This window comes from Zingiber officinale, chromosome 1A (genome assembly GCF_018446385.1).
Source record: "Zingiber officinale cultivar Zhangliang chromosome 1A, Zo_v1.1, whole genome shotgun sequence".
Lineage (NCBI taxonomy): Eukaryota > Viridiplantae > Streptophyta > Magnoliopsida > Zingiberales > Zingiberaceae > Zingiber > Zingiber officinale.
The window spans coordinates 182,646,963-182,719,051 of NC_055987.1; the positions used below are offsets into that span (position 1 = coordinate 182,646,963).

The 72,089-nt window shown below is 38.3% G+C and overlaps 1 protein-coding gene and 1 pseudogene across 1 annotated transcript; one reads left to right on the forward strand and one right to left on the reverse strand.

Moving 5' to 3' along the window:
- Positions 1 to 26,739: 26,739 nt before the first annotated feature.
- LOC122007692 (NAD(P)H-quinone oxidoreductase subunit S, chloroplastic-like) lies at positions 26,740 to 27,348 on the reverse strand. The gene has a single exon (XM_042563299.1). It carries the CDS (start codon positions 27,346 to 27,348, stop codon positions 26,740 to 26,742), a length of 609 nt encoding a protein of 202 aa, XP_042419233.1.
- Positions 27,347 to 38,507, forward strand: LOC122007724 (annotated as a pseudogene).
- Positions 38,508 to 72,089: the final 33,582 nt, after the last annotated feature.

Here is a 72,089-nt window from a genome sequence, read left to right on the forward strand (position 1 = left end):
CTAATTGGACATGCGCTTCAGTCTCCTGATATTCTACCGCTCCATACTGAGCGTCTAACAATCTTACCATACTGTTCTAAGCTAGGCGGGTGGTTAGCTCGACCAAGCCTATTGCCGATCAGACATTGTCTGCCCAACCAACCCTTGTGGTCGACCTCCGTAGGCGAGCCCTTTGACACCCTAGCATTGACCACCTAGACTTTGACTTCCACCTAGGTCGTGGACCCGTACTAGGCGGGGCCCCCTTCATCACCGCATCATGTATTATTAGATGTGAGTTTATAAATATGTAGAACCCATTAATCTGGTTCATTATTATTGATAGGTTGATAATAAAATTGAGTTTATTACTATATATAGGGTATGGTCCTTGTAGGATAAGACATCATGAGATCTCCCCACTTCCCATTGGTGAGGAGAGTGCGTTGTCGTCATCGTAATCCATATGGAAGATCCACCCTCTTGTTCTTCTTCTCCGACAGGATCATCATATTTCATGGACAACACTTAGAGACAATGGCAATTCCTCTATCACTATAAAAATAAATAGCTTTACTAACGAAAATTTCCATCAAAATTCCATCATTGTAGGTGTTCAATGACGGAATAATTCATTGGGAAATAGTTTACCGACGGAATTCTAATTTTCATAGCCAATATCACCAACGAAATCTTGATTCCATCGGTAAATCATTTCGATATTTACTAACGGAATCTCGATTCAGATTCTGTCGGTATTCCGTCAGAATTTTAAAATAAAATACAAATAGACAACTTAAATTAGGCTCTACCCTGTTTACAATTTTCATAGATAAATAAAACCATCACAAATGATGACATTCACAATCCACACAATCACATTTCATATTTATCCATACATCCATACGATCACATTCCATAATCCACACATACAAACATATTTTCACAATGCAAATACATTTCACAATCCATAATAAAAACAATCACAATGATATAATAGAACATAAAAAAAAAATCTCAGATAAAAACTAAACATAATCCATACAAATAGTAATAGAATATCCATATAAACAAACTAATAGAAAAAAACTACACTATCCATCCATATCCATAATCAAAATATTACATCCACATATAAAATAGTAATGGTAAAATCCTGTAAAAAGTCAAATAAGATAAATTTATATCATATTTATATATAAATAAAAATGTTACATATATGTATAACCAATTTTGACATCTGGATAGAAGAAATGAGCAAATGATGATCATTAATGTCAAAATGCCTAAACTCCTGAAACATATAGTATTATAATATTTAGAAATTAGTATATTAGATTATAAAAATAGAATAAATATATTTTACATGATTTATGTATAATAAAAAAGTTAAGTTTTAGTTGAACAAACCTCAAAAAGGTTAATCATCAGGATCTGATGGATTTTAAGTCTCCTGTTAATCAAAATGAAATGGAACTGGTGGCGCTGGCAAATTAGCTATAAAGTGTCACATATGAGCCATGAAAGCATCATGATCCTCACATCGCTTCCGCTCCTCATCGGTTCGCCTCCGATCCTCCTCAGCTCTCCTCTACATCTCAGCAGTCATTCACTGTTCCATCTTCTTATCCATTGAGGCAATTTGAGTACGCAGATCTTGATTTTCCTATCTTAAAGACTACATCTCGGAAGAATAAGAGGAAGAGGAGTCATCACAACCCCTAGGAGTCCTCAAACGATCAAATGCAACTTTGTCCAGGGAGCCAAGGCCATAGAGGGTGAAGTATTTTGTCCAGCCACCAACAACATCATAATAAATCTCATTTACTACATCAGTGGATAGAAATTGTGGCTCCCCCCATTGCTAGTGGCTGAGATGTCTGAGCCACTCTATATGTCATTTGATCATATTTGAAAAAAATATAATATGAATATTATTCAATTTGATCACAATTACTAAAGTTAATCAAGATAGAATAATTAAACGTAATAAAGTAAATAATATTACGTGTATAACCTTCGATCTAGTATCGACAAATGTGGCATCCTTCTTCTTGTGGGTCTTAAGAAATATCGCCATACAAGTAGGTTGGTGAGCTAGTTCACGTTCCAGCATACACAAATAATTTGGGACAAAATATACAAATTTAATAATAAATAAAAAATTTGCATATTTAACTTTAAATTAAACTTACCAGATTCATGGCATGCTCAATAATAGATATGGAACCTGACGTATGTCGAGTAGTTCCGGTGCTTGGGCCACCTGTCTCTGTATTTCTATTTGCTCTAGCTTTTTCAGTATTTATGCAATACCTTTTTATAGGTGGCCATCCATGTACTCCATATCTTAGTTGGCACATATGTCGGTCTGGTGCTCTTCTTTCTCATATAATAAAGAAGGTCTCTATAAAGTTTGGAACAATAACTATTCCAAGTATCTTTAAATTATTACTCTTAACCTTCCTCTCATGTATATCTTTTCAACAATTATAAGTTGAATTAAACCTTTAGTATATTAAAGGAGAAATATATTATAGAATATAAAGTATATTAATTATACTTATGATAAACTTATTATAATAAAACAACTTCATCTCCTGGTATACATGCCTCTATGCAGTACCAGAAGGGCGAACTTGTTTCTTAAATTTGCCCGTGATATATGTGGAAACTCTGTAGCCATTAGGGGTAAACCTGTAAGAAAAATATTAAGGTATAAGAAATATTATAAAGGAAGTGATATATGAACTTGAATTACTAATAGCAAAAAATACTTACGAATCATCAACAACTTGTAGAACTTTATAGCCATGGAGCGCTACTGCATATTGCTCAGCCATAATAATGTCTGTAAAATTACATTACAATACATCATAATAAAGTTTACTAACATGATAATATAAATACAAAATAATATGAAAGCATAACTTACTTGATGAATAATAATACTAATATTTAATCATCATTAACATCCGACTAATCAACATTAACAGTTTCTAAGTCCTCATTACTAGACGCTATTAGTTCAACAAAATCCTCATTGTTGGACATCTCTCCATCATCTATCTCCTTGTAAGTTCTATTAACATCTACAAGTAATTGAGAAGTGGATTGAGTTATGAATCAACTGAATGTCTTTCCATTTCGTCATTCTAAAATGCATTATGATATTGAGCAGTGATTGTGTTCGGCATCTCTATAGTTAAGCGAGTCTTGATTCGACAAACAGACAACCATTCACTAGATCTTCTTCTCTTTGTAGGGTATTCAAGACAGAAAACTTAACCCTCTTGTACCCCGAAAATGAAAGGTTCAAACTTGTTGAATCTTTTATTTGTATTACCTCAACTAAATTATAATTTAGATGTATTTTGGTACCTATTTTTAGGGTTGGATCATACCATAAACATTTGAACAACACACACCTCTTTATAGGTAATGCAAGATATTCAATCTCTATAATTTCATCAAGTCTATTATAGTACTCAAACTTAGTGTTATTGTTGCCTATAGATCCTTTGATGCAAATTCCAAATTATAGGTTATCTCCATGAATCTTGTTGTGCCACGTGGAATTTGCGACCATTAACATAATAACCAGAGTACACCTTTATTTTACAAAGGGGTTCTGATACAATATTCATCATCCTATCATCTTGTACATTTGATATTCTATGGGTTTTCACCAATAAAAATAATTATGATATAAATTAGGACACTTCTTTATAGACATAAACTAAAATTTTTTTACAAATTCTCTAATTTACATATATTTGAAACCATAATACAAATTCAGTCTCTAACTTTGTAGCTATCTCAATTATACTAATTGATGGATTTTGTAGATATAGTTGTTGTTTGTACAAGCTAGAAAAGAAGTTAATTATATAAAAAGTGAAATATCAAGCAAAATAATTAAACAAAGGATAAATGTTTGATTAGAGAAATCAACTTACTTTATGTGTAGTTTGACCTCTTCATAGTTTAAGAGTATGCATGTTCTTGCAGCATGATATTTTTCTTGGGTTAATCATCTAGAAAGTGACGCACCCATTGGCTTATTAGGAAACCTGAAAATAAGCATCGATGGGTTTATCGGTTGAGGCGTATCATCAAAATTTCTAAGATACTTGCGATGTCTTATTTGTATACTATCAGCAAAATAATAGGAGTAGAAAACAAGATGCTTCTTCAACTAGATAAGTATTACATATTGACCCCTCAACTCTTGTTAAAAATCATTTGAATGGATATATCCATTTGTACTACACAAGACCTGATATTTGTGTCTCATATAGTAAATGTACTGGTACATATTCCATTGAATCAAAGAAAATGGATGGAAATATGTGTTCCAGCTTACATAATATGAGAGAAATGTCTATTTCTAGCTGAAGCATATAATCCATCATAATACACCTAACTGTCAAATCTATAAAAAATAGACTCAATTCAATGTGTGTTTGTCAAACATTTTGAGAAAGTAAATCATGGAAATCTACTGGAATAAGTCTTTGCATGAATACATGACAATTATGACTTTTCATTCCAAACATCTTTAACCTCTTCATATCCACGCATCGAGCCATATTTGAGACATACCCATTTTCTTTCAACCAATTACATAAATCTTTCTTACCATCTTTGTCTAATGTATAACAAGCCTTTAGAAATCATTGGTTATTTCATCCTGATACAACTCTTGTATATTGACTAGTTCTTTTAATTCCTCACATGATTTTACAGTATCTTTGGTTCTTCTAGGCCCGTTCATCTCAGTATTGAAGATATTATCAAAGAAATTTTTCTCAATTCGCATGACATCTAAATTATGTCGAATAAATAGATACTTCTAATACGGTAGCTCCCCAAAATACTCCTTTTCTTCCAACTACACTTGTACATCATAACGATATATTTATTTATCTTATCGAAACTAGATTGAGTTATTGGTAGAATCCATAATTGTCTATTTGCTTAATAATTTGTTTAACTGAAGCATGGACTAGAGGAGGTTTTTTTACTATAATATTTTTTATTTTTTTATTTTACCTAAAAGGGTGATAAATTAGTAAAAAATTATGGAGATTATCAAACCAAAATACTTTTCTGTTGTAAGGTAATGAAAATGCATCAGATTCTGTCATGTAGCGTGGATATGCTAATTTATCAACCGTGCTCCATCCCGACAATATTGAGTATGCTAAAAAATCATTGATTGTCCATAATAATGCAGCATGCAATCTAAAATTAATTTTACTTGCAACATCATATGTCACCTACCCTACATTCCATAATTCATTCAACTCAGCAATCAAAGATTGCAAGAAAGTATCTATCTTCTCTTTAGAATTGGTTGGACCAGGAAAAAACACAGTAAGGAATATAAATTCATTTTTCATACACATTCATGGCGGTAAATTGTATGGTGTTAATATAACTGGTCAAGATGAATATTGTTGTCTTGACTGACCAAATGACTGAAATTTATCTACGGAAAGTCTCAATCTCACATTGCATGGTTCTATTATAAAAGAGGGAAATACAACATCAAGATGTTTCAATGCAAGGGAATCACAAGGATGACACATTATATCTCTTTTGTGCTCATGCTCATGATGTCATATCATGTGGTAAGCTATAGCAGTAAATGCATACAAGTGTTGAAGTCCAGTAGTGAACAGAAAATAATACATCATTTTTCAAGTAATTTTTTTCTTCTTCTTCCATTGTATACGAATATCATGCTTATAACGAACGTGTGTATAGATTTTGTATTCACTTAATTCATTGTCTTCATTCCAAAATATCATGTAGTTCTTTATACAACAATCAATCTTCTCTATAAGCAAATCTAAACTTCCAACTAATTTCTTTGTACTGTAAAAACTATTAGTTATTAGGTTATCAACAGGAAGCAACTCTGACATCAATTGACATATGTCATCGTAACATCTTTCTAAAAAATGATGTTCTATTTTCATATTCAATAACCTTGTAGTAGCTGATAGTTGGGAATGACCAGAGGTAATGTCTTCCCATACTTCTCTTCAACTAGCCTTTAACATTTTAAATAGTTGATGATATTCAGGTATTGGTATTTCATTTATATTGGAATAATCAACTACATCATTCATCGTATAATGAACCATTGATTGCATTGCAATATCATTAGTTGATAGTTCAGGCACGGTAAAAGTTGTGCCAATGATGAACTACCAGAAGACTCAATTGGTTCATACAAATAAGACTTTATGTGATAGTACCAATTATAGTAATTTGACACAAAACTATTTTTACATATATGCACTTTCACAGTATCCTCATCACAGAAGGTTCTATTTCTATATTTTGAATAATTACATGGATACCGTAACTCGACACCATTCATACATTCTGGATTATTCTTAACAAAGTTCATAAACTTTTTAACTTTAGCAATAAAATCATCTCTAATAAATCTATTTTCTAATCGATTGTACATCCAAGCTTTGTTCATAGATATTGTCACCTAATGAGAATATAATTTCATACAATTTATTACAAAGTATATGGGTTGTTAAAACTATTCAGTTGAGAATTAAAAATATAATTTGTGAAATCACATATTGAACTTACAATATATATTAACCTAAATCACAAAATAGCAAAGAAACAAGGTCTAAAATTATCTTAGATGTAAATGAATTATACCTAAAAATAAATAGGGCAATCGGATAAGAGAAGCAAATGCAGCATATCTGAAAAATCGAAGCTAAAATTAATAACAAACAATAATAATATAATAAAAATTCTATAAATTTTCATATTTGATCAGTAATAAATTAGAAAAAATGAGAAGATATCAATTGTAAAGCTCTCCAGCCGTGCGGTGGCGACCGACACGACTGCATGCTAGCCAGCCGAAATAGCCGCTAGACGCATGCTAGCGGCCAGCATAACCGCTAGCCACGTGTTGGTTGGCCACCAACATAGCCGCTAGGACGCAATCGACATAGCCACCACCACGCGGCTACAGGTTGGCATAGCCGCCACCACGTGGTTAGAGGTCGGCACAGCCGTCACCACACGGTTAGAGGCCAGTACAGTCGCCACCACGCGTCTGGAGGCCGACACAGCCGCCAGCACACGGCTGGAGGCCAACACAGCCGCCACCATGTGGCTAGAAGCCGGTATAGCCGCCACCATACTGCTAGAGGCTGGTACAGCCGCCACTATGCGACTGGAGTCTGGTACAACCGCCAACACATGACTGGCGGCAGGCACAGCCTCCAACATGAGGCTGGCAGCAAGCACAACCGCTAGCAAGCGGCTAGCGGACGGCACAACCGCTAGCATGTAGTTGGCGGTCGACATAACCGCTAGCACGCGGCTGTCGGTAGGAACAACATAGGGGGGAGAGAGAAAGGGGGGAGGATTTACCGGAGAATCATCGGAGTCGGATGAGATTAGGGAAGATTTTCCACACGTATGCGTAAGGGGAGATCGGACCGGGGCATGCCCTACTAATCGGGATTACTGACAGAATCACAATTCCGTTGGTAATATCGTTTATTGCCGACGAACTAAGGATTCCATCGGAAATCTCGTATATTACCAGCGGAATCTAGATTCCATCAGTAATAAGTAATGGTATTACCAACAGAATCATGATTCCATTAGTAATAACTATACTTTTCTATTTTTTATTATATATGATGAAATTATTGACGGAAAAATATTTTTGACGGTTAGTCCATCAGTAAAACAGTATTTTTTAGTGTATATTCAGATCATATATATTTTTGGCCATCTTATATTTTGTTTCTTTTAAACTTGTGTGCTGAAATTTCGATAATACTAGTTTTGTTGAGTTCAGAGATTTAGAATTCAGGTTAGAAAACCTCTATAGTGGAATTAACCAATTTTATGAAGCAATTTAAGTGAGATGAATTCTGCTATTATGGCTGGGTTTTGTTTTAGGCGAGGAACTAGAATACTAATTACCATTACTGAATACAAACCTGTGGTTGCCTTGTTAAACGTCATGTTTCCTCTAAAACGAAGAGAACAAGAGAAATTAATGGACCAAAAGACGGAAAGTAACGCTACTCTGAAAAATTTTGCCTGAAACTAGTTTTTGTTTTAATCGATACTTTTCCAATAGTAAGTAGTCATCAAGATTTGGCAATTAATTGCTGGTGCAATTCAGCATAAGATAAAACTATATATATAATATATCAGAATGTTAGCCTACATATACACTACAAAAATTCCCTAATTTACCTTTTCGTCGGAAATCTATTGGTAGATTTGCTTACCGACAGAATTCCGACGGAAAATCATTTATTGGAATATTATTCATCGAAATGGAGATTTATGACGGAAATTAAAATTCCGTCGGTATTTTTTCCGATAGAATAAATATTCCATCGGTACACATCATCGGAAACATTGTTTGCCGCAATCAAAATTACCGGCGGAAAAGTATTTCCATTGGTAAATCAAAACCAGAATTACCGACGGAACACAGTATTTCTGTTGGTAACCAAAAAAAGAATTACCGAGAGAAGTACTATGTTTCGTTGGTAATTACCGATGGAAATATTATTTCCGTCGATGATTATCGACATGGAATATAGACGGACACCTTGTTTCTGTCGGTATTCTGTCAGTAAAAAAAATTAAAATGAAAATATTTACATTCGAGATTTATCCTATTTACGATTTACTATCTATATAAAATCATCACAGATGATGATGCCATTTTATACATATAAACATTATATTTTATAATCCATACATACAATCACATTTTACACATCCTAATAATCTATACATACAAACAAACTAACACAATTGTAACAATTCATATATCACAAACAAACAAATAGTATTGTGGACAAAAACAATAGATAGAAACAAACACACTATAAACAAAACATAATCTAAACAAAACATGATATAAACAAAATACAAATACAACAATAGAAACAAATGTCCATATATAAATCTAAACGTACATAATCAAATATATAAATTCATACAATGATAACAAATACTCCAACCACAACTAGTAATATAAAATCCTGCAGAAGTCAAATACGATAAATTATGATTAGATTGATGTATATTCAAAATGTTGCATATATGCATAACGAATTTTACATGTAATAAAAAAGATACTTAGCTTGAATAGAAAGAAGAAGATGGAGATGATGATCGTGATGAATATGTAAACCCTAACGCCTGAAATATATAATAATATAATATTTATAAATGAGCAGATTAGAATAAAGCAATCAAATATATTTTGCATTTAACTTGTATGATAAATAAAAAATTAAATTATAGTTGAGCAAACCTCAAAAAAAGATAATAACCACAGTCTGATGGGTCTCGAGTCTCCTGTGACTCAAAACCACGTGGTGTCTGGGTGTGGGCAAAATTAGCCACAATCGCTCACATACGGGCAAAGAGAGCATCATTATCCGCGTCATATGCGACTTTGATCCGATCCTCCTTGGCTCTCCTATGCTCCTCAACGGTCCTCCTCTTCTCCTCAGCGACCCTCCACTGGTCTATAGAGGTCATCCTCTCATCCATTGACTTTAGTTGAGTGTGCAGTTCTTCATTTCATGTCTTAAAGACTGCATCTGACTAAAAGAAGAGGAACTAGCACGGCTCCTATGAGTTCTCAGACGATCGAATGCCACTTTGGCCTGGGACCCAAGGTTGTAGAGGGTGGAGTTTTTTGTCCTTCCATCGACAACATCATAATATATCTCATTTAGCATGTCAGTGGATAGAGACTGTGGCTTCCCCCTCTAATGGTAGCTGAGAGTCCTGAGCCGCTCTTTCTATCATTTGCTCGTGTGTGGAAAAATATAATATTGATTAATATCCAATTTGATTACAAATGTAATAAAGTTAATCAAGATAGAACAAACAAATGTAATAAAGTTAATAATCTTACGTGCAGGATCCGAGATTGAGAATCAACAAATGACCCATCTTTCTTCTTGTGGGTCTTTAGAAAGATCTCCATACATGTGGGCTGTCGAGCAAGATCATGCTCCTTTATACACAAATAATTTGAGACATAATTATACAAGTTTCGTAATAAATACAAAATTTGTTAGAAAGTATAACTTTAAATTAAACTCACCAAATCCATTGCATGCTCGATAAGAGATTTTGATCCTAACGTCTGCCGAATGGTTCTAGTGCTCGGGCCACCTGACTTTGTATTTCTGTTAGATTGAGCCGTTTCAGCATTTTCTCACCACATTTCTACAGCCCAGGTGGTCATCCATGCACTCCATGTCACCTCGAAAATATACGCCGACCTAGTGTCCTTTTTTCTGATATAGTACATAAGGTCTCTGTAAAATTTGGCATAGTACCTATTCCATGTAGCTTTAAATTGTTCTTCTTGGCCTTCTTCTAATGTATATCTTTTCTGCAATTATAAGTTGAGAATTTAGTATATGAAAAGACAAATATATTATGAAATACCAAATATATTAAATTTACTTACTACACATTCATTATAATAAAATATTTTCATCTCCTGGTTTACATGCCTCCATATAGTACCAGAAGTGTATACTCGTTCTTTAAACTTTCTAGTGATATAAGAGGCAACCCGGTGGCCATCAGGAACAAATATGTAAGAAAAAAATATTAAGGTATGAAAATTATTGAAGAAATATATGAACTTGAATTACTATTAACAAAATATACTTACAAATCTCCGATAACTCTAATAAAATTGTAGCCACGGGGTGCTACTGCTTGCTGGTCGGCCATAATAATATTCGTAAAATAATATTACAATACAACATACTAAAGTTTACAAACATACATGACAACAATATAAAATAATATGGAAATTAACAATTTCAACATCACTTTAACATCTGTCTAATCAATATTAATAGTTTCAAAGTCTTCATCGCTAAACTCTGTTAGTATAAATTCATCCTCATTGTTGGACATCTCTTCATCGTCTATCTTTCGTAAGTGACATTAACATCTACAAGTAATTGAGATGTGGATTGGAGTTGTGAATCAACTGAATGTCTCTCCACTTCGTCATTCTGAAATGCATCATGATTTTGAGTAATGATGGTGTTTGACATTTCTATAATCGAGCGAGACTTCATTTGAATAACAGACAACCATTCACTACATTTTCTTCTCTTTGTAAGATATTCAGTACCCCAAAAATGAAATATTCAAACTTGTTGAACCTTTTGTTTGCATTAGCCTCAACTAAATTATAGTTTAGATGTATTCTGATACCTATTCTTGGGGTAGGATCATACCATGAATATTTGAATAACACACACCTTTTTATAGGTAATGCAAGATATTCAACCTCTATGATTTCCTCAAGTTTATCATAGTAATCAAACTGAGTGTTATTGTTATCCATAGATCCTTTGATGCAAACACCAAAATTATAGGTTAATCTCCGTGAATCTCGTTGTGCCATGTGTAATTTTAGGCCATTAACATAGTAACCAGAAAACACCTTTATTTTACTAAGGGATCCTGATGCAAGATTCATTTTCTTATCATCTTGCACATTTGATATTTTACTAAGGGGTCTTTTAGCTATCAAAATAGTAGACATTAGGACACTTCTTAATACACATTAACTTAAAAATTTGATAAATCCTCTAACTTACATATATTTGAAACCATAATACAAATTCAACCTCTAACTTTTCAACTACTTCACTTACATTCATTGATGAATTTTGTAGATATAGTTGATGTTCATACAAGCTGGGAAAGAGGGTAATTTTAAGATAATTGGGATATCAAGTAAAATAATTAAATGGAGAAAAATGTTTAATTAGAGAAGTCAACTTACTTTATGTATAGTTTGTCCTCTTCATAATTTAACAGTATGTATATGCTTGCAACATGATATTCTTCTTAGGTTAACCATCTAGAAAATGATGCATCCATTGGCTTACTAGGAAACTTGAAAATATAAAGCATTGATGGGTCTATCGGCTGAGAAGCATCATCAAAATTTCTAGGACACTTGCGATGTCTTGTTTGCACACTATCAGTAAAATAATAGGAGCAGAAAAAAGATGCTTTTTCAACTAGATAAGCATTACATATTGATCCCTCAACTCTTGCTTTGTTACAAATATTATTCTTTAATTTCCTCAAAAATTGTTCAAATGGATACATCCTTCTATACTGCACATGACTTGCTATTTGTGCCTCATATGGTAAATGTACTGGTAAATGCATAACATCATAAGTGACCGACCTTACATTTCATAGTTCATTCAACTCGGCAATCAAAGGTTGCAAGAAAACATCAATCTTCCCTTTGGGATTGGTTGGACCAAGAATTAGCATAGTAAGAAACATAAATTTATCTTTTATGCACATCCATGGTGGTAAATTATACGGTGTTAATATAACTGATCAAGATGAATATTATTGTCCTGACTAACCAAATGGATGAAATTCATCTGCTGAAAGTCTCAATCTGACATTATGTGGTTCTATTGTAAAGGAGGAAAATACAGTATCAAGATGCTTTCATGCAGGAGAATCATAAGGATGACACATAATACCTCCTTGGTGCTCGTGTTCATGATACCACATCATGTGGCAAGCTGTAGTGGGAGATGCATACAAGCGTTGAAGTCTAGCAATTAAAGAAAAATAATACATCACTTTCCATGCAATATTTTTCCTTTTCTTCCCTGGTATGTGAGTATAATGTTTATAACGAGGGTGAGTACAGATTTTTCACTCACTCAAATCATTATCTTCATTCCAAAATATCATGCAATTGTTTATACAACAATTAATCTTCTCTACAAGTAAACCTAAACCTCTAACCAATTTCTTTGTACTATAAAAACTATCAGCCATTATGTTATCAACAAGAAGCAACTCTAACATCAATTGACATATGTCATTATAACATCTTTATGAAAAATAATGTTGTGCTTTCATATTCAATAACCTTGCAATAACTGATAGTTGAGAATGACTAGAGGGAATGCCTTCCCACACTTCTCTTTCACTAGCCTTTAACATTTCATAGAGTTGTTAATATTAAGGTATTGGTATTTCATCTATATTCGAATAATCAACTGCAGCATTCATCGCATTATGAACCATTGATTGTATTGGAACATCATTAGTTGATTATTCAGGCGCAGTAAAAAGTGTGTCAGATGATGAACCATCAGAAGGCCCAATTGGTTCATACAAATAAGATTTCTGTAACAATACCAATTGTAGTAATTTGACACAAAGTTATTTCTACATATATGTACTTTCACGGTATCCTCATCACAGAAGACTATATTTCTACATTTCGAATTATTATATAGACACCGTCACTCGACACCACTCATACATTTTAGATGACTCTTAGCAAAGTTCACAAACTCTTCAACTTCAAGAATAAAATCACCTCTAATAAATTCATTTTCTAATCGATTGTATATCCAAGCTTTATTCATAGACATTGTCACCTAATAAGAATACAATTTAAAATACTATTAAATTGGTACAATTTGATTTAAGCTTAAATAAAATAATCAAATACAAAATAGGAATTAAGGAAACTTTAGTTTTTTCAGCTGATACTAAATATTCTTGTCCATTTAAAATTTCAATAGAACACTTGTCCTAGGGTGCTTGCACTTAATAACTCAATCACTTAACATGTTTAATACTCATATTATTAAAATCAAGATGTTAACTATCTAAAGCATAAATTTACACAAGTATAACAATTACCATAAAGCATAACAATCACTATAAAACATATATGTATTATTAACCTACAAATCATCATCAAGATGTCCACTATTTAATATAAATGTATTGTTTAAGAAATTATACCTGAAGAGAATAGTATAACCGAAAAAGAATAGTAGATGCAGTACACTATAAAATAAAAAATAAAAATAGCTAAAATTAAATAGAAACAATCACGATAAAAATTTAACTAAATTTAGTGAGAAATTTAGAAAAAGTTTGATGATCGTACAAGCTCCCGACTGCGATCTAGCAGTCGAGCACGCGGCCAGCCACATCTAATAGGTGGTCACCAGCCACACAACCAGACGCATCCAACAGGTGGCGGCCAACCACACTACCAACAGGTGGCAACTAGCAACCAACAACCATCAACCAATAGCTTGGTTGGCATAGCTGCCATCAGCATGCCGGCAGCCGGCACAACCGCTAGCATTCGGCTGGTGGCCGAACACGCCGCCAGCGGTGTGACGGCAGCCTGCACAGTCGTCAGCACGCGTGCTGGCCGCTTGACACACCGCCAGCCAATTGCTAGCCGGTGGAAACGCTGCCGCGCTTTGCAGCGTGTACACTAGCACGCGCCGAAGATCAGGAAAAGAGGTAAAAAAAATGATGGAAAAAGATTGCTTGGAGAAAACACCGCCGAAGAGAAGACACGCACGCGTGAGAGAAAGGAAGTGTAACGACCCAATTTTCCCTATTTCAAGTTCTAAAAGTCCATAAAAATATTTGAAAATACTTTTAAAATATTCTAGAGATTTTAAAGAATTTTTAGAGTATTTTTACGTAATTTTTGGAGGTCGTTTAGTAGGGTTACAAAAAGAAAGAAGTTTTAAAAAAAAATGTTGAAGGTGAGATTCGAACCCACGACCTCGGGTCGGAGTGACCCAAGCAAAACCGGCCCAACCAACTATGCTAGCGGGCGTACCTTATAAAAGAAGGGGAAATATTCTAGTTAAGCAGTAGTTAATGATTAGGGAATAAATAGAAAGAAAAATGGTTGCAGCCGAGACTCGAACCCGTGAGCGGCACCTTAAGCAAAACGCAGCCAACCAACTGTGCCAGCGGGTGTTGTTAATTAAGGAAAGAATGGATTATATTTAAGGTATAGTATTTAATAAAATAACCCTAGGTTATAAAAAGAGGTTAAGTTAAGAGAGGAAAACCTAAAAATTTTCTCTCGAAATTTCTCTCCTTTTCTCTCCCGACGGCGCGATTCTTCTCTCTCGGGCGAAAAGGGGCGACGGCGCTAGGGCTCGTCTCCGACGGCCGGCGAGGACTTCTTTCCGGGAGTTGTTCACGGATTCGTGGTCTCCTCGTCAAGGAGAACACGCGGATAGGAAGGGATCGCCGAGACCTTCACCTCATCCGAACCCTAGATCTCCTTCCTCTCCTTCGGTTGTAAGTCCAAGCAAATCCCGATGAGTTGCTACTCACCTGCAGTAGGAGTGGTTTTCGGATTTTGTTTCTCCTTGTTTTTTTGAATCTTGTAGTAAAGGTTGATGTTTTGAGTTTGCTACCATAAATTCTTAGTTTTAGGTTTTGGTTCATGTTTTCCTTGTTGCAATGAAAAAAAAACAGCCCCTCTTGGAGCTTGCTGCAGTTCGGATTTTAATGGTTTTGATTTCCTCGCTATGGATTTCCTGTACAGCATTAAGTATGCCATGTAGATTTTTATGCAAACATTAGCATTTCTGTCACTTTCGTGCCATTAACAAGAACAAGCGGCCAATTACCTTAATCTAAAGTGTGCAGTTTTAGAATCATTTAGTTACTGCCGTGCATGAATAGCCCTCATCTTAAGCTTACTGTTGAGATATTGGGCAGCATATTAGTTTTGATTTCTCCTTGCTAATTACCATACATGAACAGCCTCTTATTTTGAGTAGATAGTTTAAGAAGTTTGCTAGTTTAACAAGCATGAATAGATTCTTATTACGTTGCATGAATAGCATTTTAGTTAGATGTTCCTTTGCTATATAACTAGCACGAACTGCCCTCATTTTAAGTATGCGGTTCAGTTCTTTTGCTACTGCTGTGAGCAGTATAGTGGGTTGTTATTTAAGCACGCATTCTGGATTTCCTTGCTACTTTAACAAGTATGAACAGTCTCCTCATTAACATTGCAGTTGAATTTATTGTTATTGCCATGAGTAGGAACAGATTTCATACCTCAGTTCTAGATAATTTATTTTAAGCATGCAGATTTTTTTAAGTTATAATGCAGAATTTAATTAAGTTAGTATGCAGAATTGTGTTAACTTAATAGGCAACATTTTAGTGTGCAGAATTCATTTACCCTTAGCAGAACATATGCAGATTTTTGTTTACGCTTAGCTGAACATGTGCAGATTTGTTTTATAAGTGTAGTATGTTGATTTAGTTTTCCCTTTTTGCTTTAAGATGGGCAAGAACAGATTATAGTATATACATATATATACCTAGCATTTAGTTTAAATTTTCCTTGCTATGATGAGTAGTTATAAGTGAGAAAAGACCAAGGTCTTGATAGGATCCCTAAAGTTTAAGTATTGGGATCAGCAGCACGCCAGGTGCTCAAAGAAATGCCAAGACATTTTATTATAAGAGAATTAAAGCATAACAAGTATAAAGAAGTTATAGTTAAAAAAAAAGTATTTTACTTTTAAAGGGCATGTACCGGACACAAGGTCCAAGGGATGGGCTCCAAGATGCCCCTAGGCACAAGGCCTAGAAGTATCTTAGTAGTTTCGGGATTAGCTACCTCGATTCTTATTAAGAATGCGCGCTAAGTGGTACAATGCCGTGCCCAAAAGAAGTTTATTATTATTTTGAAGTATTAAAGTATAAGTTTTGAAACAAATGAAACAAGCTTCAAATATGTTTAGAATTAGAAAGTTTAGTTTCTTGTTGTTTGAAGCATTCAGTAGTAGTTTTATTTGTTTCTTGTTATTAGATTATTCAGCATGTTTAGCTTTATTTGCTTTCAGCATGCAGTTATAGTTTTATTCTTATGAGCATGATTAGCTATACATGTTTAGTATTTCAGTTAGCATGATTCCTTTGCTATATATGAGCATGAGTAGTTTTATATGTTAGCATTCAGTTTTAGCATGTTTTTATTTATATACATGCATATCGAGTTTTTGTGAGTAGATAGCACTCACTAAGCTTTATGCTTATAGACTGCATTTCCTCCTACTGCAGATAAAGGGAAAGAAAAGATACAGTGAAGGAAGGCGACAAGGAGATGCAAGAGGAGTGTGTGATGTGTGGACTATGAAGGTCCTTGGGACTTAGCTAAAGAACTCATTTAGTTTAAGAATTTGTTTAGTTTAATTTCTTATTAAGTTGATAAGAAAATTATGTAGTAAGAAGTTATGTTTTCGGTTTTTCATTATCTGCATGATTTGAATTATTAAACTGCATGGTTGTGGTTAGTTTTCATTTCTTATTAAACTGCGTGGATGATTGAAATATATTTCCAGCCGCCTGTGGCTGAGTATATTATGCTTGTATTATGGAAAATGGTCACCGGTACAGGGGAGATTCTGCCGAAATTTTTCGGTAGGGTTTTCCTAGAGATTTTTAATAAACCGGTTAAGTAGAGTTAGTAGATAAGTAACGGTCACTCTTAGAGAGTAGTAGTAGTAGTAAGATGGGTGGTCGTTACAGTTGGTATCAGAGCAGTGTTCCATTCTCCAGCATCACACACACATCAGCATCATCCTTGCCGTCTTCAAGTAAGAAAGTATTTAAGTTCTTTCTTTATTGCTTTCCTTTATTATTAATTGCAGTATGGAGTGATTGCTTATAAGTGCTAAAGTAAGATAAAAGTTTTTACAGTTTTCTTTGTTCATATACATATGTGTTTAGAAAGGATAGAGAAAATATCAAATCTTCTTATTTGTTTAACTAGATGTCAAGAAGAGGACGTCCCCGTACCGCTCGTACTAAGGACCAAGTTCAGGAGAATGAGGGGCCAGGCTCAACTGGGCCCAATCTTTCTGAAGTTGTTGCTCAACTTCAGAAACAAGTAGCGGAGCAGCAACAAGTAATTGCCAATCTGATGGCAAATCAACAACTAGTTCCTCCCACACCTCAAACAGTAACTGTGGAGACTCCAGTGGTAACTGAGGTTCCACCAGCTACCCAGGGAGTCGTCACAGCACCCCAAAGACAAGAAGCCTATCTCATACAGTGGCTGAAACTGAAACCAGAGACACGACTGAGCCCTGGGATGCCCAGGCTTGGTTCAAAACACTGGAGAGCACCATGGAGCTTCTTGACTGGCCAGAAGTCGAGAAGGTCAAGTGTGCCTCCTTTTGCCTGACTGGAGACGCACGTATGTGGTGGGAGAGAGTCAAGAGCAAGAGGGCAGTCAATCAGATGAGATGGATTGATTTTGAGACAGAGTTCTACGATGAGTTCTTCCGCCAAAGGATCGCCAATAAGCACTACGAGGAGTTTATGGAGTTCAGACAGGGTGATCTGACAGTGGAGGAAGCAGTTAAAAGATTCAATAGGCTAGCTCGTATCTGCCCAGAGCTAGTAAGCACGGAGAAGGAACGAGTCAGACTGATGCTGAATCCAGTGATAGCACTTAATGTGAGTAGTGGAACTCACCAACCTCAGACTGGCGAAGAGCTGGTCAGCAGAGCATTAGTTGCTGAGCACTATCTGGACAGCATCAGGGCACAACGAGCGCAGCATAAGTCAGTCAAGATCGAAGAGAAGACAGCTGGGAGTCAGAAAACTCAGTTAAATAATCAGAACTGGAAAGGCAAGGGTACTAAAAGAAAGCAGTGGAATTCAAGGAGTAATCAGAAGGGAGGACCAGAAAACAAGCAGACTAATTTTCCTCCCTGCTCCAAATGTGGGAGAACACATTCAGGAGCCTGTCTTTTGGGTAAGACTGGATGTTATTCTTGTGGTCAGGAAGGACACATAGCTAAACAGTGTCCTAACAAGTTCAAAGCACCTCAGCCACAACCAATACAATATGGAGGCAAGCCTCAGTTACATTACATGCCTGCAACTCTGGAAGGACCTCAGCTCAGTCAAGGAAGGTTGGAAGCTCCACCAGTTCCAGCCGATGCCAGAGTATTCTCCCTCACTAAAGAGGAAGCTGCTAGTGCCTTCACGGTCGTAACAGGTCAAGTAGTTATTTTTCAGCATATAGCTACTGCACTATTTGATACTGGGGCGACCCATTCTTTTGTATCCATAGCTTTTGCCAAAGAATTACAGGTACCTACAGAAAGCATGACAACCCTACCTTCTGGGGAAGTCATGGAATCCAGTCAGTGGCTTCGGTCTGTACCAGTCAGAATTTCAGACCGAGAGCTATGTGTTAACCTGGTAATCCTCGCTATGCAGGATTTCAATATCATTTTTGGCATGGATTTCCTCAGCAAGTACAGTGCTTCAGTGGACTGCCGCAGAAGGAAAGTAATCTTTAGTCCAGAAGGTGAATCATCCTTTGAATTTACAGGAATGCCAAAGAGGAAGACCCAGAAATTCCTCTCTTCCCTCACAGCTCACCAGATGTTAGCTAAAGGATTCGCTGGTTTTCTTGCATCCATTGTGAGTACAGAAGAAGAGGAAAGACCCAAGCCAGAGGAAGTTCGGGTAGTCTGTGAGTATCCAGAGGTATTCCCAGAAGAGTTACTGGACTACCTCCCCATAGGGAAGTGGAGTTTGAGATTGAACTGGTTCCTGGTACCAGTCCAATTTCAAAAGCTCCATACCGCATGTCTCCAGTAGAGTTGAAAGAGTTGCAAGAACAACTTCAGGAGCTGCTTGACAAAGGCTTCATTCTCCCTAGTCACTCACCATGGGGAGCTCCTGTGTTGTTTGTCAAAAAGAAGGATGGATCTATGCGAATGTGCATAGATTATAGAGCTCTGAATCAAGTGACCATCAAGAACAAGTATCCACTGCCCAGGATCGATGATTTATTTGATCAATTGAAAGGGGCAACAGTGTTCTCCAAGATAGATCTGCGCTCTGGGTACCATCAGTTGAAAGTGAAGGAGAGTGATATACCCAGAACAGCTTTCAGGACCAGATACGGACACTACTAATTCGTAGTCATGCCTTTTGGTGTGACTAATGCACCTGCAGTTTTCATGGACCTGATGAACAGAGTGTTCAGAGAATACCTTGACAAATTTGTCATTGTGTTCATCGACGACATTCTAATTTATTCCAGAACCCCAGAGGAGCATGACACGCACTTGAGGATAGTACTGCAGACTCTTCAGCAAAAGCAATTTTATGCTAAATTCTCAAAGTGCAAGTTCTGGTTGGAGCAGGTGGCGTTTCTAGGGCACATCGTTTCTAAAGAAGGCATTCAAGTGAATCCAGCCAAAGTAGAAGCGGTCAGCAACTGGAAGAGACCCAAGAATGCCAGGGAGATCAGAAGTTTCCTTGGTTTAGCTGGGTACTACAGGAAATTCATGGAAGACTTTTCCAGAATAGCCTCTCCACTTACATCCCTCACCAGGAAGAACAAGAAGTTTGAATGGTCAAATAAATGTGAGCAGAGTTTTCAAGAACTCAAGAAGAGACTGACCAGTGCTCCCATTCTGACTGTTCCAGAGAGTGACAAGAGTTTTGACATCTACAGTGATGCTTCCAAGATGGGCCTAGGAGCTGTACTCATGCAAGAAGGAAAAGTTATAGTTTATGCTTCCAGGCAACTCAAAGACTACGAGAAGAACTATCCCACTCATGATCTTGAGCTGGCAGCTGTGGTCTTTGCACTGAAACTCTGGCGACATTACCTGTGAGTCCAGAATCTTCACAGACCATCAAAGTCTTAAGTACTTCTTCACTCAGAAGGACTTAAACATGAGACAGCGTAGGTGGCTAGAGTTGGTCAAAAATTATGACTGTGAAATCCTCTACCACCCAGGTAAAGCTAATAAAGTGGCAGATGCACTAAGCAGAAAAGCCAGTGCATCCTTGATGTCCTTGTCATAATTAGCCCTGCCACTACAGAAGGAGTTGTCAGATTTCGGACTTGAAATTATTTATGGGCAACTCTCTGCATTGACTCTAGAGTCAACCCTACTTGAGGATATACAGAAGAAGCAAAGTGAAGATCCAGATGTCCAAAAGATCAAGCAAGGGATACAAGAAGAAGGAAATTCATAATTTCGAGTATTAGACAGTGGAATTCTTTATCAGGGAAGTCGCCTTTGTGTTCCCAATGATGAAGAGCTGAGAAAGAAGATTCTAGAAGAAGCCCATAATACACCGTACTCCATGCATCCTGGTTCTACCAAGATGTACCAAGACGTGAAACAGAGGTTCTGGTGGTCTGGACTCAAAAGAGATGTAGCTAAATATGTCAGTACCTGCCTGACATGTCAGAGGGTCAAAGCAGAACACCAAAGACCAGGAGGAGTTCTACAGCCTCTTCCTATACCAGAGTGGAAGTGGGAAGACATCTCTATGAACTTCATAACAGGTCTCCCAAGAACTACGAATGGATATGATGCAATATGGGTAATAGTGGATAGATTGACCAAGTCTGCCCATTTTCTAGCCATCAAGGTGTCCCACTCTATAGAGCAGTTGGCACAGTTATATGTTAAGGAGGTGATCAGACTTCATGGAGTTCCCAAATCTATTGTTTCTGATAGAGATGGGCGCTTCACCTCTCACTTTTGGGAGTGTGTTCAGACTGCACTAGGCACCAAACTCAAGTTCAGCACAACCTTCCATCCTCAGACCGATGGACAGATAGAGCGAGTAAATCAGATCCTAGAAGATATGCTCAGGGCTTGTGCACTAGATTTTAAAGGCAGTTGGTGCAAATATCTGTGCTTAGCTGAATTTGCCTACAACAACAGCTATCAGGCCACCATCAAGATGGCTCCTTATGAGGCGTTGTATGGCAGGAAATGCAGATCACCTATTTGCTGGCAAGAAGCAGGTGAGAGAAAAGAAATGGAAGTAGAACTGGGCATTCAGACAGAGCTGATAGATGAGACTACTCAGGCTATTCAGAAGATCAGACAGAGAATTGAGACTGCCCAAAGTAGACAAAAGAGTTATGCTGACACACGCCGTAGGCCACTTGAATTCCAAGTAGGGGATTCAGTCTTTCTTAAGGTCGCTCCTATGAAGGGAGTGATGATATTTGGCAAGAAGGGCAAATTAAGTCCTCGTTATGTAGGACCTTACCTGATCACAGAAAGGATTGGGAAAGTAGCTTACAAGCTGGATTTACCACAAGACATGTCAGCAATACACAATGTGTTTCATGTCTCTATGTTAAAGAAGTGCCTCCATGACCCTAGCCAAGTGATTGAGCCTCAGTCAGTGCAGATCCAAGAGGATCTTAGTTATGAGAGTAAACCTACACAGATAGTGGACAGAGCAGTCAAGAGACTAAGAAGCAAAGAAGTACCACTAGTGAAGGTCGTCTGGCAGAACTAGAAGCACGAGGAAGTCACTTGGGAGCGGGAGGACAGTATGAGACAGAAATATCCAGAACTATTCTAAGTTCGAGGATGAACTTTTTATAAGGTATGGGGAATTGTAAGATCCAATTTTCCCTATTTCAAGTTCTAAAAGTCCATAAAAATATTTGGAAATACTTTTAAAATATTCTAGAGATTTTTAAGAATTTTTAGAGTATTTTTACGTAATTTTTGGAGATCGTTTAGTAGGGTTACAAAAAGAAAGAAGTTTAAAAAAAAAATGTTGAAGGTGAGATTCGAACCCACGACCTCGGGTCGGAGTGACCCAAGCAAAACCGGCCCAACCAACTATGCTAGCGGGCGTTCATTATTAAAGAAGGGGAAATTTTCTAGTTAAGCAGTAGTTAATGATTAGGGAATAAATAGGAAGAAAAATGGTTGCAGCCGAGACTCGAACCCGTGAGCTGCGCCTTAAGCAAAACGCAGCTCGATTCTTATTAGTATCTTAGTACAAGGCCTAGAAGTATCTTAGTAGTTTCGAGATTAGCTACCTCGATTCTTATTAAGAATGCGCGCTAAGTGGTACAATGACGGGCCCAAAAGAAGTTTATTATTATTTTGAAGTATTAAAGTATAAGTTTTGAAACAAATGAAACAAGCTTCAAATATGTTTAGAATTAGAAAGTTTAGTTTCTTGTTGTTTGAAGCATTCAGTAGTAGTTTTATTTGTTTCTTATTATTAGATTATTCAGCATGTTTAGCTTTATTTGCTTTCAGCATGCAGTTATAGTTTTATTCTTATGAGCATGATTAGCTATACATGTTTAGTATTTCAGTTAGCATGATTCCTTTGCTATATATGAGCATGAGTAGTTTTATATGTTAGCATTCAGTTTTAGCATGTTTTTATTTATATAGATGCATATTGAGTTTTTGTGAGTAGATAGCGCTCACTAAACTTTATGCTTATAGACTGCATTTCCTCCTACTGCAGATAAAGGGAAAGAAAAGATACAGTGAAGGAAGGCAACAAGGAGATGCAAGAGGAGTGTGTGATGTGTGGACTATGGAGGTCTTTCGGACTTAGATAAAGAACTCATTTAGTTTAAGAATTTGTTTAGTTTAATTTCTTATTAAGTTGATAAGAAAATTATGTAGTAAGAAGTTATGTTTTCGGTTTTTCATTATCTGCATGATTTGAATTATTAAACTGCATGGTTGTGGTTAGTTTTCATTTCTTATTAAACTGCGTGGATGATTGAAATATATTTCCAGCCGCGCCTGTGGCTGAGTATATTATGCTTGTATTATGGAAAATGGTCACCGGTACAGGGGAGACTCTGCCGAAATTTTTCGGTAGGGTTTTCCTAGAGATTTTTAATAAACCGGTTAAGTAGAGTTAGTAGATAAGTAACGGTTACTCTTAGAGAGTAGTAGTAGTAGTAAGAAGGGTGGTCGTTACAGGAAGGGCACGGGTGCCCTACTAATTTCGAGATTCCTGATGGAATTCTAATTTCCATCGGTAATTTCCGACGGAATCCTATATCTATCAGGAATTCCCGATGGAATATAAAATTCTGTCGGTAATTATCGACGGAAATTAGGATTACGTCAAAATACCCAAAAACATTTTCGATTTCCGACTCAAGTTAATTTTCATCGATAATGTCGAATAAATACCGATGATATATTCTGTCGGTAAATTAAGAAATTTTAATAGTGATACCTCATGGTGCACTTTGTGAGCACTAAATATATTTTTTTTCTTTATTTTATTTATAGTATTTAAGTGAAAGAAATTTTTTTAAAAAAATTCACATGGTCGTCACAAATGTGCACCGTGAGGTGTGTTGATCCATAATATTCCATAATATCAAACAGTTGTATATATTTATTTTTCTGCTAATATTCTGAAAGGATTAGATTGCAGGCACAACGTATGGTTCTCGGGCACGATTAACACACAGTGATCCACAATCGAATAACCTACTTGATACGATAACTTGTAAATAGGCAGTGCTACAATATTACTAGAGACATCACACTCTCCGGCCATTTTTCGCTGAGCAGAGCAGAGCCCAGCAGCGTAATAGTTTTATATAACAAATGGAAGAGAGATAGAAGAAGAAACTAACCATATGCCTCGATTCTCTCCTCCTCGGCAACCAAGCAAAACACCTATCGTAGTATCAGACAAAAGCTGATCAATGATTGACGCATGCATTAGTCTTCGATATATAAAATGGGCAGAAAGATATCAAGTAGCAATCTGAATAAGACACTGGAACAAAGAGATCAAGACACACGATTCACAACTAATTGACGATGAGTGTGATTTTTATTGCAATGCAACTGGACAAAGTCCATTATATTGAATAATTCCTATGAATCCTTCTCAATTATTTATTGTCTTTAAATAATTCCTATGAATCCAACTGACATTTTTTTTTGATATAATTGTTTTCCTTCATAAATCTCTAGCTCGTTATATTAAATGCTTAATTTCGTGAAAGATTAAATGCCTCAAATATTATTACAAGTCTTCACTATTATTTCTTTTTTCGGTTGTTTGATTTTAGTTCATCATATAACAAAATCACTTTCAAGTGCGATACGTGATCAATGACTAAAGAACCATTGTAATTATACAACTAATAATAGAGCAATCTATGCACGTTTGATAATTGATATATTAGGGTATGAAATATTTTAATTTAAAATGAGGTAACCTAGATTGCTTCATGATTAACAATGTAAATGATACGAACGTGGAAATCCACTCTAATTAAGAGAACAGCTGTGATTTTAATAACCATGCATGACAGTGATTGACAAGTTTGTGCAATATTTTAATGATGATCCCATATAGGATTGACCTCAAGGCTATAAAATCATTAATATTCAAAATGTTAAAGATCAATCATCTTTTCAAGTGAAATTATTTTGACTATATTTAAAAAAAAACAATATATATATATATGCTTAGTTTAACTTAGTTTCATAAAAGTTATGTGACTGAATTTACTTAAGCAAGATCATATAAGCATGTCATTGAGCTTAGTTAAAAAAATGAATAATCTTAATACCATCATCAACTAGGAATAATATTTTAAAATGGTTCGATTTGTACAACTCTGCCCATAACGAATCAATCATGGTCAGTCCCAAGTCTAGATAAAGAATGTTAAATTGTCAGTCAACGTTAAAACTATGACAAATATTCGATAAATAGATCTATTGAACTATTGTGCTAATACTAGGTTGTTTCCCGGAAGGATTGTGTTACATTGTAATATCTTGACAAGGACCGCTGCATCTCCAGAACTCAAGTGTAGTGCTAAATATGTAAAAGTTTACGTTGCAAAGGTTTGACTGTAACATATCGACAAGAACCGCTACATCTCCATGAAAATTTGGGTGTAGTGTTAAATAGACAAGAGTTCTTACACCATACATTGAATAAGAACCAATATGATAGAAAAAGTAATAGTCTAAGATTTGGAACATGGAATATAGGAACCCTCACTGATAAATCAATGGATATAGTAGATACGATAATTAGGAGAATAATTAATATTTTGTGTATACAAGAGATAAAATGGGTAGGTAAGAAGGTAAAGATGATAGAGAACTCAGAAGTTATGGTACATAAGAAAAAGTAAAGCAAGAAATGGAGTGAACATTGTTGTAGATAGTTCACTAAATGATGAAGTGGTAGGAGTAGTTAGGAAATGAGATAGAATTATAGGTCTTAAGATAATAGTGGTGAAAGAAACTATGAACATAATTAGCGTATATGCACCACAAGTAGGATTAGATGAAGCTCAAAATCAAGATTTTGGGATGATTTAGATGAAGTATTATAAAATATTCCAACAAATGGAATAATTTTAATAGGAGACTATTGGTACGGGAAGCATCAAACGATCAAACATATGTTTTGATAATGGTAAAGGGTTTAAAGTTAGGTTACTTGTTGTCTAACAAGTCTGAATGAGCTTGCAAGAAAGTCCTAAGTGCTCTTAGGCAAAAGTCCTAACTGTAGTTAGGCAAGTGGAAACCCCTAGGAGATGGTAACCCTAGGTCCTAGAGGCACTACAACAAAAACCCTCATAGATATCGGTGGAACAACAATAGTTTTAAGCAAAAACCGATGTCTTTGAGTATTTTACACCGGTTTTTTCAAAAATCGATGTCTATGAGCGCAGATTTTCGCTCATAGACATCGATTTTTTAGGCAATGTCTATGAGCGCCTTTTTTTCATTAATAGACACCGATTTTAACAGCGATTTTTAAAATCCGATGTCTATGATAAAATAAAATAATTTAATTTTTTCCACCCATACTTAGCCGAAATTTGCAACACTTCACTCTTCCCTCCAAACCTAAACCTATATCGCGTCGTCCACCCATACTTAGCCCTAAACCTATATTGTCGCTACGGCACCACCACTTTCCTCCGGCCATCTCTCTCAGCCCCTCATCTCCCTCTTCTCCTTCTAGCGTACCTGCCTCTCCCGATCAGGATCAAAACCACCTGCTTCGGTCCTAAGCAAAACCGCAACATAAATGATAGATGCAATTCCCCCCTTCGAAGAGCACACCGGCCTTCCCGTCGGTGACCCTCTGCATGATCCCACTGTACATGTGGAAAGGGTTCTTGGGGTTCTTCATAATCACGATCATCCCGGGCAGGAAAAGGGGAAGCTCGGGGAGCTTCGGCTTCGCCCACGCCAGCAACACCACGATGCTCTCCTCGCCGCCCGCCCTTGCCTTTGCCTCGGAAGGAGAGGGGTTCCGCTGGATGAAGTCTTCGAGGCCCTTTTCGTCGCCTGGGAAGCCTCCGGTGAGGCCGAAGAGCTCCTTTTCGAAAGCGCCTTCGTCCACGCCGACGGCAGAAGGCGGGGCAGGAGCAGGCGGGGAGGCGAGAGGAGGCGAAGGCGGTTGTTCCATGGTGGTCTGCTGGAGCTCGTGGCGGATGACTCGCTCGCTGTTGCAGAGGCCGCGGCCACCCATGGTCTCCGAGAGGTCGAGCTTGGCGGAGGGGGTGAAAGTGAAAGCGGAGCGGGTCAGAGGGGTGGCCTGCTGGAGGAAGGTGGAGTTACGAGAGAGAAGGCGAGGGTTGAGTGTAGTGTGAATGGGAATCGAAGTCGCCATGGATGGATGGATGGATGGAAGGAAGGAAGGAAGGAAGGAAGGAGATCAGGTGATTCGTCGAGTCGAGTAGGAACGATCGCGAAGGCTGCTGGTTGGAGGAGGTTTCCAGTCCACAAAATACTCAATCACATCGAATGTTTAGGGTAATTGCATTTTTTGACCTAACAAGTTAACCTATATCGTCGCTTGCTTCGCCATCGACGAGCACAACAAGAAACAGGTCTCGCGCTCCTCCTAATTACTGTTTTTTTCTCTCCCAAAATTAGGGCTTTTTCTCCAGACTAATGTTTTTCGATCTATCGATGCGCAGAATGCGCTTCTGGAGTTTGTGCGTGTTGTGAAGGCGAGGGAGCAGGTTGTCGCTGGAACTCTGCATCACTTGACGATGGAGGCAATTGAGGGAGGGGGAAGAAGTTGTATGAGGCCAAAGTGTGGGTGAAGTCATGGCTTAATTTCAAACAGGTTGAAGAATTCAAGCATGTTGGCGAACAAGGTAAATCTAGCATCAATTCTTAGCGATGGATTTGGGTTAAATTCCATCAATAAATAAAATAAACATACTGAAATTAGTGTTGATTCCTCGACAAAATTTATACTTTTTGTTCAATTTCTCTTGTCCTGTTCCTATATCCTTTTGTAAACCTTTTTCTTCCCACTTGATTCAATCTGTGTCAATGCCTGTCAATATTTTATATAAAATGGATAGGAAGTTGCTTATCATCATTCTTTTATTGATTGTGTTCATGTTTGCTACCTTCTATTAGCAAACTTGTATACTTCAGCTTATAAGCTCTTCCATGCTTAGGTCAATAAGAAAAATGAAAAATAGTACTAGACATGATTTTTGTTTAAAAATTCATGCGGGCTATGAAGAATGCTCCTAAACAAGGAGATAACAACGTTGAACAAACATGTTAACAACATTTAACATCAAAATAGTGTTGTAAATACAGAAATTGATTTTCCTCATTATTATTCTTCTATGAACTTGGGATAAAAGCTACTGAGGTTCCTACACAATTGGGAGACTTTGCAAAACCAAAGTAACTAATTTATTAGGTTAAAATGATAGATAGATGAGTGATCTCAGTCTTGGCATGGCTAACATTTTTTATTTTTATTTTTTTATGTTCGAAATCTTTCATTTTGTTTTGTATGGTTCTCTCTAAGAGCATGGACCCAGTTATCTTTTGACAGCTGAATATGATTCTTTTACTTCATTTGTAACTGCAAATTCAACTTTCTGATACCTTGTGAACCACTGAAGATCCTTATTGCAAGCATTAAAGTAAGCATGCCTTGTTTACTCGTGCTACTTGAAAAACTATCAACATGATCACTAACCGAAGGTAACAAATTGTTTGATTATTTTCAATTATCAGGTGATTGAAGAGTTTTGTTAAGAGTCCATGTTCAGAGCACTACAAGAACCTTGGAGCAACTTAACGTTTCGAATAAGATGTAGCAGGAGCATATAGAGCCTGCATTGTGTTCTCTCTATAGAAAAACGTTCTACTCTTAATTTCCCTTAATACTGGATATATGATGTAGTAAACTAAATTCTTGAGTAAATAAAAAAAATATTTAAGTACTAATGAAGTGCAGCTGGTTTTTAAATAACAATAACTATAATGATTGATTTCTCTAGCATGCGTGCAAAGTATTTACACAGACTGGCCCCTTATTTAACCTTTGTTAAGTCATCCTCTACATTTTCATTTATTGATTAAGTTAATGGTTTGATCAAATCTAGATTTATTATATAGTTGTTTGGGCTTTGTTGTAACGCCCCAAATTTCCTCAATTAGAGTCCTAAAAGTAATTTAAAAATATTTAAAAATGCTATAGAAATATTCTAGGGATTTTTAGAAATTTTTAGAATATTTTTATGTAATTTTTGGAGGTCGTTTGGTATTTTTACAAAACGAAGGAAGTTTCGACAAAAAAATGTCCAAGCCGAGAATTGAACCCACGACCTTTGACTCGGTCAAAACCCAACTAACCAGGTGGGCAAACAGATTTTTCTGTTTAGAAAAGGTAGCGAATTTATTTAAGATAGTTAACAGAATATTGGATTATAAAAGAGATAAGTTGATCTTGGATTTGTTTATTTAGAAAAGGTAGCGAATTTATTTAAGATAGTTAACAGAATATTATAAAAGGGATAAGTTGATGTTGGATTTGTTTGTTTAGAAAAAGTAATGAATTTATTTAAGATAATCAACAGAATATTGGATTATAAAAGGGATAAGTTGATATTGGATTTGTCTGTTTAGAAAAAATAGTGAATTTATTTAAGGAGTTAACAGAAATATTAAGTTATAAAAAGGGATAAGTTGATGCTCTATTTTCCCGTGACTTAAACCATTCTCTCCTCTTCTACGTACGATGGTGGAGCTCGGGCAAAAAACGAAAGGGAGTTGGGGCATCATCTCCGGTGGCCGACCAAGGTCCTGGAAGCCCTTTTTGTTCGGTTGTGAGTCCAAGAAGCAAGGTAAGTGCTTCTCACCTGCAGTAGGAGTAGTTTCGGACCTTTGTTCTTCTTGAATTCGAAGCATAAGAAGCGCTTATAGTGCAGATTTTTAATTAAGCCTATAGTGCAGATTTTAATTAAGCTTATAATGTAGATTTTTATGTAGAGCTTATATTACAGATTTTAATTAAGCGCTTATAGTGCAGATTTTTAATTAAGCCTATAGTGCAGATTTTAATTAAACTTATAATGCAGATTTTTATGTAGAGCTTATATTGCAGATTTTAATTAAGCTTATAGTGCAGATTTTTAATTAAGCCTATAGTGCAGATTTTAATTAAGCTTATAATGCAGATTTTTATGTAGAGCTTACATTGCAGATTTTAATTAAGCTTATAGTGCAGATTTTATGTTTGCATAGTATGCAGAAATAGTGTAGCATAGAATGCAGAATCTTGATTAGAATAGTATGCAGAATTTTGATTAGAATAGTATGCAGATTTTTGTTTATGCATTTCAAAGTTAGAATTTGTTTAAACATTTTAGATTTTAAAGAAGCATTCTTTTATTAGAGGTATTAACAAGTATAAGAAAGATAAAGAAAAGAAAGAAAAAGGCCAAGGCCTTAAGTAGATCCCAAAGTCAAGACTTTAGGGATTTTGGCACACAAGGTGCTTAAAGAAAATGCCGAGGCATTATATATTAGAAGTAATAAAAGATATCAAGTATTTTACTTTATTTAAGAGGCTAGTACCCGACTTCCGAGGTTGTCGTTAAACAAATCCAGGTGTCCAATTTTGAGGTCTTGGCCCTGGTAGACCAAGGTCTGCTCTTTTAGGATTGGTGGCTCGCTACCCCAACCTATTAGGGAACGCGCATAAAATGGTACTACGCCTGGGCCCAAGAAGAAAGTTGATTATTATTTTGAAGTATTAAAATATAAGTTTTCAAACAAAAGAAATAAGCTTCACATAAGTTTAAAATTCAGCAAGTTTAGCTTTCTTATATACTGACATGTTGTTTAGATTTGTTTACATGTTTAGTATTTCAGAATTCTATGTTTCGTTTGCTATTAGATGAGCATTCAGTTTCTAGATTTCTTTCAGCTTACATGCATACTCGAGTTTTGTGAGTTAGATAGCGTTTACTAAGCAATTTTGCTTATAGATGCATTTCCTCTTACTGCAGATAAAGGAAAGGAAAAACTATAGTAAAGGAAGGCGGCAAGGAGGTGCGGATGGATGTGTGATGCCTGGACTATAGAAGCCTTGGGATTTAGCATAAGAATTTATTAACAAAGAGTTGAGTAGAATATATTAGATGAGTCATTTAGTCTTCCGCTGCTAGTTAATTGTATGTTTTGAGTTTTTTTAGAGTTTATGTATTGATCATTACATGTGAACAACTCTAATTAAGTAAAGTGAGTATTCCAGTAGCGCTCCGCCCTCACAGTCCAGTAGTGAGGAGGGTGGGGTGTTACAAGTTGGTATCAGAGCAGTTCCTATTCTCCAGCATCACACATCAGCACCAACCTTGCCGTCTTCAAATAAGAAAGTATTTAAGTTTTCCTTTTATGCTTTCTTTATTATTTGCAGTATGGAGTAATTGCTTAAATGCGCTTTAGTAAGATAGAAGTTTTGTCTCTCTTATATTCATATACATAAGTATGTTTAGAAAGGATAGAGAAGATATCAAGCCTTCCAAGGACCCCTAATGGGTACGATGCGATATGAATAATAGAGGACCGAGAAGTTAAGAGACTAAGGAACAAAGAGTACCATTAGTGAAAGTCATTTAGAACCAGAAGTACGAGGAAGTTATTTAGGAGCGTGAGGACAGTATGAGACAGAGATATCCAGAATTATTCTAAATTCGAAGACGAACTTTTTATAAGGTAGGGAGAATTGTAACGCCCCAAATTTCCTCAATTAGAGTCCTAAAAGTGATTTAAAAATATTTAAAAATGCTATAGAAATATTCTAGGGATTTTTAGAAATTTTTAGAATATTTTTATGTAATTTTTGGAGGTCGTTTGGTATTTTTACAAAACGAAGGAAGTTTCGACAAAAAAATGTCCAAGCCGAGAATTGAACCCACGACCTTTGACTCGGTCAAAACCCAACTAACCAGGTGGGCAAACGGATTTTTCTGTTTAGATAAGGTAGCGAATTTATTTAAGATAGTTAACAGAATATTGGATTATAAAAGAGATAAGTTGATCTTGGATTTGTTTATTTAGAAAAGGTAGCGAATTTATTTAAGATAGTTAATAGAATATTATAAAAGGGATAAGTTGATGTTGGATTTGTTTGTTTAGAAAAAGTAATGAATTTATTTAAGATAATTAACAGAATATTGAATTATAAAAGGGATAAGTTGATATTGGATTTGTCTGTTTAGAAAAAATAGTGAATTTATTTAAGGAGTTAACAGAAATATTAAGTTATAAAAAGGGATAAGTTGATGCTTTGTTTTCCCGTGACTTAAACCATTCTCTCCTCTTCTACGTACGATGGTGGAGCTCGGGCAAAAAATGAAAGGGAGTTGGGGCATCATCTCCGGCGGCCGGCCAAGGTCCTGGAAGCCCTTTTTGTTCGGTTGTGAGTCCAAGAAGCAAGGTAAGTGCTTCTCACCTGCAGTAGGAGTAGTTTCGGACCTTTGTTCTTCTTGAATTCGAAGCATAAGAAGCGCTTATAGTGCAGATTTTTAATTAAGCCTATAGTGCAGATTTTAATTAAGCTTATAATGTAGATTTTTATGTAGAGCTTATATTACAGATTTTAATTAAGCGCTTATAGTGCAGATTTTTAATTAAGCCTATAGTGCAGATTTTAATTAAACTTATAATGCAGATTTTTATGTAGAGCTTATATTGCAGATTTTAATTAAGCTTACAGTGCAGATTTTTAATTAAGCCTATAGTGCAGATTTTAATTAAGCTTATAATGCAGATTTTTATGCAGAGCTTATATTACAGATTTTAATCAAGCTTATAGTACAGATTTTATGTTTGCATAGTATGCAGAAATAGTGTAGCATAGAATGCAGAATCTTGATTAGAATAGTATGCAGAATTTTGATTAGCATAGTATGCTGATTTTTGTTTATGCATTTCAAAGTTAGAATTTGTTTAAACATTTTAGTTTTTAAAGAAGCATTCTTTTATTAGAGGTATTAACAAGTATAAGAAAGATAAAGAAAAGAAAGAAAAAGGCCAAGGCCTTAAGTAGATCCCAAAGTCAAGACTTTAGGGATTTTGGCACACAAGGTGCTTAAAGAAAATGCCGAGGCATTATATATTAGAAGTAATAAAAGATATCAAGTATTTTACTTTATTTAAGAGGCTAGTACCCGACTTCCGAGGTTGTCGTTAAACAAATCCAGGTGTCCAATTCCGAGGTCTTGGCCCTGGTAGACTGAGGTCTGCTCTTTTAGGATTGGTGGCTCGCTACCCCAACCTATTAGGGAACGCGCATAAAATGGTACTACGCCTGGGCCCAAGAAGAAAGTTGATTATTATTTTGAAGTATTAAAGTATAAGTTTTCAAACAAAAGAAATAAGCTTCACATAAGTTTAAAATTCAGCAAGTTTAGCTTTCTTATATACTGACATGTTGTTTAGATTTGTTTACATGTTTAGTATTTCAGTATTCTATGTTTCGTTTGCTATTAGATGAGCATTCAGTTTCTAGATTTCTTTCAGCTTACATGCATACTCGAGTTTTGTGAGTTAGATAGCGTTTACTAAGCAATTTTGCTTATAGATGCATTTCCTCTTACTGCAGATAAAGGAAAGGAAAAACTATAGTAAAGGAAGGCGACAAGGAGGTGCGGATGGATGTGTGATTCCTGGACTATAGAAGCCTTGGGATTTAGCATAAGAATTTATTAACAAAGAGTTGAGTAGAATGTATTAGATGAGTCATTTAGTCTTCCGCTGCTAGTTAATTGTATGTTTTGAATTTTTTTAGAGTTTATGTATTGATCATTACATGTGAACAACTCTAATTAAGTAAAGTGAGTATTCCAGTAGCGCTCCGCCCTCACAGTCCAGTAGTGAGGAGGGTGGGGTGTTACAAGTTGGTATCAGAGCAGTTCCTATTCTCCAGCATCACACATCAGCACCAACCTTGCCGTCTTCAAATAAGAAAGTATTTAAGTTTTCCTTTTATGCTTTCTTTATTATTTGCAGTATGGAGTAATTGCTTAAATGCGCTTTAGTAAGATAGAAGTTTTGTCTCTCTTATATTCATATACATAAGTATGTTTAGAAAGGATAGAGAATATATCAAGCCTTCCAAGGACCCCTAATGGGTACGATGCGATATGAATAATAGAGGACCGAGAAGTTAAGAGACTAAGGAACAAAGAGTACCATTAGTGAAAGTCATTTAGAACCAGAAGTACGAGGAAGTTATTTAGGAGCGTGAGGACAGTATGAGACAGAGATATCCAGAATTATTCTAAGTTCGAGGACGAACTTTTTATAAGGTAGGGAGAATTGTAACGCCCCAAATTTCCTCAATTAGAGTCCTAAAAGTGATTTAAAAATATTTAAAAATGCTATAGAAATATTCTAGGGATTTTTAGAAATTTTTAGAATATTTTTATGTAATTTTTGGAGGTCATTTGGTATTTTTACAAAACGAAGGAAGTTTCGACAAAAAAATGTCCAAGCCGAGAATTGAGCCCACGACCTTTGACTCGGTCAAAACCCAACTAACCAGGTGGGCAAACGGATTTTTCTGTTTAGATAAGGTAGCGAATTTATTTAAGATAGTTAAAAGAATATTGGATTATAAAAGAGATAAGTTGATCTTGGATTTGTTTATTTAGAAAAGGTAGCGAATTTATTTAAGATAGTTAACAGAATATTATAAAAGGGATAAGTTGATGTTGGATTTGTTTGTTTAGAAAAAGTAATGAATTTATTTAAGATAATTAACAGAATATTGAATTATAAAAGGGATAAGTTGATATTGGATTTGTCTGTTTAGAAAAAATAGTGAATTTATTTAAGGAGTTAACAGAAATATTAAGTTATAAAAAGGGATAAGTTGATGCTTTGTTTTCCCGTGACTTAAACCATTCTCTCCTCTTCTACGTACGATGGTGGAGCTCGGGCAAAAAAAATGAAAGGGAGTTGGGGCATCATCTCCGGCAGCCGGCCAAGGTCCTGGAAGCCCTTTTTGTTCGGTTGTGAGTCCAAGAAGCAAGGTAAGTGCTTCTCACCTGCAGTAGGAGTAGTTTCGGACCTTTGTTCTTCTTGAATTCGAAGCATAAGAAGCGCTTATAGTGCAGATCTTTAATTAAGCCTATAGTGCAGATTTTAATTAAACTTATAATGTAGATTTTTATGTAGAGCTTATATTACAGATTTTAATTAAGCGCTTATAGTGCAGATTTTTAATTAAGCCTATAGTGCAGATTTTAATTAAACTTATAATGCAGATTTTTATGTAGAGCTTATATTGCAGATTTTAATTAAGCTTACAGTGCAGATTTTTAATTAAGCCTATAGTGCAGATTTTAATTAAGCTTATAATGCAGATTTTTATGTAGAGCTTATATTGCAGGTTTTAATTAAGCTTATAGTGCAGATTTTATGTTTGCATTGTATGCAGAAATAGTGTAGCATAGAATGCAGAATCTTGATTAGAATAGTATGCAGAATTTTGATTAGCATAGTATGCTGATTTTTGTTTATGCATTTCTAAGTTAGAATTTGTTTAAACATTTTAGTTTTTAAAGAAGCATTCTTTTATTAGAGGTATTAACAAGTATAAGAAAGATAAAGAAAAGAAAGAAAAAGGCCAAGGCCTTAAGTAGATCCCAAAGTCAAGACTTTAGGGATTTTGGCACACAAGGTGCTTAAAGAAAATGCCGAGGCATTATATATTAGAAGTAATAAAAGATATCAAGTATTTTACTTTATTTAAGAGGCTAGTACCCGACTTCCGAGGTTGTCGTTAAACAAATCCAGGTGTCCAATTCCGAGGTCTTGGCCCTGGTAGACCGAGGTCTGCTCTTTTAGGATTGGTGGCTCGCTACCCCAACCTATTAGGGAACGCGCATAAAATGGTACTACGCCTGGGCCCAAGAAGAAAGTTGATTATTATTTTGAAGTATTAAAGTATAAGTTTTCAAACAAAAGAAATAAGCTTCACATAAGTTTAAAATTCAGCAAGTTTAGCTTTCTTATATACTGACATGTTGTTTAGATTTGTTTACATGTTTAGTATTTCAGTATTCTATGTTTCGTTTGCTATTAGATGAGCATTCAGTTTCTAGATTTCTTTCAGCTTACATGCATACTCGAGTTTTGTGAGTTAGATAGCGCTTACTAAGCAATTTTGCTTATAGATGCATTTTCTCTTACTGCAGATAAAGGAAAGGAAAAACTATAGTAAAGGAAGGCGACAAGGAGGTGCGGATGGATGTGTGATGCCTGGACTATAGAAGCCTTGGGATTTAGCATAAGAATTTATTAACAAAGAGTTGAGTAGAATGTATTAGATGAGTCATTTAGTCTTCCGCTGCTAGTTAATTGTATGTTTTGAGTTTTTTTAGAGTTTATGTATTGATCTTTACATGTGAACAACTCTAATTAAGTAAAGTGAGTAGTCCAGTAGCGCTCCGCCCTCACAGTCCAGTAGTGAGGAGGGTGGGGTGTTACATTTGTAATCTAACTAATCAAGCTACCTGTCATTGCTTGAAGCTTTCTGACAATCAGTTATGCTTTTATCTTTTTTTTTATTTCATCTATAAATTATTTGATTCATGTATCTATTGTGATTATAAATGTTCTTAATAATCACTTTTCTACTTGTAAATGCTGAAATGTTGTAGCAGTATTTTTCTCTTGTAAATATTCAATGTTTTCATGAGCTCACATTGATGGTTCTAATTGGAGTGGATCATAGTTCCTGTAATTTGATTCAACATATGCTAGTTCCATGTCTCGTTTATGCATGAGTGACTGGTTTCACTCATTTGATTTATGTTAGCTACATCTATCTTGTTTGGTTTAGTCTTGATCAGTTCCTAATCGTTTCTTCCATAAGTAATCTCATGAATTTATGCATACCAGTGCATTTCAACTCTATGTTAGGGTTTTGTTTTACTGGAACCACATGAAAATTTATTCTAGCTTGTTATAGCAAGACTTATTGAGGCTGGAGTTGTCTGATACTCGTGATTTGTTTTCTTTGTTACTTTTTCTAGTTCTTTTGACTTAAAATTTAACATTTTTGCAGCTTATTTTTTGGAAGCATATCGTCCTGTTAGAAAAGGGGATCTTTTCCTTGTCAGGGGTGGGATGAGGAGTGTTGAGTTTAAGGTTATAGAAACTGATCCTGCATAGTACTGCATTGTTGCTCCTGATACAGAGATTTTCTGTGAGGGGGAGCCGGTAAAAAGAGAAGACGAGGACAGGCTTGATGAGGTAGGTTATGATGATGTTGGAGGAGTTAGGAAACAAATGGCTCAGATAAGGGAGCTAGTAGAGCTTCCTCTAAGACATCCTCAACTATTTAAATCTATTGGTGTCAAGCCGCCAAAAGGTATTTTGTTGTATGGTCCACCTGGTTCAGGTAAGACATTAATAGCTAGAGGAGTCGCAAATGAGACAGGAGCTTTTTTCTTTTGCATCAATGGTCCAGAGATCATGTCAAAGCTAGCCGGTGAGAGTGAGAGTAATTTGAGGAAGGCTTTTGAGGAAGCAGAGAAAAATGAACCCTCAATTATCTTTATTGATGAGATTGATTCCATTGCTCCTAAGAGAGAGAAAACTCATGGGGAAGTTGAAAGGTGCATAGTGTCTCAACTGTTGACACTGATGGATGGGTTGAAGTCTCGTGCTCATGTAATTGTCATTTGGGCTACGAACATGCCAAACACTATCGATCCAGCTCTTAGACGATTCGGTAGGTTTGACAGAGAAATTGACATTGGTGTTCCTGATGAGGTTGGTCGATTGGAGGTTCTTCGCATCCATACTAAGAACATGAAGCTATCTGATGGTGTATGTGAACATTACCAATTGTTGTTACCTTGTTAATAGATATCTTGCAGTGAATGTCCAAGTTATGAAATTTGATTTATTCAATGCAGGTTGATTTGGAAAGGATTGCTAAGGATACTCATGGCTATGTTGGGGCTGACCTTGCTGCTTTATGCACTGAAGCTGCTCTCCAGTGTATCCGTGAAAAGATGGGCATAATTGATCTAGAAGATGAATCAATTGATGCTGAGATTCTCAATTCTATGTCTGTTAGAAATGAGCACTTTAAGACTGCTTTGGGATCTAGTAACCCATCTGCCCTCCATGAAACTGTAAGTCTTTGCTTTGGTAATTATAATTATTTTCAGTTAGTTTTTTTCCTTCTAAATATGATTATCTACATGAATTTTTAAAATAAATTGTTGCTGCAAGAATTGAAAATGAGAAATTTGACATTGGTGTTCTTTCTAAATTAAACTTACCTTTTTCAACTCAAGAAATTCTATAGCCTCATGTGTCTGGTTGGTAACTTGTGTTTACTGTCATATGTTGATGAATGGCCTAAAAACCACTTCTATTTCTACCTTGAGATATGCTGATAGTTTGTTGGGTTTTGATTAGGTTGTTGAAGTACCAAATGTCAACTGGGATGATATTGGTGGGCTGGAAAATGTCAAGAGCTAGGGAACTGCAAGAGGTAGTTTGTTGGATATGTTTGAGGTTTTATGTCCACCAAGTGTGATTTTTTCTTTCTGATGGTGATATTCTAGGACTTCTACAGCATGTATATTTCTTCTATTTTTGTTCTTTGCTGTAGTTAAGTAGACCAAATGATACTTTTGTTTGACAGATTAGAACAGTGGATGTTTTAACTCAGAAAACTAGGCATTTGAAGGTGAAAAGTGGTGAGATTAGGGAAATGAAAGGCGCAAGAAGAATGGAGCAGTATAGCAAGTTGAACAGATTCTGATTCTCATAATTTAATGTAGCCTCAGCTTGATTTTTGACTCACGATGTTCTACCTTGATGTGTACAATATCTATTAGCTTTTGATGTAAAAAGAATATTTGTGTATTTTATGGATACTGTTGTAAGAAGAATATTTATGTAATTTGTGAATATTTATGTATTTTATGGATATTGTTGGAAGAACAATATTTGTGTAATTTGTGAATATTTATGTATTTTCTTGGATACTGTCGGTTTTTCACTGTTTCGGAAATCGAATTTGTGTCGTTAAACAATACTGATATTACATCGGTTTTCCACTGCTGTAAAACCGGTGTCATTAACTAATATTACATCGGTTGTATACCGCTGCCAAAACTGGTGTTATTAACATATAATATTACATCGGTTTTACACCCGATGTCGTTAAGTGATACTACACCGGTTTTAACCCGATGTCTAAAATGGCAGACCTTTTACATCACCTTCATAGACATCGGTCAAAAATGTAATAGACACCGGTGGAAAACCGATGTCTATGAGGGTTTTTGTTGTAGTGAGGGTGATAACCCTAGGTGGAAAGTCTTGGCAGGTTGAACACTTTGGGCAAAATCCTAGAGTCGGGGACTCTAGGTGAAAATCCTGGTGGTTGTGAACTAGGTGAAAGACTGGACGGGTCAGGAATCGGACATCCAGTAGAACAGTCCTGCCTGAAGTCTCGGGCGCTGAGCAAAAGTCCAGTCGGTCTAGAGGACCGGTCTGGCAAAAGGTAAACTCTCCTGAGAGAAGTAGGTGAGGACGCGTTCCACGAAGAGGGAACAGTAAGCATCGGTTCGACCTAGAGTTTTAGCGAAATTCAAAGTCAGAACCGGTCAGTCCAGAGATTGTCAAAATAATTTATTATTCATATTTTATTGTGCTAACTTTGTTTTGCATTGTATACTTTATTTGTAGACTAATATGCTTGCAGGAAGGGAGTTTCACAAGGAAATGATCAGATGAACAGTGTCTGAGGCGCCTCCTGGGTTGTTGGAGGCGCCTCAGGTGCCTTGGTAGAAGGCCTCGCGCAGTAAGGCATGAAGGCGCATTCAAGGAGCTTGAAGGCACCTTCCATGGAGTTTGAAGGCGCCTTCGGATAGCTAGAATTCACAGAAAGTGAAGTTTATCGATGACCAAATATGCGGGGATAGAATTCAAGCTGGAGGCGACTTCCATGGAGCTTGAAGGCGCCTTCAACAGTCTATATAAGATAGTCTCGAGCCGAGCCTCTCAAACACTAACTTTTGTGAACATTCTAGGGTGCACTGGTCTAAAAGATGATCCTGCGACTCCATGATACAACTCCTGTGATTGAGCTACACAACTCAGACGACTGAAAGCACAACCTTCTAAGATCCTCAAAAGTTGTTGGTATATGTTTAACTATTGCACTTAATTAATCGTACTCCAAGTTGTAATTCTCCGAATCTATAGTGATTGCCCAACAAAGCGATCAACGATCGTGAGCCTTGGAGTAGGATTCGCCACAGGCTCTGAACAAAGTAAAAGAAAAGTGTTAGCGTTTGTTTTGCTTCTGCCTTATTTCTTATTTCCGCTACGTCACACTGTGCTTTTCGAAACGAGTGAAAAAGTCATGAGAGCAATTCATGTAATGACCCACCTTCTGCTGGCTAGGTTGTAAGGCCGGACCGTCACATTATGCTATGCTAAACTACTCCATGACCATCTCAAGTCTAGGTGCGGAAGCTGTACTAATTAAAACTTGGCTAAACTATTATCATTTCTTTATTCTATATGTGCTAAGGGGTGTAATCGAACTAATCATGTCATATATTACATTCCCCATGGTCAAGGAACTGGAATAAAGGGTTTCCCGCTACTATCAGGCTTCCCAATCGATCCACGGATCGATTGGAATGGCTTGATCGATCCATTGATCGATCCAGGTGGCTATTATATACGGAATTTAGGTTGGATCGATCCAGTGATCGATTCAGCACGCTACTATGCTCGGATAATATTCTGGATCGATCGGCTGATCGATCCAGACTGGCCAATCAATCCAGTGATCGATCCCAGGGCTTTCTGTTCGCGACAGAAGGCATCCGGATCGATCGGCTAATCGATCCAGGAGCTTACTGTTCGCGGTACGAACTTCTCAATCGATCGGCTGATCGATTGAGAAGCCTCCAATCGAACGGTCGATTGAGAAGCCTCCAATCGATCGGTCGATTGATTGGGGTTTCTGATTTCGTACCAGAAGTCTGATTTCAGCACTGTTTCGTGCCTCAATCACACATACAAGTAATAAATTGACTAGGAGACGATCTAGCATCACATAACTAATGTTCTAAGCATGGTAGAGTGCATAATTTACTAGTTCATGGCATTTAACATACTAAGGTGCGGAATAATATAATGTTAGAAAGTTCTAATGTTCAAAACAAAACTCGCTGAGATTCCCCTAAGATCATTGTTCCAAGTTCCATCCACACACATCTTCATCACTGCATTGACCTCCAGCCTCCACTAGTCCATCTTCCTTTTACCTTTATCTGCAGTATAAGGAAAATAGTATATGTAAGCTTGAGAGCTTAGTAAGAAACCATCTACCTCACAAAACATGCATACGATGTAAATTATGTTTTTAAAACATGCTATTTGAAATACATACTGAATATGCTAAGCATGGCATGACATACAACACATGGAAAGCAAAACTGATCATAGAACTATCACATGTTTCAATAATGAAAACTAAGCTGAAGCATGAACTGAGCTAAAACTAAAACTAAGCTAGAACTGAGTTTAAACTGTATACACAACTGGTTTGTGAGTTTTGAAAACTATTTAACCATAGATAGATGAAAATACATAATCATGCTGCTGTTTGGGCCCGGCAACTGTACTTGCTATGCGCGCATCCCTAACTAAACCCGGGTTTGCAAGTCCCGAATTCAGTAGGGTTTCTAGGTTATCTAAACCTAGGGACGACTATGGGAGCCCAACCCAATGGATATCTAATCCGGTACAGTGCCATTGCTAAAAGTAAAATACTGAAAATAGCTAATTATTGCTTGTCTTGCTCTTTCTAGGTTATCTGAACCTAGAGCTAGGTTGTCTAAACCTAGAGGCGACTATGGGAGCCCACCCATTGGACATCTCGTCCCATGATAGCTGTAGCAAGACTAAATAAGCTGTGAAAATGCTTCTATTGCATTTATCTAAGCTAATAAAATGCCTAAGTTGCATTTTAACTGTGCTATTAATTTAATCGAACACTTAGTATGCGCTAGTTCGCATCCTTTGTGCCGAAAATCTACATACTGCTAAACTGAAGCATAAAATTCATACGGAAACTACTTATACTGCAGGTGAGGGGTTTCTTACCTCCTGTTCGGATTTTCTTACGATTCTAATCGCTAGATTTCCGGAGGAGACGATCCTTTCGACGATCTTCTCGTGTCTATGCGTTATTCTCGCAGAGGGAAGCGTCCTCGTGTCGAAGTTGTCGCCGGAAAGTGCTGCTAGAGCCCTTAGGGCTTGGTGCGCCGAGAGAGGAAGAGGAGGGGGAAGGGTTCGGCAGAAACTAGGGTGAGGAGAGGAAGTTCTCGGTGGAAACCAAGAAAAATATAACCCTCACTTAATTATTTTCCCATATTTATATTAAGTGGGTAATTCGGCCCAACTTAAACATAAATACAATTGTTTCCCTTTCCTTTCAGCACGACCCTGCTGGGTTCACTAGGTTACTAGAGTCCACTATAAGTCGTAGGACCCAATAGGTCTCGGGTTCAATTCCTATGTAGGTTTTCGTTTTCTATTTATTTTTGCTACTTCCGTTAATCTAAAAATTCCATAAAAATATCCTAAAATTCCAGAAAAATACTAGGATATTTCTAATAATTATTTTGAGAATTTTCGGGTGTTACAATCCCCCATACCTTATAAAACGTTCGTCCTCGAACTTAGAATAACTCTGGGTACTTCTGTCTCATACTGGCTTCTGTCTCCCAGGTTTCCTCTTCTGCTGTGTGACTTTGCCAAATTACTTTCACTAACGGTACTTCCTTATACCGTAATTTCTTAACTGCTCGGTCTATTATCTGAATAGGTCGACTGTCATAGCTGAGGTCTTCGCGGACTTGTACCGACTGGGGCTCAATACCTGGGTGGAATCTGGGATATGCTTCTTCAACATAGAGACATGAAATACCTTATGGATGGCTGACATCTCCTATGGTAGCTCTAGCTCATATGCTACATTGCCAACTCTCCTGCTGATAAGGTATGGTCCCACATATCTGGGACTTAGTTTGCCTTTCTTCCCAAAATGCATTACTCCCTTCATGGGAGCCACTCTGAGGAATACTGAATCCCCAACTGAAAACTCTAATGGTCTGCGCCGTGTATCAGCATAGCTTTTTTGGCGGCTCTGAGCTGTCTCTATCCTCTGGCGGATCTGCTGTATAGCTGCTGTGGTATCTGCTACTAGATCTGTCTGAAGCTCTAGTTCTTTCTATTCACCACTCTCATACCAGCAGATTGGAGATCTACACCTCTGCCCGTAGAGAGCCTCGTAAGATGTCATACCGATAGTGGCCTGATAGCTATTGTTGTATGCAAACTCTGCTAAGCTCAGATATTTGCACCAACTTCCCCTGAAGTCTAGGGCACATGCTCGGAGCATATCTTCGAGTACCTGATTTACTCGCTCCGTCTGTCCATCTGTCTGAGGATGGAAGGTTATGCTGAACTTTAACTTCGTGCCCAACGCTGACTGTACACACTCCCAGAAGTGTGATGTGAATCTGCTGTCTCTGTCTGATATAATGGTTCATGGGACTCCATGTAGTTTAACGATCTCCTTGAGATACAACTGTGCTAGCTGGTCCATGGAGTAGGATATCCTGATAGCTAAGAAGTGGGCTGATTTAGTCAACCTGTCGACTATTACCCAGATGGTATCAAAACCATTCGTGGTTCTGGGTAATCCCACTATGAAATCTATAGAAATGTCTTCCCACTTCGACTCTGGAATCTGGATAGGCTGCAGAACTCCTCCTGGTCTCTGATGTTCTGCCTTGACTCTCTGGTAAGTCAGACAGGTGCTAACGTATCTAGCGATGTCTCTTTTCATCCCAGGCCACCAAAAACGTTTCTTCAAGTCCTGGTACATCTTGGTGGAGCCAGGATGCATCGCATAAGGAGTCTTGTGAGCCTCATCTAGAATCTTCCTGCATAGTTCCTCCTGATCTGGAACACATAATCTGTCACTAAAGTATAATACCCCACTATCAGATACTCTGAATTCTCCACTGTCTGATTCTACTAATCCTTGCTTGATTTTCTGAATTTCAGGATCCTGTTCCTGAGCTGTCTGGATATCACCAAGTAAGGTAGACTCTAATGTCATAGTAGAGAGCTGTCCAACTATGAGTTCGAGACCAAAATCTGTGATCTCTTTCTGTAGGGGCCGTGACATGGCTGCTAGGGACAGTAAGGTAGCATCAAACTTCCTGCTAAGTGCGTCTGCCACCTTATTGGCTTTTCCTGGGTGGTAGAGGATGTCTATGTCATAATCCTTGACCAGCTCAAGCCATCTACGCTGTCGCATATTCAGATCCTTCTGAGTGAAGAAGTACTTTAGACTCTGGTGATCTGTATACACTCTGCACTGAGCTACATATAAGTAATGTCTCCAAATTTTGAGAGCGAACACTACTGCTGCAAGCTCAAGGTCATGAGTAGGGTAATTCTTCTCATATTCCTTGAATTGTCTGGAGGCATAGGCGATCACCTTACCATTTTGCATTAATACTGCTCCTAGTCCCAATTTAGAGGCGTCACTATAAATATCAAAGCTGTCTGTATTTTCAGGTAGAGCCAAAATAGGTGCACTGGTCAATCTCCTCTTTAGCTCACTGAAGCTGTTCTCGCAGTCCTCTATCCACTAAAATTTTCTGTTCTTCCTGGTGAGAGCTGTCAGTGGGGAGGCTATCCTGGAGAAATCCTCTACAAACTTTCTGTAATAACCTGCTAGTCCCAAAAAGCTTCTGATCTCACTGGCGTTCTAGGGTCTTTTCCAGTTACTCACGGCTTTTATTTTACTAGGGTCTACCATGATACCATCCTTTGAGATGATGTGACCCAGGAAGGACACCTGATCTAACCAAAATTCACATTTCGTGAACTTGGCGTATAGTTGGTTCTGCTGAAGGGTCTGTAGTACTATTCTCAGGTGCTCGGCGTGTTCTTCCTGAGTTCCTGAATAGATAAGGATGCCATCGATGAATACGATAACGAACTTATCTAAGTATTCTCTGAATACTCTGTTCATGAGGTCCATGAAAGTAGTCAGAGCATTGGTCACGCCAAAGGGCATGACTACGAACTCATAATGTCCGTATCTAGTCCTGAATGTTGTCTTGGGTATATCCCCTTCTTTAACTTTCACCTGATGATAACCTGATCTGAGGTCTATCTTAGAGAACACTGCTTCTCCCTTTAGCTGATCGAACAGGTCATCTATTCTGGGAAGAGGATATCAGTTCTTGATCGTCACTTGGTTCAGTGCCCGATAATCTATACACAGGCGCATGCTCCCGTCCTTCTTCTTCACGAACAATACAGGCACTCCCCATGGTGAGTGACTAGGGCGTATGAAGCCTTTGTCAAGCAGCTCCTGTAGTTGCTAATGAAGTTCCTTCAGTTCTGCTGGAGCCATGCGGTAAGGCGCTTTGGAGATAGGATTTGTATCGAGAATGAGTTCTATCTCAAATTCAATCTCCCTGTCTGGTGCTAAGCCTGGTAACTCTTCAGGGAAGACTGCTGCTGACTGGTACTGACTACGTGTGCTAAAAATCCCGTACATCCTGAATCCATTAATCTCTGTGCCTTCATAGCTGAGAGAAACTTTTTGGCCTTTCTCTTGGGTTCTCCGATGAACTCGAACCGTGCTTCTGCTTCAGGTTGGAATACGACTTTCTGTTTACGGCACTCAATGGAGGCACCGTATCTGCTCAAGAAGTCCATTCCAAAGATGACATCGTAATCAGTCATATTTAGCACTATCAGATCACAAAAGAGTTCTCTGTCTGTTATCATGACTGGCACTGCTCTGAGCCAGTGCGTGGATGCCATAATTTCTCCCGAAGGTAATGTCGTCAGAAACTGACTACTGAGTACCTCTGGGGGTATCGCTAATTTCTTTGCAAATGCCCTGGATATATAAGAATGGGTTGCCCTAGTATCAAATAAGACAGTTGTACTTTGCTGTAAAATACTAATCTGACCTGAAACAACTGTCGAGGCATTCGCTACATCTTCTCTGGTGAGTGAGTAGATCCTCGCATTTGTTATAGCTGGAGGGGCTTCTAGTCTGCCCTGGCTGATGTGTGGACCATCTAGAGCGGCCTGCATCTGATGTAACTGAGCTGGCTAGCCTCCATACTGAATCGGCTGGGGTAGAGGAAGACTAGTCTTGTTCGGGAACTGCTTAGCCATATGCCCTTCCTGTCCACACTCAAAGCATCCTCGTGTGCCCTTACGACAAACTCTAGGGTGGAATTTCCCACAAGTAGTACACTTTGGATAACTGGGTTGTTTGCTAGCCAGCCCTCCTTTTGGGTAACTCCCTGGTTTGCGCTTGTTGCTGGAGTTCCCTTTCCAGTTGGAGCTGTGGCCCTGTTGTTTCTGAGTGCCTGAGCCTCCTTGCCCTTTCGACTCTGAGAGAACTGGCTTCTGCTGCTTGATACTGTTCTGGTAGTGCTCGGTGGTCAGAGCACTGCTAACTAGTTCTTCAGTGGTTTGCGGCCTATGGATGCCGCCAGCCACGTTCATTGCTATTTCCGGTCTCAGCATATTGAGCATCAACCGGACTCGTTCTTTCTCTGTGCCAACTAGTTCAGGGCATAAACAAGCCAGTCTGTTGAATTTCTTCACGGCTTCCTCAACTGATAGGTTGCCCTGACGAAACTCAGTGAACTCGTCATAGTGGCGGTTTGTGACCCACATGTGAAAGAACTCCTCGAAGAATTCTTTCTCGAAGTCAGCCCATGTCATCTGGTTCACAGGGTGCTTCGCTCTAATTCTCTCCCACCACATGCGTGCATCTCCTGTCAGACAGAAGGAGGCGCACTTCACCTTCTCATGTTCTGGCCAGTCCAGAAGCTCCATCGTACTTTCCAGTGTTTTGAACCAGGCTTGAGCATCCCATGGTTCACTGGTGCCTGAGAAGTTCTCGGGCTTGACTCTCTGCCACTGGATTAGATAGGCTTCTCTTCTTGCCTCCGTTGCTAGGGCTACTGGTGCTATAGGCTGGACTGGTGGAACCTCTAAGACTACTGGTGTTGCTAAGTTTGGTTCCGGGGTGACTGTGGGAGTATTCTGCTGATTAGCCTTTAAGGTGGCTATCTCCTGTTGCTGTTCAGCTAACTGCTGCTGTAACTGAGCCACTAATGCTGTCAGGTCTGGGGGAGGCACTGAACTGCCTGCCTCATGCTGGGGCTCAGTGGCTGGTGCCCTTCTAGCTGGGCATCCTCGTGCCATTTTTAGAGACATAGAGGACATACATAACTGATACAATCATAATTGCATATCTATGCTTATCATGTTAGGTACTATCATAAATAACATGCTTCATTTATCTCTAACATGAAAACAAGAATTATAAACAAAGTGAGAGATTTTCTTACTTGGAAGCTGCAGGTTCAATGCTGATATGTGTGTAGGAAGAATGGGAACTTCGCTCAGATACCACTTTGTAATGACCCGCCTTCTGCTGGCTAGGCTGTAAGGCCGGATCGTCACATTATGCTGTGCTAAACTACTCCATGACCATCTCAAGTCTAGGTGCGAAAGCTGTACTAATTAAAATTTGGTTAAACTATTATCATTTCTTTATTCTATATGTGCTAAGGGGTGTAATCGAACTAATCATGTCATATATTACATTCCCCATGGTCAAGGAACTGGAATAAAGGGTTTCCCGCTGCTATCAGGCTTCCCAATCGATCCACGGATCGATTGGAATGGCTTGATCGATCCATTGATCGATCCAGGTGGCTACTGTATACGGAACTTAGGTTGGATCGATCCAGTGATCGATTCAGCATGCTACTGTGCTCGGACAATATTCTGGATCGATCAGCTGATCGATCCAGACTGGCCAATCGATCCAGTGATCGATCCCAGGGCTTTCTGTTCGCGACAGAAGGCATCCGGATCGAACGGCTGATCGATCCAGGAGCTTACTGTTCGCAGTACGAACTTCTCAATCGATCGGCTGATCGATTGAGAAGCCTCCAATCGATCGGTCGATCGATTGGGGTTTCTGATTTCATACCAGAAGTCTGATTTCAGCACTGTTTCGTGCCTCAATCACACATACAAGTTCTAAAATGACTAGGAGACGATCTAGCATCACATAACTAATGTTCTAAGCATGGTAGAGTGCATAATTTACTAGTTCATGGCATTTAACATACTAAGGTGCGGAATAATAAAATGTTAGAAAGTTCTAATGTTCAAAACAAAACTTGCTGAGATTCCCCTAAGATCTTTGTTCCAAGTTCCATCCACACACATCTTCATCACTGCATTGACCTCCAGCCTCCACTAGTCCGTCTTCCCTTTACCTTTATCTGCAGTATAAGGAAAATAGTATCTGTAAGCTTGAGAGCTTAGTAAGAAACCATCTACCTCACAAAACATGCATACGATGCAAATTATGTTTTTAAAACATGCTATTTGAAATACATACTGAATATGCTAAGCATGGCATGGCATACAACACATGGAAAGCAAAACTGATCATAGAACTATCACATGTTTCAATAATGAAAACTAAGCTGAAGCATGAACTGAGCTAAAACTAAAACTAAGCTAGAACTGAGTTTAAACTGTATACACAACTGGTTTGTGAGTTTTAAAAACTATTTAACCATAGATAGATGAAAATACATAATCATGCTGCTGTTTGGGCCCGGCAACTATACTTGCTATGCGCGCATCCCTAACTAAACCCGGGTTTGCAAGTCCCAAATTCAGTAGGTTTACTAGGTTATCTAAACCTAGGGACGACTATGGGAGCCCAACCCAATGGATATCTAATCCGGTACAGTGCCATTGCTAAAAGTAAAATACTGAATATAGCTAATTATTGCTTGTCTGGCTCTTTCTAGGTTATCTGAACCTAGAGCTAGGTTGTCTAAACCTAGATGCAACTATGGGAGCCCACGCATTGGACATCTCGTCCCATGATAGCTGTAGCAAGACTAAATAAGCTGTGAAAATGCTTCTATTGCATTTATCTAAGCTAATAAAATGCCTAAGTTGCATTTTAACTATGCTATTAATTTAATCGAACACTTGGTATGCGCTAGTTCGCATCTTTTGTGCCGAAAATCTACATACTGCTAAACTGAAGCATAAAATTCATACGAAAACTACTTATACTGCAGGTGAGGGGTTTCTTACCTCCTGTTCGGATTTTCTTACGATTCTAATCGCTAGATTTCCGGAGGAGACGATCCTTTCGACGATCTTCTCACGTCTATGCGTTCCTCTCGCGGAGGGAAGCATCCTCGTGTCGAAGTCGTCGCCGGAAAGTGCTCCTAGAGCCCTTAGGGCTTGGTGCGCCGAGAGAGGAAGAGGAGGGGGAAGGGTTCGGCGGAAACTAGGGTGAGGAGAGGAAGTTCTCGGTGGAAACCAAGAAAAATATAACCCTCACTTAATTATTTTCCCATATTTATATTAAGTGGGTAATTCGGCCCAACTTAAACATAAATACAATTGTTTTCCTTTCCTTTCAGCACGGTCCTGCTGGGTTCACTTGGTTACTAGAGTCCGCTATAAGTCGTAGGACCAAATAGGTCTCGGGTTTAATTCCCGTGTAGGCTATTTCCGTTTTCTATTTATTTTTGCTACTTCCGCTAATCTAAAAATTCCATAAAAATATCCTAAAATTCCAGAAAAATATTAGGATATTTCTAATAATTATTTTGAGAATTTTCGGGCATTACAATTCACCCCCCTCCCCCTAGTACATCTCGATCCTACGAAGATGATCTAAATGGGCATGTCAGAGTGAAAATGAGGAATATGAGAGAGGGTACACGAGGGTTATGGGTTTGACACGAGAAATGACAAAGGGAAAATTATATTAGATTTTGCAATAGCATATGATCTTATATTACCTAATACATTTTTTAAGAAAAAAAAACACTTAGTCACATCCAAAAGTGGAAAAATAAATCACAAATTTACTTTCTTATAATTAAAAAAAGGATAGAAAGATTTATAAAGATTGTAAGGTCATCCCTGGAGAAAGCTTAACTACCCAACATAGGTTAATAATGTTGAATATACATCTCAAGCATAATATCAATAGAAAGAAAATATATATGACTCCTAAAATTAAGTTGTGGAGGTTAAAGGATGGGAAGCAAAATATATTTAAGGAGAAGGTAAGAGTATAATCATTAGGTGATATATTTAGTAACTCTAATACAACATGGGACAAGATAATATCAAAGTTGAAAATAATACTTAAGAGTGTACTTGGTGAGTTAAAAAAACATTCACCACTAAGTAAGAAATTTTGGTGGTGGAATAAGAAAGTACAAAAGAAAGTGAAGGAAAAATAAACAGCTTATAAGGAGTTATATATTTATAAGAATGAGGAAAACATAAAAAAAATATACAATCGCTAAGAAAGAGGCTAAGAAAGTAGTGAATAAAGCAAAGAATGAAACTTTTGAATGATTATATCAAAAATTGGATACAAAAGAAGAGAAAGAGACATTTATAAAAGAGCTAAAGTAAGATAAAGGAATATAAGAGATCTTATTCAAATAAAATATATTAAAGATGAATATAATATAGTACTAGTAATGTATGATATTAGTACCATCATCAACTAGAAATAATATTTACAAATAGTTCGATTTGTACAATCAATTACTAGGACTACTAGTTGTCATATTTAGTTTGTATTTAAGTTTGTTAATTATATCCAGATTAATTGGTTAAAAGTATAATTTATTTTAAGTTTTTTGTCATACTTCTTATCATTGAAGAATTGTCTAACAGAGTGGATGCTGGTTTTCTAAATAGTTTAACTTAGTTTGATGAAAATCATATTATTTGATTGATTATTTACAAAGTTCTAATGTTTGTTTATATATCGTAGGAAATAGAAACATATAAATAAATAGTTGCAAAAAAAGCCACATATCGAGCATAAGTTATATTAGATGAGGAAATTGGGTCATTTTTATAGAATTCTTTTGTCAAAATTCTCCAAAGGGTAAGGGTGAGGGAAAAGGGCATTCAGGAGTGAATCTTCATGAAAAACACATTAACATTATAAGCAGTGACCCTTTTGTGTCTTTCCTTAGCATACTAGAAATTACACTTAAGGGATTACTAGTTAACATCTTTGAGAACAGGAATTCAAAAGGAAAATTTTTTAAATTTTATAATGTGGGTGTGGCCTTCACAATCAAAGACGTAGCACTATTGCTCAGAATCCCAGATAGAGGCATGCATGTAAAGATGAATTCCAATGTTACTAAGATATTTTGAAAGGAAAGAACTAAATCGATCTAGATTGGAACACCTAATGAAGATGAGGATGTTAGGTCATTTTGAAAATTTTATATTTTGTATATTTTTTCTATTTATTTGCTTCTTTTACTACCTATGGGAATTATAGATATTGTCAATGATATCAACAACCTAGGAAATTAAAATTGAGTTGAGACAATATATAATTATATGACACCTCAACTCTCGATATTTGGAGAAGTGTTTGCCGCAAAGACTCCTAACTATATCATCGCGCTGCCATATATGAAGGGATTTACTAGTATACTTTATGTAAGTCTTGGATATGTAATTATTTGTTTGCATAAATGGCTAATAACATCCAATAATTTATTTATGGCATAGGCTTGGTCTCTTGAGCATGTCCCTATTCAACGACCACCCAACATCATAGAATTGAGAATAAGCAAGTGGAGGTCTACTTATTCTTATATTAATAATTTAAGAGCTAAGTTAAGAGTCTCACCTCTCCAAGTAAGCATAAGGTGTAATTGAAATAATGGTACAATCTGATTATCTATGTAAAGGTTTATTAATTATCTATTATTACTAATTATTCAAATTATTGTTGATATTCTCCCTACTCTCAAGGAATTCCATTTATTTGGGACCCCCTTCACCACTGAATTTGAGTCAATACCACATCTAGGTGACACATCCACTATACAAATCCATATAGACTCACTGGAGGTAGTTGGATGTTCATTTTGTATTGTAAAGGAAAAAAACTATTGAATTCCATACCCACCAAAATGAAAAATTAGTTGTCATTCTGAAAAGGAAAAGATTATCTTATCCAACTAGGCACCTCGCAAGACATCTTGTCTTGAAGATTCATTGACCAATCTAATGAGAAGAGGATGCAACAGAAGTCTCTATGACCTACGTGACACTCCTAAAGATACACTTGCAATGGTCCTAGGTACGAAGAGGACCAGAAGACAAATGAAGGAGGCTGAGGGGGTAAAAATAATCAAAAGCAAGGACAAAATTTAGAAATGTAAGAATACAAGACTATGTTAGTCATCGATAAGATTGATGAAGAAGTGTGTTAGGACACATAGAAATCTAGAGGGGGAGGTGAATAGTTTCGTTCGCTTCTTCGATAATGATTTGCGATGGAAACTCAAAGCGAAAATTCTACAATGATAACACCTCTAATTTACTTAATTTCCACCTCCTTAAGGTGACTAATCTAAGGATTTATACCATGCACACAGCTATACTATGAACACACATATTATCAAAAACTTTCTGAAGGCGGAGAAGTCTCGTACAATCTCGAACACAAGAAATACAACAAAAATACAAGCGAAAATGAGATCTTCCTTAGCTTGCTATCTTTTTGTGTGGAAATGTCTCTTGATCAGTTGGAAATGTAGTAGCACTTCTTCCTCAATGTCCTAAGAATCGGTGACAAAAACCCTAAACAAACTCCCCTTTATATGGGCAATGCTCGAACTGCTTTTCGCCTCCTAATAGATTAGGCAAGTCAGTCGACCATCCAACAACCTACAAAATGACTCTTTTTAAACCCTTAGACATTCCAATCAATTTTGCAGCTTCTAATCAATTACCTCAATCAATTTAGAAACTTTCTGTTTGTGAGAGAAAACAACCTAATTGATTGCCTAATCAATTTCCAAGCTCTCTGTTCTCTCTAGACAAAGGCCATAATCGATTAACTCAATCGATTGAGAAAGGTTGAATTGATTGCCTTAATTGATTCATGAAACCTCTATTCTCCCATAAATTTCAGGTTAATTGATTGCCCAACCTTCTATTTGTGAGAAACCACATCCAATCGATTGAGCTAAGCCCAATTAATTCTGACCTTCACCGTGTTTTAGCAAAATACTCCCAATTGATTACCCTAATTGATTGGCTTAGAGCCAATTGATTACCTTAATCGATTACCCAACCTTAACTCACTTGATCCAAGTTTAGGGCTTCCTTTTCCAACATCTGATCAACCATTGTTGGTGCAGTTAGCACCAATGGTCAAACTTAGATTTTCATGAATGGCAAATGGATTAAAATTAGATGTTATATTTTCTAACCAGTTTACCAAGTGTGCAGGACTAAAAGATTTAATGGATCTAGAGGATCAGACACTAGGCTGTGTTGGTGCGGGAAGCATCCGACAATCGAACTGCATTTTGATTATGTCAAAGGGTTCAAGTTAAGTTGGTTTGCTATCTAATGTGTGTGAATGAGGTTGCAAGAAAATCCTAACTGTGGTTAGGCAGGTAGAAAACCCTAGGGGGTGGTAACCCTAGGTCCTAGGGGGTGGTAACCCTAGGTGGTGGAAAATCCTAAGGGTTGGTAACCTTAGGTCCTAGGGGGGTGGTAACCTTAGGTCCTAAGGGGTGATAATCCTAGGTGGAAGAAAATTCTAAGGGGCGGCTACCTTAGGTCCTAGGGGATGGTAACCCTAGGTGGTGGAAATCCTAAGGGGGAGTAACCTTAGGTCCTAGGGGGAGGTAACCCTAGGTGGGGGAAAACCCTAGGGGTGGTAACCCTAGGTCCTAGGGGTGGTTACCTTAAGCAGAAAGTCCAGTCGGTCTGGAGGACCGGACTGGCAACATATATGCTCTCCTGAGTGGAGTAGGTGAGGATGCGTTCCCCGGGGAGGGAACAGTAGGCGTCAGTTCGACCTAGGGTTTTCGGTTGAAAATTCGAAGTCATAATCGGACAGCCCGAAAGCTATCAACTTATTTGTTTTATTTGCTATTTATCTAACTCTATTTTGCAGGAAACCAACATTTCTGTAGGGTTATACTTAGCCATGATCGGTCGACCGAATGACCTGATTGGTCGACCGAACCGCAACACAAAAGGACCACATTTCCATATTGTAGACTGGGTTCAGTCGAAGGATTGGTCGATCGAACCTAGGGATCAGTCGACAGAACCAAGGATGGGAGTTGACCAGATCGAAACCGGGGGGATCGGATCAGATCGGATGAGGAGGTCATCTGATCGATCGACCGAACCTTGGGATAGATCGACCGAACCAAGGATAGGACTTGACCAGATCGAAGCGTAGCGAACGGATCGGATGAGGAGGAGATCATCTGATCGGTCGACCGAACGTGGGGATCGGTCGACCGATCCTCTTCGGGTCAAACCTGATCCCGAGCTTTGAGGATATGGATCAGTCCTGCAGAGGCTATAAAAGGAGCCTCGGGGAGCAGCTTCGAGACCAAAAAAATAGAACAACTTGTGATCCTGTGCGCTGCTCCGAACGCTTCAAGAACGCTCTACTGTTCCGACAATCGACGACTACTTTCTTCATTTTGTATTGTCGGTATAATCATTCTTTATTTTGTACTTGTACTTACATTCCTGTAAAGAATTTCGGATCTATAGTGATTGCCCAACGAAAGTGATCAACGATCACGGGCCTTGGAGTAGGAGTCGCCACAAGCTCCAAACCAAGTAAAAGAAACAGTGTTAGCGTTACTTCTGTGTTTATTACTTTTCTGCTACATATTTACTCGAACGTTTTCAAAAATGATAAGTGAATGTCACAAGCACTATTCACCCCCCCCTCTAGCGCGTCTCGATCCAACAGGCTGAAGTCCAGTTGGGTCAGGGAGGTCCAGACAACTAGTAGAAAGTCCAGTTGAGTCAGAGAGGACCAAACAACTGACCAGAAGTCCATTTGGGTCAGGGAGGACTAGACGACTAGATGAAGTCTAAATGGTTCATCTAGCAGAAAGACTTTGTGGATCAAGAGATCAGAGTCAAGTGAGTCTACAAATGGTAAGTGGAGGTAAGCACTAGAGGAGAGAGATTTAGTAAAGATAAGTCCTAGTGGGACTATAGGTGTTGATCTAAGATCCATTTTGAAAATCTAGGTTGAGACCAAGACTAGATCATTATCTTGGTAAGATAGGATCTAATTCATAAATATATATAAACTATTCATACATATATTTTTCTAAGTCTGTATTACATATACATACATAGATCTTTAAATTCTTCATGCGTGGACATCGACAAAGTCTGATTCTGAGTCCAGAGTCAAAAGATATGACTTTTAAAAGATTATTGTATTGAACCAGTGTTTGGAGACTCCTTGGATGGATTTGAGACACCTTGGATGGGTTGGAGGAGCCTCGGATGGATTAAAGGCACCTCAGATCAGAAGTTTTATCTCTTCTACATCAGATAAGGCCTATTGGAGGTGTCCTAGGTCATTAGAGGTGCCTCTAATGACCTATATAAGACAATTTCGGCCAAAAGCAAAGACAACTTTTCCACGAGCTTTCTCAATCATTCTAGTGTGTCGTCTTCATGTTATCACTCTACTATAACCCTGCTATACCCAATTGCTATAGTTAAAGTGACACTAACCTCAAACTACAAACTACAAACTACAACTACAACAAGTGTCGATAACAATGTATTTTCAATTATTATTATTCTTGCATAGGAAAGTGTAGATTGTTACACTTTCCTCATTTCTATAATCAACCATTCTGTCTGAAGGTTTTTCGGAGGAGGTTTTAGTGGATTGCACCATTGATATGGTCCGAGAGATTATGGACCTTGGAGTAGGAGTCATTAAAGGCTCTAAACCAAGTAAAACTAAAAGTGTATTTATTTTTTGTTGTGCTTTATTTTCTTTTATTTTCATCGCATACTTAGTTTTCTAATGATTTTTTTAAAACTAAAAAAAGGAAGAGTTTTTAAAACATGATTCACCTCCCCCCCTGTAACGACCCGCCTTTTCCTGGCTAGGTTGTAAGGCCAGACCGTCACATTATGCTGTGCTAAGCTATCTCCATGACCATTACTAAGTCTAGATGCGAAAAACTGTACCAATTTAAAACTTTGCCAAGCTAATACAAATTCTTGGTCCTACATGTGCTGAGGGATGCAATCTAAGGTATACATAGCATATCCTACATCCCCTATGGTCAAGGAACTGAATTACAAGGTTTCCTGGTTGAAACCTTACTTCCCAATCGCTCCAGATTGAACTCAATCGATTGCAAGTTGTTGAATCGATCCATGGATCGATTCAGATTGCTACTGTGCTCGGGGTAATATTCTGGATTGATCGGCTGATCGATCCAGACTAGCCAATCGATCCAGCGATCGATTCCAGAGCTCTCTGTTCGCGGGAGCGATTTCCTGATCGATCCAACGATCGATCCCTGAACTCTCTGTTTGCGACAGAATGCGACTGGATCGATCGGCTGATCGATCTAGAAGCTTACTGTTCACGGAACCAGGCTCCCAATCGATCCGCTGATAAATTGAAGGCCCCCAATCGATCAACTGATCGATTGGGGTTTCTGATTTCGCAGCAACCCTCTGATTTCAGCACTGTTTCGTGCCAAACTCACCTACCAGAGTTCTATAATAGCTGGAAACATACCAATAACACCTAACTAGGAATATGAGCAAGAGTACTAACAATCTAAGCAAATCGTTCACAATTCAAGGCATTAAAATAACTAGAAATGCGAAAAATAACACTATATAAAACTAAAGTCTAAGTTTGCTAATTTCTCCAAGATCTTTATTCCAGGTTCCATCCACACACATCTTCATCGCATTAACCTCCAGCCTCCGCTAATCCATCTTTCCTTTACCTTTATCTGCAGTATAAGGAAAGAAGCATCTATAAGCTTTACGCTTAGTAAGAAACCATTTACCTCACAAAACATGCATACGATGCAATTTATGCCTTGAAAACATGCTATTTGAAATATGTGCTGAACAAGTGAGAGAATGACATAGTATCATACAACATGGGAATCAAAACTAATCATAGAACTATCACATATATCAATAATGAAAACTAAGCTGAAGCATGAACTAAGCTAAAACTAGAACCGAGCTAAAACTGAGTTTAAACTGTATACACAACTGATTTGTGAGTTTTGAAAACTATTTATCATAGATAGATGAAAATACATAGTCATGCTGCTGATGGGCCCGGCAACTGTACGTGCTATGCGTGCATCCCTAACTAGACCCGGGTTTGTAAGTCCCGTATTTAGTAGGGTTTACTAGGTTATCTAAACCTAGGGACGACTGTGGGAGCTCAACCCAATGGATATCTAATCCGGTACAGTGTCACTGCTAAAATAAAATACTGGTTATAGCTAAATTTTCTTATCTTGATATTTCTAGGTTATCTGAACCTAGAGCTAGGTTGTTTGAACTTAGAGGTGACTGTGGGAGCCCACCCATTGGACCGTAGTCCCATATAAGTTGTAGAAAACTGCATATGCTAATTAAATGCTACTATCGCATTTAGCTAAACTATTAAAATGCCTAAGTCGCATTTTAATTGTGCTGAATATACTATCGAGCACTTGGCGTGCGCTGTTGCACACCCTATGTGCCGAAAATCCATAAACTAATAAACTAAAGCATGCAATCACACGAGAACTACTTATACTGCAGGTGAGGGGTTTCTTACCTCCTGCGCTAGTTTCTTACAAATCTAGCCGCTAGTTTTCCGGTGGAGACGATTCCCTCGACGATCCTCTGGCGTCTACGTGCTCTTCTCGCGGAGGGGAACGTCCTCGTGCCGGAGTTGTCGCCGGAAAGGTGCTCCTATGGCCCTTGGACGGAACCCTAGGTTCCTTGGACTTGGGCGCCGAGAGGGTGAGGGAGAGGGGTCGGCGGATGTGTGAGGGTTTGAGGGAAAAGTTTTCTCGTTTAAGAAAATAACAATTCCTCACTTAAATTCTCTATTTATATTAAGTGGGTAATTCGGCCCAACTCAAATATAAATATAATTGTTCCCCTTTCCTTTTAGCACGACCCTACTGGGTTCACTTGGTTACTAGAGTCCACTATAAGTCGTAGGACCCAATAGGTCTCGGGTTCAATTCCCGCTTAAGCTATTTTACGTTTCTATTTATTATTTTTTTTGCTACTTCCGCTACTCTAAAAATTCCATAAAAATATTCTAAAATTCCAGAAAAATCCTAGAATATTTTTAAAATACTTTTGAGAATTTTCGGGCGTTACAATCCCCCATACCTTATAAAATGTTCGTCCTCAAACTTAGAATAATTCTGGGTACTTCTGCCTCATTCTAGCTTATGTCTCCCAAGTTGCCTCTTCTGCTATGTGATTTTGCCAAATAACTTTTACTAATGGTACCTCTCTATTCCGTAATTTCTTAACTGCTCGGTCTATTATCTGAATAGGCCAACTATCATAGCTGAGGTCTTCGCGGACTGGTACCGACTGAGGCTCAATAACCTAGGTGGCATCTGGGATATGCTTCTTCAGAATAGAGACATGAAAACATTATGGATGGCTGACATCTCTTGTGGTAGCTCTAGCTCATATGCTACCTTGCCAACTCTTCTAGTGATAAGGTATGGTCCCACATATCTGGGACTCAATTTGCCCTTCTTCCCAAAATGCATTACTCCCTTCATGGGAGCTACTCTGAGGAACATTGAATCCCCAACTGAAAACTCTAAGGTCTGCGCCGTGTATCAGCATAGCTTTTCTGGCGGCTCTGAGCTGTCTCTATCCTCTGGCGAATCTGCTGTATAGCTGCTGTGGTATCTGCTACTAAATCTGTCTGGAGTTCTAGTTCCTTCTGCTCACCACTCTCATACCAGCAGATTGGAGATATACACCTCCGCCCATAGAGAGCCTCGTAAGGTGTCATGCCGATGGTGGCCTGATAGCTATTGTTGTATACAAATTCTCCTAAACTCAGATATTTGCACCAACTTCCCTTGAAGTCTAGGGCACATGCTCGGAGCATATCTTCGAGTACCTGATTCACTCGCTCCGTTTAACCATCTGTCTGAGGATGGAAAGCTGTGCTGAATTTTAACTTAGTGCCCAATGCTGACTGTACACACTCCCAGAAGTGTGACGTGAACCTACTGTCTCTGTCAGAGATGATAGTCCGTGGAACTCCATGCAGTCTGACGATCTCCTTGAGATACAACTGAGCTAGCTGCTCCATGGAGTAATATCCTGATAGCTAAGAAGTGGGTTGATTTAGTCAATCTGTCGACTATTACCCAGATGGCGTCAAAACCATTCGTGGTTCTGGGTAATCCCACTATGAAATCCATGAAAATATCTTCCCACTTCCATTTTGGGATCTGGATAGGCTGCAGAACTCCTCTTGGTCTCTGGTGTTCCGCCTTGACTCTCTGGCAAGTCAAACAGGTGCTAACGTATCTAGCGATGTCTCTTTTCATCCCAGGCCACCAAAAACGTTTCCTTAGATCCTGGTACATTTTGGTGGAACCAGGATGCATCGCATAGGGAGTCCTGTGAGCCTCCTCTAAAATCTTTCTCTTTAGTTCCTCCTGATCTGGAACACAGAGTCTGTCACCGAAGTGCAATACCCCACTATCGGACACTATGAATTCTCTACTTCCTGATTTTGCTAACCCTTGCTTGATTTTCTGAATTTCAGGATCCTGCTCCTGAGCTATCTGAATGTCACCATGCAGGTTAGGTGCTAATGTCATAGTAGAGAGCTGTCTCACTATAAGTTCGAGACCAAAATCTGTGATCTCTCTCTGTAGGGGCGGTGACATGGCTGCTAGGGATAGTAAGGTAGCATCGGACTTTCTGCTAAGTGCGTCTGCCACCTTATTGGCTTTTCCTGGGTGATAGAGGATGTCTATGTCATAATCCTTGACCAGCTTAAGCCATCTACGCTGTCGCATATTCAGATCCTTCTGAGTGAAGAAGTACTTCAGACTCTGGTGATCTGTATACACTCTGCACTGAGCTCCATACAAGTAATGTCTCCAAATTTTGAGAGCGAACATGACTGCTGCAAGCTCAAGATCATGAGTAGGATAATTCCTCTCATAGTCCTTGAGTTGTCTGGAGGCATAGGCGATCACCTTGCCATTTTGCATCAGTACTGCTCCTAGTCCCAATTTAGAGGCGTCACTATAAATATCAAAGCTGTCTGTATTTTCAGGTAGAGCCAAAATAGGTGCACTGGTCAATCTCCTCTTTAGCTCGCTGAAGCTGTTCTCCTAGTCCTCTGTCCACTGAAATTTTCTGTTCTTCCTGGTGAGAGCTGTCAGTGGGAAGGCTATCCTGGAGAAATCCTCTACAAACTTTCTGTAATAACCTGCTAGTCCCAAAAAGCTTCTGATCTCACTGGCGTTCTTGGGTCTTTTCCAGTTACTCACAGCTTCTATTTTACTAGGGTCTACCATGATACCATCCCTTGAGATGATGTGACCTAGGAAGGACACCTGATCTAACCAAAATTCACATTTCGTGAACTTGGCGTACAGCTGGTTTTGCTTAAGGGTCTGCAATACTATTCTCAGGTGCTCTGCGTGTTCTTCCTGAGTTCCTGAATAGATAAGAATGTCATCGATAAACACAATAACAAATCTATCTAGGTAGTCCCTGAATACTCTGTTCTTGAGGTCCATGAAAGTAGCTGGAGCATTTGTCACGCCAAAGGGCATGACTACGAACTCATAATGTCCGTATCTAGTCCTGAATGCTGTCTTGGATATATCCCCTTCTTTAACTTTCACCTGATGATAACCTGATCTGAGGTCTATTTTAGAGAACACTGCTGCTCCCTTTAGCTGGTCGAACAGGTCATCTATTCTGGGAAGAGGATACCTGTTCTTGATGGTAACTTGGTTCAGTACCCGGTAGTCTATGCACAGGCGCATGCTCCCATCTTTCTTCTTTACGAACAATACAGGCGCTCCCCATGGTGAGTGACTAGGACGTATGAAGCCCTTGTCAAGCAGCTCCTGTAGTTGCTCATGAAGTTCTTTCAGTTCTGCTGGAGCCATGCGGTAAGGTGCTTTGGAGATAGGATTCGTACCGGGAATGAGTTATATCTCAAATTCAATCTCCCTGTCTGGTGCTAGGCCTGGTAACTCTTCAGGGAAGACTGCTGGGTAGTCACATACAACTCGGACCTCTTCTAGCTGTTGGTCCCTGTTCCGACTGGTATTGACTGCATGTGCTAGGAATCCCGTACATCCTGAATCCATTAATTTCTGTGCTTTTAGAGCTTAGAGAAACTACTTGGCATTTCTCTTCGGTTCTCCAATGTACTCGAACTGCACTTCTGCTTCGGGTTGAAGTACGACTTTCTGTTTACGGCACTCTATAGAGTCACCATATCTGATCAGGAAGTCCATCCCAAAAATAACATCGTAATTAGTCATATTTAGCACTATCAGATCACAAGAGAGTTCTCTATCTGCTATAATGACTGGCACTGCTCTGAGCCAGTGTGTGGATGCCATAATTTCCCCTGAAGGTAGTGTTGTCAAAAACTGACTGTTGAGTACCTCTGGGGGTATTGCTAACTTTTCGGAAAACATTCTGGATATATAGGAATGGATTGCCCCAGTATCGAATAAGACAGTTGTACTCTGCTATAAAATACTAATCTGACCTGTAACAACTGTCGAGGCATTCGCTACGTCCTCTCTGGTGAGTGAGTAAATCCTCGCATTGGTCATAGCTGGAGAGGCTTCTAATCTGCCCTGGCTGATGTGCGGACCATCTAAAGCAGCCTGCATCTGATGTAACTGAGCTGGCTGGCCGCCGTACCGAATCGGCTGTGGTTGAGGAACACCAGTCTTGTTCGGGCACTGCTTAGCCATATGCCCCTCTTGTCCACATTCGAAGCATCCCCGTGTGCCCTTACGACAAACTCTAGGGTGGAATTTCCCACAAGTAGCACATTTGGGATAACTAGGTTGTTTACTAGCTGGTCCTCCTTTCGGGTAACTCCCTGGTTTGCACTTGCTGCTGGAGTTCCCTTTCCAGTTAGAGCTGTGGCCTTGTTGTTTCTGAGTACCTGAGCCTCCTTGCCCTTTGGACTCTGAGAGGACTTTCTTCTGCTGTTTGATATTGTTCTGGTAGTGCTTGGTGGTCAGAGCACTGCTGACTAGTTCTTCAGTGGTTTGCGGCCTATGAACGCCGCCATCCACGTTCATTGCTATTTCCGGCCTCAGCATCTTGAGCATCAACCGGACTCGTTCTTTTTCTGTGCTGACTAGCTCGGGGCATAGACGAGCCAGTCTATTAAATTTCTTCACGGCTTCCTCCACTGATAGGTTGCCCTGACGAAACTCAGTGAACTCGTCGTAGTGGCGGTTTGTGACCTGCATGTGAAAGAACTCCTCGAAGAATTCTTTCTCGAAGTCAGCCCATGTCATCTGGTTCACTGGGCGCTTCGCTCTAATTCTCTCCCACCACATACGTGCATCTCCTGTCAAGCAGAAGGAGGCACATTTCACCTTCTCATATTCTGGCCAGTCCAGAAGCTCCATCGTACTCTCCAGTGTTTTGAACCAGGCTTGAGCATCCCATGGTTCGCTGGTGCCTGAGAAGTTCTCGGGCTTGACTCTCTGCCACTGGATCAGATAGGCTTCTCTATTTGCCTTTGCTGCCGGGGCTACTGGTGCTGTAGGCTGGACTGGGGGAACCTCTATAACTACTGGGGTTGCTATGTTCGGTTCTGGGGTGACAGTGGGAGTATTCTGCTGATTAGCCTTTAAGGTGGCTATCTCCTGTTGTTGTTCGGCTAACTGCTTCTGTAACTGAGCCACTACTACCGTAAGGTCTGGGGGAGGCACTGAACTGCCTGCCTCATGTTGGGGCTCAGTAGCTGGGGCCCTTCTAGCTGGGCGTCCTCGTGCCATCTCTAAATGAACAAAGGACATACATAACTAAAGCATCATGTTTACATAGCTAATACTATCATGTTAGTTACTATCACAGATAAGCATACTTTAGTTATCTACAAACATGAAAGTAATAAACATAACAAAGTGAGAGGTATTCTTACTTGGAAGCTGCAGGTTCAATGCTGATGTGTGTGTAGGAAGTATGGAATTTTCTGCTCTGATACCACTCTGTAATGACCCGCCTTTTCCTGACTAGGCTGTAAGGCCAGACCGTCACATTATGCTGTGCTAAGCTATCTCCATGACCATTACTAAGTCTAGGTGCGGAAAATTGTACCAATTTAAAACTTTGCCAAGCTAATACAAATTCTTGGTCCTACATGTGCTGAGGGATGCAATCTAAGGTATACATAACATATCCTACATCCCCTATGGTCAAGGAACTGAATTACAAGGTTTCCTGGTCGAAACCTTACTTCCCAATCACTCCAGATTGAACTCAATCGATTGCAAGCTGTTGAATCGATCCATGGATCGATTCAGATTACTACTGTGCTCGGGGTAATATTCTGGATCGATCGGCTGATCGATCCAGACTAGCCAATCGATCCAGCGATCGATTCCAGAGCTCTCTGTTCGCGGGAGCGATTTCCCGATCGATCGAACGATCGATCCCTGAACTCTCTGTTTGTGACAGAATGCGACTGGATCGATCGGCTGATCGATCCAGAAGCTTACTGTTCGCGGAACCAGGCTCCCAATCGATCCGCTGATCGATTGAAGGCCCCCAATCGATCAGCTGATTGATTGGGGTTTCTGATTTCGCAGCAACCCTCTGATTTCAGCACTGTTTCGTGCCAAACTCACCTACCGGAGTTCTATAATAGCTGGAAACATACCAATAACACCTAACTAGGAATATGAGTAAGAGTACTAACAATCTAAGCAAATCGTTCACAATTCAAGGCATTAAAATAACTAGAAATGCGGAAAATAACACTATATAAAACTAAAGTCTAAGTTTGCTAATTTCTCCAAGATCTTTATTCCATGTTCCATCCACACACATCTTCATCGCATTAACCTCCAGCCTCCGCTAATCCATCTTTCCTTTACCTTTATCTGCAGTATAAGGAAAGAAGCATCTATAAGCTTTACGCTTAGTAAGAAACCATCTACCTCACAAAACATGCATACGATGCAATTTATGCCTTGAAAACATGCTATTTGAAATATGTGCTGAACAGGTGAGAGAATGACATAGTATCATACAACATGGGAATCAAAACTAATCATAGAACTATCACATATATCAATAATGAAAACTAAGCTGAAGCATGAACTAAGCTAAAACTAGAACCGAGCTAAAACTGAGTTTAAACTGTATACACAACTGATTTGTGAGTTTTGAAAACTATTTATCATAGATAGATGAAAATACATAGTCATGCTGCTGATGGGCCCGGCAACTGTACGTGCTATGCGCGCATCCCTAACTAGACCCGGGTTTGCAAGTCCCGTATTTAGTAGGGTTTACTAGGTTATCTAAACCTAGGGACGACTGTGGGAGCCCAACCCAATGGATATCTAATCCGGTACAGTGTCACTGCTAAAATAAAATACTGGTTATAGCTAAATTTTCTTATCTTGATATTTCTAGGTTATCTGAACCTAGAGCTAGGTTGTCTGAACTTAGAGGTGACTGTGGGAGCCCACCCATTGGACCGTAGTCCCATATAAGCTGTAGAAAACTGCATATGCTAATTAAATGCTACTATCGCATTTAGCTAAACTATTAAAATGCCTAAGTCGCATTTTAATTGTGCTGAATATACTATCGAGCACTTGGCGTGCGCTGTTGCACACCCTATGTGCCGAAAATCCATAAACTAATAAACTAAAGCATGCAATCACACGAGAACTACTTATACTGCAGGTGAGGGGTTTCTTACCTCCTGCGCTAGTTTCTTACAAATCTAGCCGCTAGTTTTCCGGTGGAGACGATTCCCTCGACGATCCTCTAGCGTCTACGTGCTCTTCTCGCGGAGGGGAACGTCCTCGTGCCGGAGTTATCGCCGGAAAGGTGCTCCTATGGCCCTTGGACGGAACCCTAGGTTCCTTGGACTTAGGCGCCGAGAGGGTGAGGGAGAGGGGTCGGCGGATGTGTGAGGGTTTGAGGGAAAAGTTTTCTCGTTTAAGAAAATAACAATTCCTCACTTAAATTCCCTATTTATATTAAGTGGGTAATTCGGCTCAACTCAAATATAAATATAATTGTTCCCCTTTCCTTTCAGCATGGCCCTGCTGGGTTCACTTGGTTACTAGAGTCCACTATAAGTCGTAGGACCCAATAGGTCTCGGGTTCAATTCCCGCTTAAGCTATTTTACGTTTCTATTTTTTTTTTTTTACTACTTCCGCTACTCTAAAAATTCCATAAAAATATTCTAAAATTCCAGAAAAATCCTAGAATATTTGTAAAATACTTTTGAGAAATTTCGGGCGTTACACCCCCCCTTCTTGTTGGGGTAATGAGTCTGATGGGGATGCGTGTTTTTGACGTTTTCATAAAAACATGCACAGCAGAAAAATAAAAATATAATAAATTCCTTATTTTTTACAACACACACCTACGCATGCAAGATACAACATGTGCAAACATAAACACAAAATAAAATTTTCTGAAATAAAAGAATAACAATTATTCTAGGCATACCTTATGGATGATGCAAAGGGAAAAGGGCATCAACTTTAACGGCGTTCACGAATCTCGCCTCTATTCGTATCCATGCCGAAATCTTTAAGACAACTCCGGTGAACAACAAGGTTTGCCTCCGATTGGTACTAGCTAACCACGGAGGCGATGCGATCTAAGAGGAGAAGATTTGGTTCAAAACAAAACCATCTTGGTTTATAATTAAAGCAAACCTCTTTGGTTTATTATTAAACCAAGTTGTTTCATAACTAACCCAAACCCCTTTTGGTTTATTATCAAATCATTCTGAAGTCATATCTTCTATAAAAGTCATGGCTCATCTGCTTTTGACAAATATCTTTCCATATTTGTCTTTTGTTTGGTCCAACTAAATATCTTATCTCTTGATTTGATAATCGAATTCTCAAACTTATTTTATATCTTTTAGATACTCGTAGTGTGTGTGACCTAATAGGTTCCCATTTTATCTTAGCCGATCATAATTAACTATTTAATTATGGATCGATCATGAGTGACACCTACTAGTACACTATGATCCCCAATAACCAGAAAATCACAGTTGATTTCAAAACAAGTTCTGAATCCTTCAACAGCTACAGTGAGTAGTTTCTCATTCCTTTCACTTGTCTTATACGTACTTGGTTCAAGACATGGTCTATGTGTAGGCTGACTATATCACACCTATCCCAAGTAATATTTACTCATCTTGTGGATTCAAATTACTCCAATCATGTGTCTAAGAGCCTCATACTATTAATTTGTAATATTTTGCAAAGGCTTTGAGTAATAATCCTGATAAGTGGTCATAAGGTATACGTTACCAAGTAGGGAGCAACGAATCCTCTATGGGCTATCTAAACACCTTCGAGCACTTTGACATATACCAAATTATCTCGGGTCCACATCTCTAAAGAGATGCTTTGCTTAAGATGTCAAAGTATAAGTCTCCATGACCAAAGTGACTTGAATACCTCAAGTCTAAGGAAACTTACACTCGAGTTATAGTAAGAACTTCACAGATATATCTATATATGTAGAGAATCATATGAAGTCTTATTATAGATCACTCCAATGAATTAGTTACCATAACTAGTATCCATGTTTTACTCTCAACATCCCAATGTCTCCAACCAGTGAGTAACAGTTGCTTGGTCAGACCAAGGAATACAACTCATACTAGTCTCACAGAATTAATAATGCCCAAATATATTAATTTATTGACTAGAGAATATTCTAATATTTTCATAATTACACATGTATAAATGCTCACTAGTTGTGATCTAATCACAAATCTGCTCATGCTATGAATCGTATTGCGAACATTCAGTAAGTGAGTTTAAGACCATTCAAATATATAAACAATGTGCACTCAAATAGTGAATCTTTACTTATCAAAATAAATAATACAAACCATAAGGTGATTGTCTTAGGACACCTCTCAAATATAATATACTCTCACTTGGCCTAATATCAATCGCCACAGTGTCCTATATCGTAAGCTTGGACATGACTCTCAAACTTGCCTTGTGGTAAAGTCTATGTCAAAGGATCCGTTTGTTGGTTGCTACTCGGAAAGCCTAGAGGTTCCACTGTACAAAAATTTTGTACAAAGGTCTTAACCTTTTCCTAGCTACCATGTGTTCTTTTAAATTAAATTTTGGATCGCCTGCGGAACTTAACACGTTTGATCCAAAACTTAATCTATTTGTTCTTTTAGGTTTTGACTTGGATCTCCTGCGGAACTTAACACGTTCGACCCAAATCACCTTAAGTTATTAATTCCATTAAATATTAATTTCCATAATCGGTTCCCAGTACTGACGTGGCGAGGCACATGACCTTCTTGGATATGGGAGCAACCACCACCGACTAGACAAAACCTTTTATAGAAAGCTAATATTTAATTTCCTAAAATAACTTTAGGTTAACCGAAAAGAACAATCAAATCACAAGGAAAAGAAAAAATAAAAGAACACAACATCGAAAAACATATTCGAAAATCTAGAATCGTAAGCCTCTTGTATTTGGTATTATTTCCATAAATAACTAGTATGATGCGGAAAGAAAAATTACTAGTTATACCTTGTAGAAAAACCTCTTGATCTTCTACCGTATTCCTCTTCTAACCTCAGACGTTGTGTGGGCAACGATCTTCCGAGATGAGAAACCACCAACCACCTTCTTCTCCTCCTAGCTAGGTTCGGCCACAAATAGCTTAACCAAGGATGAAGAACAAAACACCAACCAAGCTCCAAGAGATGCTAGCTTTCTCTCCTTCTTCTTCTTCTTCTTCTCCAAGTAGTATCCGGCCGCCACAAGAGCTCCAAGCCTTTGAGAGTTTCGGCCACCACAAAGAGGGAGAGAGGAAGAGGATGGCCGGCTACTCCAAGGAATAAAAGAGGGAGAGAATTAATAGATGTTTTGTCTCATGAAGGCACCCTCACCCCTTCTTTTATATTCCTTGGCCTAGGCAAATTAGGAAATTTAATTACAATAAAATTTCCTTAATTCCCTTGACATGATTTAATTGAGAAAAATAAAATAAAATTTCCCCAATTAATCTCTAATGGCCGACCACATCAAAAGAGGTAAATTAGACAAGTTTTAATCAACAATTAAAACTTCCTAATTTGTTTCCGGAAATTTTAAAAAATTAAAATTTCTCTTTAAAAATCTCTTCATGGTTGATAAAAGGAAATTTCTATAATTTTAATTTCACAACATGTGAATAATTTTTAAAGAGAAAATAAAATATCTCACCAATCTACAAATAAGGAAAGAGATCTAATCTCTTTCTTTAATCTTTTGTAGATCTTTTACAAGAGAGATATTTTAATTTTAATTCTCTTTAATAAATTATTTCTTCCACTTAATAAAAATCAAAATTAAAATTCCTTTTTAATTTAATTTGGCCGGCCCCCACTAGCTTGGGTTCAAGCTAGGGCCGGCCACCCCAATTTATACCTAGGCCGGCCCTAGCTTGGTTCCCAAGCTAGCTTGGTCGGCCCCCTATTGGTGGGTATAAAAGGTGGGTATAGGTGGGTATAGTACTCTATAAATAAGAGGCTACGATAGGGACCGAGAGGAGGAATTGGTTTTGGTCTCCCGATAAAATTAAGCATCCCGTGTTCGCCCTGAACACAACTTAATTTTATCAATAATAATTCATTCCACTAGAGAACTATTATTGAACTACCGCACCAATCCCAAATTACATTTTTGGGCTCCTTCTTATTATGAGTGTGTTAGTCTCCCCGTGTTTAAGATATCGAATGTCCACTAATTAAGTGAGTTACTGACAACTCATTTAATTAATATCTTAGTCCAAGAGTAGTACCACTCAACCTTATCATCATGTCGGACTAAATCCACCTGCAGGGTTTAACATGACAATCCTTATGAGCTCCTCTTGAGGACATTATCAACCTAGTATCTCTAGGACACAGTTTCCTTCTATAATCAACAACATACACTATAAGTGATACCATTTCCCAACTTATCGGGCTTATTGATTCATCGAACTAAATCTCACCCATTGATAAATTAAAGAAATAAATATCAAATATATGTGCTTGTGATTATATTAGGATTAAGAGCACACACTTCCATAATAACCGAGGTCTTTGTTTCTTTATAAAGTCAGTATAAAAGAAACGACCTCAAATGGTCCTACTCAATACACTCTGAGTGTACTAGTATAATTATATAGTCAAGATAAACTAATACCTAATTACACTACGACCTTCTAATGGTTTGTTCCTTTCCATTTTGGTCGTGAGCTACTGTTTATAATTTATAAAGTACTGATAACATCATCTTCTGCATGTGACACCACATACTATGTTATCTATAATATAAATTAAATGAACAACTACAAACAAATGTAGACAATTTGACCAAATGTGATTCTTTATACAGAATGAATGTTTACAAAGCTTAGGCTTTCAGTATACACTCCAACACCGTTAGGTTCCTTTCGGTGAGAATTTTCTCAAATTATATATTTCTTATCTACTGATGATCTCCCTTATCAGATGATAGCGACGAAGCATATGTTTGGATCACTGGTGATACATGGGTTCCTTTGATTATGCAATGGCTCTAGTGTTATCGTAGTAGACTGGTACTGCTTCACAATGGTCGAAACCACTCCTAGTTCATTGATGAACTTCCTTATCCAAACTACTTTCTTTACTACTTCCGAAGCTACAATATATTCTGCCTCACGGGTAGAATCTGCCACGGTGTCTTGCTTAAAATCTTCTAGCTAACTGTGTCTTCATTCAAAGTGAATATGTATCCAGACTAAGACTTGGAGTCATCATTATCTATTTAGAATCTGGCATTTGTATACCCGCGTATAACCTGTTGGATCGAGAACGCGCTAGAGGGGGGGTGAATAGCGCTCGCGGCTATTGTGTTCGATTATCGGAATCGTAAAAACTCGTTCAGAAATTAAAGCAGTGGAAATGAAATAAAGAGACACAGACACGAAGGAATTTTACTTCGTTCGGAGCCTGTGACGACTCTTACTCGAAGGCCCGCGATCCTTGATCGCTTTCGATGGGCAACAACTATAAGCATGATTATTACAAACTAAGTATTACAATAAGTGCGTTAAATAAATCTATACCGACGATGGAAAATGAGATCTCAGAGCTCTGGGTCGTTGGGCACAAGTAGCAGCACTTCGAAACGTCTTTTGGAGCAACACGTGGCAAGAGAATCACTTGTAATTAGATGTTTTGAGGTCTGCTCGAAGCCCCCTTATAAAGGGTGTTCAAGGCACCTTGGAAGCCTCCGAAGGCGCCTCCATACTGCCGAGTCACCCGCGTGGATCAAGTTTGAACTGGTCAAAGTTCATCTGCTCAAGGCGCCTTATGCCCCATTCAAGGTGCTTTCCAAGGCGTCTTATGACTCCTTCAAGGCGCCTCCCAAGGTGCTTCGCAGCCAGCTCCAGCTTTGCACTCGAGGCGCCTCCAAGCTCCATGGAGGCGCCTCGGACACTGTTCATCCGAGGAAAGACTTCATTATTTTGTACCTGCAAGACATGTTAGTCCCAAACAATATCCTGCAACACAAAGTTAGCGCATAAATCCATGAATAAGGTGACAAAATATTATCGATAGTCATCAGACTATCTGGGTCTGACTTCGGATTTCCGTCCGGAAACCCTAGGTCGACCCGACGCCTACTGTTCCCTCTACGAGGAACGTGTCCTCACCTACTCCACTCAGGAGATTTACCTGTTGCCAGTGCGATCCTCCAGATCGACTGGACTTTTGCTCAGCACTTGACGCTTCCGGACTTTCTGCTGGACATCCGCTTCCCGGCTAGTCCAGTCTTTCACCTGGTTTGCGACACCAGGACTTTCCACCTAGGGTTACCACCCCCTAGGACTTCTGCCTGAAGCCATCGACCTGCCAAGACTTTCCGCATAGGGTTACCACCCCCTATGGCCTAAGGTTACCCCCCCTAGGGTTTTCCCTTTGCCTAACCGCAGCTAGGACTTTTCTCCACCTAGGGTTACCACCCCCTAGGGTTTTCACCTGCCTAACCGCAGTTAGGACTTTCCTGAGACACTCATTTAACATGTTAGATAACAACACACCTTAACTTTGAATCCTTTGCCATTATCAAAACTCAGGTTCGATCGTCGGATGCTTCCCGCACCAACAATCTCCCCCTTTTTGATTATGGCAACCCAAATTCAAAGTTAAGTAAAACAAATGCATAAGTATATTAAAATGTTTTAAGTGAGCAAGCTTAAGTATATAAATTCAAATGAACGTCTAACTTAAGCTAACACTTAAACTTTTATGAAGCTCCCCCTTAATATAGAGTTTCCTTTTTGAATTTTTACTTTTTACTCTACTCTCCCCCTTTGCCATTTATCAAAAAATAGGCTAGTTGAAAACAATTTTCAATTTTTCTTTTTGAAAAGTAAATTAGGCTAGGAAAAAGAACGGGATAAGTGCTAAGTTGAAAAATAAATTTTCACCTAAAATTTTGAAAGCATTGAGTTAAAATTTTGCAAGCCTATCTGAAAGGTAACTTAGAAAATATCTTAGCAAGAATTTATAAAGTTAGGTTTCAAGGTTGGCTAAGTTTGAAAAAAGTTTGAAAGTTGCTCTATGAATCACTTAGCTAATCCTTTTGCAAACATTGAATTTTGAAAATATAGCTTAAGTGAAAAGGGACTTAGCTTAATTTTGAATAAAATAATACTTATTTTTGAAAAAAAGAACTTGTTAATTTTTAGGTTGAAGAGAGAGAGTAGCTAATATTTTAATTTAGGTTATTTATTTAGTTGGTCCTTAAGTCCAAGCATGAGTCAATTTAAATAA

Excerpts from the sequence above, each read along its gene's own strand:
- LOC122007692 (XM_042563299.1), bottom strand. The coding sequence starts at position 27,348 with ATGGCGACTTCGATTCCCATTCACACTACACTCAACCCTCGCCTTCTC.